This window comes from Phyllobates terribilis, unplaced genomic scaffold (genome assembly GCF_046119375.1).
Source record: "Phyllobates terribilis strain yellow unplaced genomic scaffold, ASM4611937v1 Scaffold_35__1_contigs__length_13245226, whole genome shotgun sequence".
Taxonomy (NCBI): domain Eukaryota; kingdom Metazoa; phylum Chordata; class Amphibia; order Anura; family Dendrobatidae; genus Phyllobates; species Phyllobates terribilis.
Window position 1 is genome coordinate 5,788,107 of NW_027362795.1, and position 72,089 is coordinate 5,860,195.

A 72,089-nucleotide genomic window follows, 5' to 3' on the forward strand; every position below is an offset into this window, starting at 1 on the left:
GGACAGGGCCATAAGGGTGCTCCGTGAATCTGCAACCAGTGGCGCTATAAACCCCCGGCGCCCTGCTCTCACCTACCACCAGGAGGCGGCGCCCTCCTCTATGGACCCCGTGGGGGCTGATGCACAGGCCCTGAACCAAGCCCCGTTGAAAGACCTGCACCACCAAGTCCAGGAGCGTCGCGGCGTTGACCAGGACCGTACAGACGTTGCAAGTGGACCCGTCAAGACCCATCGAGCTGGCTTCAAGTCCGGAGGATGTCCCGTGGCGTCGACAAAGAAGGATCCCGTCGTTCCGAGGGAGGCCCACAGACCGCTACGCAGAGGATGGACAGCCCATTTGCCGTCGATGCAACCAGCCCGGACACATTTCCAGGTACTGTAATTTAAACGGGTCCAACCTGGGGCAGAGGGCCAACCCCCAGGCATAAGATCACCAGGCCCTTACAATTGGCGTAATAAGTACGTTGGGGGGCGCCCGGTTTTACCCGTGGTGCTGGACAGTATCCCCATGAGCACCTTGCTGGATACTGGGTCGCAAGTAACCACTATCCCTTATGTACTTTTTAAGCAGTATTGGACTGATGCTGATATCACACGGTATCCAGACAGTAACTTGAGCATCATCGCCAGTAATGGCTTACCCGTGCCGCAGATGGGGTTCAAGGAGATGACCATTAAAATTGGTAAAGTTGAACTACCGGCACAGGGAGTAATTATTGTGGACATTGACCGTCATGAAAGTCACCCTAAAATAACTGTGGGTACTAACGTAATTGAAAATTGTCTTTCAGAGGTAATTGTAATTCTACAACAGGTGGCGGTGAATGCTAGTTCCAGCCAACAGAGAGTCCTCAACAAGGAGATAAAAGCCCTGATGAGACGGCAGCAGGTAGAACTGTCTGGTGGTGAGATCGGTAGCGTAAGACTGAGTGACCCATTCCCCATTTCCATGCCTCCCAAAACTGAAATGATGATCTGGTGTCGGACTGCAATCGGGTTGAGAGGTAGAAACTACCAAGCCATGGTAGAACCCGTGTACTCAGACAGCAGGCCCACCATTTTGACAGCCCGGGGGGTGGTTGATGTCCGTCATGGGAGGGTGCCCGTCCGTATCCTCAACATTGGGGAGAGGGAGGTACACTTACCCAGGTACGCTACACTCGCCAAACTGTTTGTTGTCGAACACAAAGCTATCAGGGCCGTGGAACCCTTGCCTCCATCTCCACAGGCGGAGGGTAATGGCTCCCATTAACAAAAGGAGGACTGGTGCCAGAAACTCCACGTGGGTGCTGACTCCACTCCCCTGCACCAAAAACAAGGAGTCTACCGGGTGGTACAGGAGTACGAGAGAGTCTTTAGTAAGCACCCGCTAGACTTCGGCAGAGTAAAAGGGATAGAACACCACATCCCCACAGGGAGCCACCCACCGATAAAAGAAAGACACCGACCTGTACCCCCTGCACATTATCAGAACGCAAAGGGCATGCTAAGAGAAATGAAGGAAGCTGGGGTCATTAGAGATAGCTGTAGCCCCTGGGCAGCCCCCTTGGTTCTGGTCAAAAAGAAAGACGGCACCATGAGAATGTGCGTGGACTATAGACAAATCAACCGTATCACCCACAAAGACGCATATCCGCTGCCTAGAATAGAGGAGTCTTTAGCCGCACTAAAATCTGCTAACTTCTTTTCTACTTTGGACCTTACTAGCGGGTACTGGCAGGTTCCTGTGGCAGAGGCTGACAAGGAGAAGACCGCCTTCACCACCCCGATGGGACTGAGTGAATTCAACTGTATGCCTTTCGGGCTCTGCAACGCACCAGGGACCTTCCAGCGGCTGATGGAATGCTGTCTAGGGCACCGAAACTTCGAGACGGTCCTCCTTTACCTGGACGACGTGATCGTCTATTCGAAGACCTACGAGGACCATCTAAAGCACCTGGCCGAGGTGTTCGAAGCCCTGGCAGGCTATGGCCTGAAGGTGAAACCATCGAAGTGTCACCTGCTGAAACCAAAGGTCCAGTACCTAGGGCACGTGGTAAGCGCGGAAGGAGTGGCCCCCGACCCTGACAAGGTCACGGCAATCAAGAGCTGGCCAAGCCCCTCGAACATCAAAGATGTGAGAAAGTTTCTCGGGTTGGTAGGCTACTACCGAAGGTTAATCCCTGGGTTCACTAAGATGGCAGCTCCTATGCAGGACCTCCTGATCGGACAGTCCAAGTCCAGAAGTCAAAAGCCACCCTTCAAGTGGGATAAACCGGAACAGGAGCCCTTCCGCCAGCTAAAGTTGGCCCTCACTAGGGATGAGATCCTGGCCTACCCTGATTATGGCCAGCCTTTCATTCTCCACACTGATGCCAGTAATGTGGGACTGGGAGCCGTACTGTCCCAAAACCAATAGGGCAGAGAACGGGTGATCGCATACGCCAGTCGGAAGCTGAGGCCCACCGAGAGGAACCCGGAGAATTACAGCTCCTTCAAGCTAGAATTCTTGGCGGTGGTGTGGGCCGTGACGGAACGCTTCAAGCATTACCTGGCCTCCGCAAAGTTCACCGTGTACACGGACAACAACCCGTTGACACACCTGGACAATGCAAGACTGGGTGTCCTGGAACAGCGGTGGATGGCCCGTCTCTCCAACTATGACTTCGTGATCAAGTACCGGGCAGGCAAAACCAACGCCAATGCGGACGCCCTATCAAGAATGCCTCACTTACCTGAAGGTGACGAAGACCCAGAAGAGCTGGAGGAGGTAGAACTCCCCGCGTTTCACCGGTATGGAGCCGCTCAACACTCTCACCGCGTGAAGGAGGAGGATCTAACAACTGTGATGATGAATCCCCTACCTCACCACAGCTGGGCCGAGACCCAAGATAGTGACCCTGCAGTCCGCCTGGTGAAAGATCTGCTGACCCGGGAAGACGCCCGCCTAGATCCAGATGCCCCAGAGGAAGCCAAGCAGCTATGGAAGGAGAAGAGCAAGCTGTTCCTCTACGAAGGCAAGTTGTGCAGAAGGATTGTCAACCACCGGACGCACGAGCTGACCTGGCAAGTCGTGGTCCCAAGGTGGGATGCAGCTATGGTCCTGGGGGCTTACCATGACAGAGCGGGACACTTCGGTTGGAAGAAACTGGAGTTCCTGTTAAGAGGAAGGTTCTTTTGGGTCGGCATGAGAGGAGCTGTAGAAAAATGGTGCAGAGGCTGTGGCCCTTGTCACCTAAGGAGGAAGGACCGCACCAGCCAGAAGACACCCTTGAGGCCCATCGTCACCACGCAGCCTCTTGAGCTGGTAGCTCTGGACCACGTCAAATTGGCTCCCAGCCGGTCAGGATACATCTATGCCCTGACAATCGTGGACCACTATTCCCGTTTTCTAGTGGTGGTCCCGGTAAAGGACTTGACAGCCCAAACAGCGGCCAGAGCCTTCCAGCAATACTTCTGCCGTCCACACGGGTATCCGGAACAGGTCCTGACAGACCAGGGTCCAGCGTTCGAGGCTGAAATCTTCCAGGAGTTCTGCAACCTCTATGGCTGTAAGAAAATTCGTACAACGCCTTACCACCCACAAACCAACGGGATGCGTGAGAAGATGAACAATATAGTCATTGATCTCCTGAAGACGTTGCCCCTGGAGGAACGCAGCCTGTGGCCAGAAAAACTGCCGGACCTAATAGACCTATACAACAATATCCCGGTGAATGCTACAAACTGCACCCCGGCTTACCTGATGCGAGCCAGACCGGGTAAGCTGCCCGTAGACCTGGAGATGGAAGTCCTAATACCTGAGGACACCTCCCCGGATGCGGACTGGGATACGGAAAGGCAACTGCAGTACAAGAAGGTACAGGAGAGTGTGGAGAGGAGCCTGGCCCAGGTGAGAGAAAGGCAAGAAAAACTCTTCAACCAACACGCCCCTGCTGGTCCCCTGGAACCTGGTGAGCAGGTACTGAAGCGGAAGAGAAGGCTACATAAGTTGGACGACCAGTGGGAAAGGGAACCCTACACAGTACTGCAGTCTGATCCCGACAACCCGAAGGTGTGCGTGATCACCAAGGACGGAGGAGAAACCACTAGTACCGTCTCCAGAGACCACCTCAAAAGATGCCCCGAGCAACTCCGTAGTGCAGAAGAGGATCAGAGTGACCTTGAACCCGCAGAGGACAAGGAAGAAATGATCAGCACTGTTCTCGGAGAGTTCCCTCAGTCCTGGACTCGCATAAATGATGCCATAGTGGTACCCATCCTGCAATTCCTCCAACCGGCACAGCAACAACCAACACCAGAGCCGGAAGGTGAAGAGGAGCAAGCGGTTCCAGAGGCAGAAGAGCCTGTACCAGCAGCTCAGGAGAGTCAACCCTCTGCTGACAGTGAGCCTGCCATGCCTGCGGTAAGCCAAAGAACCCGCAGACAGCTGCCTGCCCTACCTGTACACCCAGCTGGTAGCTGTACCCCTAACGCTAGTGGGGAAAGCCAGGTTGGTCCACCACCAGACAGTGGGTTAAGGAGGTCAACCAGGAGCACAAAGGGGCAAATACCCGCTCGCTGGAAAATATAGAGTGTACTAAAATTGTAAATAACCCTGTTGCAAAATGTTGAAATGTTTGCCAAGTTACCTGCATGATTATTAATAGCGTGTTTCAGTTTCTTGCAGCTACCGTAAGGACTCAAAGGTTATGGACTTTTTATAACCGGGACCTTCTATGGACTGCGTTTGGAGCCTAAACAAGGAATGAACTAAGACTGTAAAGGACTTGGGGTAGGACAGACCCCCACCTGGTTAAGGTTCCCCGTTGTACTGGTGATATGGACACCCGGTCACAGGCCACACCGTGACCTAAAGAACTCAATTTGTGCGTCATCTGTCTATTAATGTTTTGTGGTTATGCATATTGTCTTTGTTTATTGTTTAGTCCCGGAGTACTAAATTTCACTAGGGGGGAATGTGTCACCCTGGCCTGGATGCCACAAGTGTAATTAAAGCTGTGTCTGAGAGCAAGGGGGAGGTTCTCTAGTCAGGGGAACATTAGCATGCAATGCCTCCTGTCTCAGGCCAGTAGGGGGAGCTGGCTGCCCCTATAAAAGCTGGTACTGGGGGCAGGGTTAGGGAGAACCAGATGACCTGTCTCAGGACTGAGACGTGTCTCAGCAGAGCAGGGACAGACAGTTGCATTGTAACCTAAGAGGAAGTGTGGCAGGAGGAGAGCCACAAGCCAGAGACAAGAGGCGAAGAGAGCCTGTCTTGGCAGATAACAGACTTAATCTACCAGACTTTGGTGTCTGAGGCTGGAAGGATTCCACATCCCCCAGCAGAGAACCAGTCCGCAAGGGACTGTATATTCCTTGGCCTAAGAAGCCTGGAGGCCCTGCCACAACCGAAGGGACCAGTAAAGCCGTACAAGACTGGGAGCAGAAAGGAACCCACATCGCAGGCCATACAGGCGAGAATACACGGAAAGCTCGGAAACGTGGGCTGTTACCCTATCAGGAGGAGATAGCCAGAAGGAGCGCAGAAAGCATGGTAGGCCTACACCCTCACCCTGACCAGGGCCAATTTCCCCGTTGCTCTCAGACATCCAGGTCCCCTCCTAGCTGGGACTGTTTGTGGGTCAATTTACCAGTTCTAGTAAAGACCCTGGACTGCAACCTGTTGTCTGCGTGCTCCTTGCTCCTCCAGCACTATCAGCACTGGGACTCTCACTACCACCACTCCCAACATCCACTACACTGCCCTGGGGCCGCACTCTTCCCGTGGGGAGTCACACCATCCCAGCTGCATACATCATCAGCCCCAGCGGTCTGCCTTGCAGCGGCGGTTCCTAATGACCGCAAATCCACGGGTGGCGTAGTCGGACATAATCAATAGCACATAACGGACTACCACAGGCCTGACCACCCTGAGCCACGGAACCGGGTTGCCACTACTACTCCCATCGTTCCCCTATTGCCCGGATCCAAGTGCCCCACGGCCCAGAGGGCGAGTCATATGATTGTCCCCACAGCTCCTTAGATACTGTATGATGATCCCCACAGCTCCCCCATGCACTGTATGATGGTCCCCACAGCTCACTATGCACTGTATGATGGTCCCCACAGCTCCCTATGCACTGGTATCATGGTCCCCACAGCTCCCTATGCTCTGTATGATGGTCCCCACAGCTCCCTATACACTGTATGATGGTTCCCACAGCTCCCTATACACTGTATGATGGTTCCCACAGCTCCCTACACACTGTATGATGGTCCCCACAGCTCCTTAGATACTGTATGATGATCCCCACAGCTCTCCCATGCACTGTATGATGGTCCCCACAGCTCCCTATGCATTGCATAATGGTCCCCACAGCTCCCTACACACTGTATGATGGTCCCCACAGCTCCTTAGATACTGTATGATGATCCCCACAGCTCTCCCATGCACTGTATGATGGTCCCCACAGCTCCCTATGCCCTGTATGATGGAACCCACAGCTCCCTATGCACTGTATGATGGTCCCCACAGCTATCTACGCTCTGTATGATGGAACCCACAGCTCCCTATGCACTGTATGATGGTCCCCACAGCTATCTACGCTCGGTATGATGGTCCCCATAGCTCAATATGCACTGTATGATGGTCCCCACAGCTCCTTAGATACTGTAAGATGGTCCCCACAGCTCCCTAGACAATGTATGATGGTCCCCACAGCTCCCTATGCTCTGTATGATGGTCCCCACAGCTCCCTATGCTCTGTATGATGGTCCCCACAGCTCCCTACGCTCTGTATGATGGTCCCCACAGTGCCCTATACACTGTATGATGGTCTTCACTGCTCCCTATGCATTGTATGATGGTCTCCACAGCTCCCTATGCAGTGTATGATGGTCCTCATAGCTCTCTACGCACTGTATGATGGTCCCCACAGCTCCCTACACACTGTACGATGGTCCCCACAGCTCCCTAGACACTGTATGATAGTCCCCACAGCTTCCTACACACTGTATGATTGTCCACACAGCTCCTTAGATACTGTATGATGATCCCCACAGCTCCCCCATGCACTGTATGATGGTCCCCACAGCTCACTATGCACTGTATGATGGTCCCGACAGCTCCCTATGCACTGATATCATGGTCCCCACAGCTCCCTATGCTCGGTATGATGGTCCCCACAGCTCCCTATACACTGTATGATGGTCCCCACAGCTCCCTACACACTGTATGATGGTCCCCACAGCTCCTTAGATACTGTACGATGGTCCCCACAGCACCCTAGACACTGTATGATAGTCCCCACAACTTCCTACACACTGTATGATTGTCCCCAGAGCTCCTTAGATACTGTATGATGATCCCCACAGCTCCCCCATGCACTGTATGATGGTCCCCACAGCTCACTATGCACTGTATGATGGTCCCCATAGCTCCCTATGCACTGGTATCATGGTCCCCACAGCTCCCTATGCTCTGTATGATGGTCCCCACAGCTCCTTAGGCACTGTATGATGGTCCCCACGGCTCCTTATACACTGTATGATGGTCCTCACGGCTCCTTATACACTGTATGATGGTCCCCAGGGCTCCTTATACATTGTATGATGGTCCCCACGGCTCCTTATGTACTGTATGATGGTCCCTGCAGCTCCTTACACTCGGTATGATGGTCCCCACAGTTCCCTATGCACTGCATAATGGTCCCCACAGCTCCCTATGCCCTGTATGATGGTCCCCACATCTCCCTATGCACTGTATGATGGTCCCCACAGCTCCTTAGATACTGTACGATGGTCCCCACAGCACCCTAGACACTGTATGATAGTCCCCACAACTTCCTACACACTGTATGATTGTCCGCAGAGCTCCTTAGATACTGTATGATGATCCCCACAGCTCCCCCATCCACAGTATGATGGTCCCCACAGCTCCCTATGCATTGCATAATGCTCCCCACAGCTCTCTATAGTCTGTATGATGGTCCCCACAGCTCCCTATGCCCTGTATGATGGAACCCACAGCTCCCTATGCACTGTATGATGGTCCCCACAGCTCACTATGCACTGTATGATGGTCCCCACAGCTCCTTAGATACTGTACGATGGTCCCCACAGCTCCCTAGACACTGTATGATGGTCCCCACAGCTCCCTATGCTCTGTATGATGGTCCCCACAGCTCCCTATGCTCTGTATGATGGTCCCCACAGCTCCCTATGCTCTGTATGATGGTCCCCACAGTGCCCTATACACTGTATGATGGTCTTCACAGCTCCCTATGCATTGTATGATGGTCTCTACAGCTCCCTATGCAGTGTATGATGGTCCTCATAGCTCTCTACGCACTGTATGATGGTCCCCGCAGCTCCTTATGCACTGAATGATGGTCCCCAGGGCTCCTTATACATTGTATGATGGTCCCCACGGCTCCTTATGTACTGTATGATGGTCCCTGCAGCTCCTTACACTCGGTATGATGGTCCCCACAGCTCCCTATGCACTGCATAATGGTCCCCACAGCTCCCTATGCCCTGTATGATGGTCCCCACATCTCCCTATGCACTGTATGATGGTCCCCACAGCTCCTTAGGCACTGTATGATGGTCCCCACGGCTCCTTAGGCACTGTATGATGGTCCCCACGGCTCCTTATACACTGTATGATGGTCCTCACGGCTCCTTATACACTGTATGATGGTCCCCAGAGCTCCTTATACACTGTATGATGGTCCCCACAGCTCCTTATGTACTGTATGATAGTCCCCACAGCTCCCTATGCTCTGTATGATGGTCCCCACAACTCCCTATGCACTGCATAATGGTCCCCACAGCTCCCTACGCACAGCATAATGGTCCCCACAGCTCCCTATGCTCTGTATGATGGTCCCCACAGCTCCCTATGCTCTGCATAATGGTCCCCACAGCTCTCTATGTCCTGTATGATGGTCCCCACATCTCCCTATGCACTGCATAATGGTCCCCACAGCTCCCTATGCACTGCATAATGGTCCCCACAGCTCTCTATGCACTGTATGATGATCTCCACAGCTCCTTAGGCACTGTATGATGGTCTCCACAGCTCCCTATGCATTGTCTGATGGTCCCCACAGCTCTCTACGCACTGTATGATGGTCTCCGCAGCGCCTTATGCACTGTATGATGGTCCCCACGGCTCCTTATACACTGTATGATGCTCCCCAGAGCTCCTTATACACTGTATGATGGTCCCCACAGCTCCCTATGCACTGCATAATGGTCCCGACAGCTCTCTATGCACTACATAATGGTCCTCACAGCTTCCTATGCCCTGTATGATGGTCCCCACATCTCCCTATGCACTGTATGATGGTCCCCACAGCTCCCTATGCACTGCATAATGGTCCCCACAGCTCTCTATGCACTACATAATGGTCCTCACAGCTTCCTATGCCCTGTATGATGGTCCCCACAGCTCCCTATGCTCTGTATGATGGTCCCCACAGCTCCCTACGCTCTGTATGATGGTCCCCACAGTGCCCTATACACTGTATGATGGTCTTCACTGCTCCCTATGCATTGTATGATGGTCTCCACAGCTCCCTATGCAGTGTATGATGGTCCTCATAGCTCTCTACGCACTGTATGATGGTCCCCACAGCTCCCTACACACTGTACGATGGTCCCCACAGCTCCCTAGACACTGTATGATAGTCCCCACAGCTTCCTACACACTGTATGATTGTCCACACAGCTCCTTAGATACTGTATGATGATCCCCACAGCTCCCCCATGCACTGTATGATGGTCCCCACAGCTCACTATGCACTGTATGATGGTCCCGACAGCTCCCTATGCACTGATATCATGGTCCCCACAGCTCCCTATGCTCGGTATGATGGTCCCCACAGCTCCCTATACACTGTATGATGGTCCCCACAGCTCCCTACACACTGTATGATGGTCCCCACAGCTCCTTAGATACTGTACGATGGTCCCCACAGCACCCTAGACACTGTATGATAGTCCCCACAACTTCCTACACACTGTATGATTGTCCCCAGAGCTCCTTAGATACTGTATGATGATCCCCACAGCTCCCCCATGCACTGTATGATGGTCCCCACAGCTCACTATGCACTGTATGATGGTCCCCATAGCTCCCTATGCACTGGTATCATGGTCCCCACAGCTCCCTATGCTCTGTATGATGGTCCCCACAGCTCCTTAGGCACTGTATGATGGTCCCCACGGCTCCTTATACACTGTATGATGGTCCTCACGGCTCCTTATACACTGTATGATGGTCCCCAGGGCTCCTTATACATTGTATGATGGTCCCCACGGCTCCTTATGTACTGTATGATGGTCCCTGCAGCTCCTTACACTCGGTATGATGGTCCCCACAGTTCCCTATGCACTGCATAATGGTCCCCACAGCTCCCTATGCCCTGTATGATGGTCCCCACATCTCCCTATGCACTGTATGATGGTCCCCACAGCTCCTTAGATACTGTACGATGGTCCCCACAGCACCCTAGACACTGTATGATAGTCCCCACAACTTCCTACACACTGTATGATTGTCCGCAGAGCTCCTTAGATACTGTATGATGATCCCCACAGCTCCCCCATCCACAGTATGATGGTCCCCACAGCTCCCTATGCATTGCATAATGCTCCCCACAGCTCTCTATAGTCTGTATGATGGTCCCCACAGCTCCCTATGCCCTGTATGATGGAACCCACAGCTCCCTATGCACTGTATGATGGTCCCCACAGCTCACTATGCACTGTATGATGGTCCCCACAGCTCCTTAGATACTGTACGATGGTCCCCACAGCTCCCTAGACACTGTATGATGGTCCCCACAGCTCCCTATGCTCTGTATGATGGTCCCCACAGCTCCCTATGCTCTGTATGATGGTCCCCACAGCTCCCTATGCTCTGTATGATGGTCCCCACAGTGCCCTATACACTGTATGATGGTCTTCACAGCTCCCTATGCATTGTATGATGGTCTCTACAGCTCCCTATGCAGTGTATGATGGTCCTCATAGCTCTCTACGCACTGTATGATGGTCCCCGCAGCTCCTTATGCACTGAATGATGGTCCCCAGGGCTCCTTATACATTGTATGATGGTCCCCACGGCTCCTTATGTACTGTATGATGGTCCCTGCAGCTCCTTACACTCGGTATGATGGTCCCCACAGCTCCCTATGCACTGCATAATGGTCCCCACAGCTCCCTATGCCCTGTATGATGGTCCCCACATCTCCCTATGCACTGTATGATGGTCCCCACAGCTCCTTAGGCACTGTATGATGGTCCCCACGGCTCCTTAGGCACTGTATGATGGTCCCCACGGCTCCTTATACACTGTATGATGGTCCTCACGGCTCCTTATACACTGTATGATGGTCCCCAGAGCTCCTTATACACTGTATGATGGTCCCCACAGCTCCTTATGTACTGTATGATAGTCCCCACAGCTCCCTATGCTCTGTATGATGGTCCCCACAACTCCCTATGCACTGCATAATGGTCCCCACAGCTCCCTACGCACAGCATAATGGTCCCCACAGCTCCCTATGCTCTGTATGATGGTCCCCACAGCTCCCTATGCTCTGCATAATGGTCCCGACAGCTCTCTATGTCCTGTATGATGGTCCCCACATCTCCCTATGCACTGCATAATGGTCCCCACAGCTCCCTATGCACTGCATAATGGTCCCCACAGCTCTCTATGCACTGTATGATGATCTCCACAGCTCCTTAGGCACTGTATGATGGTCTCCACAGCTCCCTATGCATTGTCTGATGGTCCCCACAGCTCTCTACGCACTGTATGATGGTCTCCGCAGCGCCTTATGCACTGTATGATGGTCCCCACGGCTCCTTATACACTGTATGATGCTCCCCAGAGCTCCTTATACACTGTATGATGGTCCCCACAGCTCCCTATGCACTGCATAATGGTCCCGACAGCTCTCTATGCACTACATAATGGTCCTCACAGCTTCCTATGCCCTGTATGATGGTCCCCACATCTCCCTATGCACTGTATGATGGTCCCCACAGCTCCCTATGCACTGCATAATGGTCCCCACAGCTCTCTATGCACTACATAATGGTCCTCACAGCTTCCTATGCCCTGTATGATGGTCCCCACATCTCCCTATGCACTGTATGATGGTCCCCACAGCTCCCTATGCACTGCATAATGGTCCCCACAGCTCCCTATGCACTGTATGATGGTCTCTACAACTCCTTATAACTGGCATGATGGTCCCTACAACTCCCTATATCCTGTATAATGGCCCTCACAGCCCCATATATACAGTACTGTATGATGGCCCCCGCAGCCCAATATATACTGTATGATGGCCCCCACACCCACTTGTACACTATATTATGGCCCCTACAGCTCCCTTTATACTGTATGATGGCCCCACAGCCCCTTATAAACTGTATTCTGGCACCCACTCCCCATTTTATATAATATGATGGCCCCACTGCCCCTTATATATAGCATGATGACTCCCATAGCCCCTTATAGTATGATGGCACCCACACCCCTTATATATACAGGTGCATCTCACTAAATTAGAATATCAGCAAAAAGTTTATTTATTTTAGTTCTTCAATGCTGAAAATGAAACTCATATATTATATAAAGTCATTACAATCAAAGTGATCTATTTCAAGTGTTTATTTCTGTTAATGTTGATGATTATGGCCAGGGGCGCACATAGAAATCATGGGGCCCCATAGCAGAAGTTCTAATTGGACCCCCCCCACCAAAAAAATAAAGAAATATTTGTCTGTGTCACAGAAGAGCCGATCTCACAACTTTCCAGCCTTTACTTCGTTTTTCTAATTTTCCTCCTACTGAAGTCCTAGATCCCTCTTTCATTGCCCCCATGCAGTATGACACCAATAAAAGTGCCCCCCAAACACAGTATGATACCCCCATGGTGCATTCCTCCACATTAGCCTCTACATGAACAGTATAATGACCTTATTGTACCCCACTTCAACTCCCAAGGCAAAGTATGGTGACCCTAACACAGTATGATTCCCCCAACTGTGACTCCCACACAGCCCCCCATACAGTATAATGGGCCTACATACAGTATAATGGCCCACACTAGCCCTCCAAACAGTATAATGGCCCCACACAGCCCTCCAAACAGTATGATGGACCCCACACAAACCTTCACACCGTATAATTGCTTTCATACAGTATAACAGCCCCCCACATAGCCCTCAAAATATCATAATGGCCCCACATAGACTTCCATATAGTATAATATGCCACCCATAATCCTCCATATAGTATAATGCACCCTCCAAAATCCTCCATATAGTATAATGCACCCCCCATAATCCTCCATATAGTATAATGAACTTCCCATGGTGCTCAAGAGAATATAATGCACTCCCCATAGTCCTCCATACAGTATATTTCACACCCCAAAGGGTAAAATGCAGCCCCCATATAGTATAATGCACCACACAGTCCTGCAGTATTATGGGCACCACGTACTCACTGATTTTAAAATACCGTATGTTTTAAAAAAGACGACCCGAGTATAAGCCGAGGCCCCTAATTTTACCACAAAAAAACTGGGAAAACGTATTGAGTTGAGTATAAGCCTAGGGTGGGAAATGCAGCAGCTACTGGAAAATTTCACCATCCTGGTATGTATGGCACCCCTCATCCCCCAATCTTGGTACATATGGCACCCCTCATCCCCCAATCCTGGTATGCATGCCCCCCCATCCCCCAATCCTGGTATGCATGGCCACCCCTCATCCACCAATCCTGGTATGCATAGCACCCCTCATCCCCCAATCCTGGCAAGCATGGCCCCCCCTCATCCCCCAATCCTGGTATGCATGGTTTCCTCATCCCCCAATCTTAATATGAATGGTCTCCTCATCCCCCAATCCTGGTATGTATGGCCTCTTCATCTTCCAATCCTGGTATGCATGGCCTCTTCATCCCCCATTCCTGGTATATATGGCCCCACTCATCCCCAATCCTGGTATGCATGGCACCCCTTATCCCCCAATCCTGGTATGCGTGCCCCCCCTCATCCCCCAATCCTGGTATGCGTGCCCCCCTCATCCCCCAATCCTGGTATGTGTGGCCCCCTCATCCCCCAATCCTGGTATGCGTGGCCTCCTCATCCCCGAATCCTGGTATGTGTGGCCTCCTCACCCCCCAATCCCGGTATGTGGGGCCTCATCACTGCACACTGTCTGTCATCACTGTATTCCTGTGACAGCCAGCCTGTTGCTAGTGTTCATAGGAGACCGTGATTTCTGCTATATATAGCAATGCTGTATATAGCACAAGCAATCAGATGATTGCAGGTTCAAGCCCCCTAAAGAGACGAACAAATACAGTGAAAAGTAAAAAAAAAAATGAAAAAAGTATAAAAGTTCAAATCATCCCAGTTTTCCCACCATTAAAAATTAAGAAATATAAAACATTTAAAAAATACACATATTTGGTATCGCTGCGTTTGTAAAAGTCAGATCCATCAAAATCTAAAATAAATTAATCCATTTAGTAAACGGCGTAACTAGAACATTACATAAAATGCCAGAATTACAGATTTTCATTTGTTGCAACAAGAAAAAAATATATAATAACAGACAATCAAAACATTGTATATACCCCAAAATGATATCAATATAACCATCAGTTTGTGGTGCAAAAAACTAGCCCTCACGCAGCCCCATTCCCGAAACATGAAAACGCCGCGGCTTTCGGATCTCGGAAAGTGGCGACACAAGCAAATTATTTTTACAAATTTCTGAATTTTTTTTCATCACTTAAATATAAATCCTATAAATCGTCACTTAAGTAGAAGAGATGAAGCTTTACTACCTCCTGCTCCAGCTCCAGCACTTCACCGCTGCCGCTGATCTTTAGTCACTGGCTTCAAGGGTGACATCATGACTGCAGCTCTGCAGCCAATCATTTGGCTCAGTGGCCACGCTGACAGAGCTTCTAAGCTCAGTGATTGGCTGCAGCAATGATGTGTGCTGAAGTTGAGCCATCACCCCTGCAGCCTGTCACAATAGAGCACAGGAAGCGCTGAAGATCCAGAGCTGGAGCAGCAGGAGAAAGTAAAGCTCTGGGTGTTTTCTCTACCACTGGGAACCTCCTATATATTACATAAAAACATTCCTGAAAACCCCTTTAATCTGACTTTATAGAAAAAGTCTATATCCGGCTACTGTCCTCCCCTCATGAATCACAAAATATGCCAAGTGTGAACAACTCCTGTCCCCAAATGAGGACTTGCAGGCGGTCAGTTGATAGTCGGGGGTCTGGCAGTGAACTCCCTCAGCAATCAGCTGTGTTTTGCTGGACGTAGTGGCCTCTCCAGGACACATGTGGTATTACATGGTGCTCTTTCAGAATAATATGTAATATGTAATACATGATATCTTGAAGTCTTCCAGAAGATATTGGCAGACAGGTAATGACTTATTACCTACCAGCCATTGTCTCCTTTATCACTCGCTAGTTCTTATACACATTTGGATGATTTCACATCTTCGTTGGAAGCCATATTAGGAACCTCCATCGCAGATTTTATCATATAGGACGAGTTCTCAGCCAACAGCTATTTGGCCATTGTTCACATGACGTAAGCCTACGTTATATACAGCAATATGCAGCAGGATACAAGAGATCCAGGGAAATATCTGATCGCCAAAAATGGGGTCAAAAATGGTATGTGTGGCCTTCTCATCCCCCAATCCTGGTATGTGTGGCCCCCTCATCCCCCAATCCTGGTATGCATAGCCCCCTCATCCCTCAATCCTGGTATGTATGGCCTCCTCACCCCCCAATCCTGGTATGTATGTCCTCCTCACTCCCCAATCCTGGTATGTGTGGCCCCATCACTGCACACACAAAAAATAAACACTTATACTCACCTTCCTTCCTCACCTATGCTCCAGAGATGCTGTGTTCTGTCTGCCAGCAGCTCATGTTGGTATCTGAGCAGCGCGCGCTCTCAGTTGCCAAGGTGAGCTGCTGCTGCTGCCGGCATATTCACTCCTCTCCACGCCGGGACTATGAGCGTTGACAAGCGTGAATATGCATTCTCTTTAGTAGCGGGCACTGTAAGCAGGAGCCACGGCTCAGCGCTCCTCCGTGCCCGCTACTAAAGAGAATGAATATTCCCTCTTCTCCACGCCCATGGATGTGGAGAAGAGGGAATATTCATGTCCCTTTAGCAGCGGGCACACGTGGTAGCTACAGCAGAGCCGCTACTGCGTGTGCCCGCTCCTCCGCCGCGGCAACCTCCCACCCCCCCAATACTCACCTATCCTCCTCGCTCCCCCGAGGCTCATGGGCCCCATAGCAGTGGTGTGGCCTGCCACCATTGGCGGTACGCCATTGATTATGGCTTATAGCCAATGAAATCACAAAAGTCATTATCTCAATAAATTAAAATACTTTATAACATCAGCTTGAAAAATGTTTTTAAAATCCGAAATGTTGGCCTACTGAAATGTATGTTCAGTAAATGCCCTCAATACTTGGTCAGGGCTCCTTTTGCATCAATTACTGCATCAATGCGGCGTGGCATGGAGGCGATCAGCCTGTGGCACTGCTGAGGTGTTATGGAAGCCCAGGTTGCTTTGATAGCAGCCTTCAGCTCGTCTGCATTGTTGGGTTTGGTGTCTCTTATCTTCCTCTTGACAATACCCCATAGATTCTCTATAATAGATTCTCTATGGGGTTAAGGTCATGTGAGTTTGCTGACCAATTAAGGAGAGTGATACTGTTGTTTTTAAACCAGTTATTGGTACTTTTGGCAGTGTGGACAGGTGCCAAGTCCTGCTGGAGAATGAAATTTCCATCTCCAAAAAGCTTGTTGGCAGAGGGAAGCATGAAGTGCTGTAAAATTTCCTGGTAGACGGCTGCGCTGACTTTGGTGTTGATAAAACACAGTGGACCTACACCAGCAGATGACATGGCCCCCCAAACCATCACTGATTGTGGAAACTTCACACTAGACCTCAAGCAGCTTGGACTGTGGCCTCTTCACTCTTCCTCCAGACTCTGGGACCTTGATTTCCAAAGGAAAATTGGAACTCTGGGACCTTGTGGATGGTGTCAATGACTGCCTTCTTGGCATTTGTCAAGTCAGCAGTCTTCCCCATGATTGTGGAGCCTACTGAAACAGACTATGGGTCATTTTTAAACACTTAAGAAGCCGTTGCAGGTGTTTTTTGTTAATTATTCTAATTTACTGAGATATTGACTTTAGTGTTTTCATTGGCTGTAAGCCATAATCGTCAACATTAACAGAAATAAACACTAGAAATAGATCTCTCTGTCTGTAATGACTCTATATAATATAGGAGTTTCACTTTTTGTATTGAAGAACTCAAATAAATTAACTTTTTGATGATATTGTAATTTAGTGAGATGCACCTGCATATGATGACTGTTGCCCCCAGTGGAATATATGCGGTGTCTATTTTGGGATATTTTAGTATACCCATGATGATACTATAGACAGCCATTATACCTGGAATGGCCCCTTCCTTGCGTGCCTTGCTTTTTTTCGCTTACACGTCTAACAATCACATATGTGTTGTGTCCCTTCCCCCATCATCCTATTCTTCTATTGCTGAATAAATATGATAGATTTTATACTCCCTGGACTCCTTTGATGGTCTTTTACCCTGCGGGGTTTTCTTTCATATATGGACTCACTGTGTGGTGGTGATGGTAGAGGACATTGTGTAGCAGGATCATTTTGGCCTTGTATAGTACAAATTTTGGGAATATTGGTCTTTGTATAGTGTATTTTAGATTAGTAACAGTCGTATACTGTAATTATAGATGTATAAATCCTCTTTTAAGTGGCGGGTAGGTTATATGGGGAAACATGTACTTTGGGGCTGGGGTCCCTGATCTCTTAGGACCCCAGCAATGCTCCTGCACTGGGGAAAAGCAGGGTCTGGAGGCCACATTAATATGATCATTTTACGGATATGACACCAAAGAAACTAATGAAGTGCTTTGCAAAGTGCCAGAATTTTCACAATTTTGAAAATAAATTGTAAGTTTAGTTCCACTATAAGTGATGTTAATTCTGTTATGAGAGCTAACCTTCTGAGATAATTTATCAATGTGGTGTGTGAATTGTCACATTAAGCTTTGCTACATCTATACATAGTGAAGTTCAGGATGAAAATGCTGCAGGTCCCATCTCTGCTACAGAACAATCCCATGGAAATAAAGCTGATCATTTTATCAGATGGGATCATTAGAACTTACCTGGTTGGATCCTTTGTTTCTGGTGGTTTCTTTCCCAGGTCGTCATTAAGGCCCTTTACAATAAGCTCCAAAAACTCATCGGACTTTCTGAATCTTTCAAGCGTTTTCTCCATCACAGAAAGGACAGAAAGGAGGCGCTTATCCTGGCAGAAGAGAATCACAGATATATTGTTCTACATCTCCCAGATGTTTGGATTTATCTACAGACTAATGATTAATCTCGCATGAAGAATGAGAATATTATAACAGATCACAATTTTGGGGTAAAATTATTCAATTTTAAAAAAAAAATATATAGTAATTACATTATTCTGACAAGACCAATTTTTTGTTTTTTTCCTCCCCTTTTTCCCAAAAAATATAACTTTGTTTCTTCATTCACATAGACGGAGGGCTTGTGTTTTGTGGGACTAGTTGTTGTTTGGAACGACAACATTCAATTTAGCACATAAAGTATTGAAAAATGGGGAAAAAAATCAAAGTAAGGTTATTATTTTTGTTTGTTTGGGGTTTTTTTATGAACATTTAAAATAAAATGTGGTTTGTGAGACCATTTTCATCTTGCGAAGACCTAATTTTATAAAATGATCCCATTGATGGAGTTGTCGGCTTCTTCTTGTGGAGAGATCAGTAGTTACAAGTTTCTGATTGCATTTTTGGGAGGGAAGTAGAGTGACCCCAAAAACCAAAACCACAACCCTGGCACTTTACTGTCCTTTACAGCATTGACCCGACGTGTAATAGATTTATATGTAATGAAAGATTGTACTTATGTCAATGCAGCAGAAACAAATATTGTTTCACGCTTTTTCTTTTTTATAGTTGGCCAGAAAACCGCAGAACCTTAAGCAGAAAATGACATGAATGAGAACATCTGCCCGGCTTGTACCGGATCCGGGGGTGTTACGTACAAGGCGAAGGTCCCAGAATAAGGATTTGCTTCATTTTGGTGCAGAGTTTCTAGTAGGTTCTGGTTACTACTGTTACAGGCAGATGCCGTCTGCATAATACAGCCAGCACCGCCTCAACCCCCTCCATGCATGTGGACCCCGGCACAAACACTCAGGCACATCCTTTTATGCTAAGACATTAATAATTCTACAATTATCACACACAACTTATATATAGAAACCCCCCAACCGTCCCCGATCCAATGGGACTGTCCGGCTGTCGCTGGAGGTCGGGGCTATGTCCTGACGAGCTGTGTTCTGTCAGGACAGTCAGTGTAGTACAAGAATGTCTCATGCCGAGCTGCTGTGATCGCTCCTGGAGAGGGGCAGCATCCGCTCCGTACGCCTCGTACATGCCCGGCTCCGCTCCGTACACCTCGTACACGCCCTGCTCCGCTCCGCACGCCTCGCACACACCCGGCTCCGCTCCGTACGCCTCGCACACACCCGGCTCCGCTCCGTACGCCTCGCACACACCCGGCTCCGCTCCGTACGCCTCGTACACACCCGGCTCCGCTCCGTACACCTCGTACACACGCGGCTCTGCTCCGTACACCTCGTACACACGCGGCTCTGCTCCGTACACCTCGTACACACGCGGCTCCGCTCCGTACGCCTCGCACACACCCGGCTCCGCTCCGTACGCCTCGCACACACCCGGCTCCGCTCCGTACGCCTCGTACACACCCGGCTCCGCTCCGTACACCTCGTACACACGCGGCTCTGCTCCGTACACCTCGTACACGCGCGGCTCCGCTCCGTACACCTCGTACACGCGCGGCTCTGCTCCGTACACCTCGTACACACACGGCTCCGCTCCGTACACCTCGTACACGCGCGGCTCCGCTCCGTACACCTCGTACACACGCGGCTCCGCTCCGTACACCTCGTACACACGCGGCTCTGCTCCGTACACCTCGTACACACACGGCTCTGCTCCGTACACCTCGTACACACACGGCTCTGCTCCGTACACCTCGTACACACGCGGCTCTGCTACATCCACACTGTAAACCCCTCCTGACCCCACACATAAACTTCAGCTCATCCAGCACCATGACAACCAGCACAGCAGAGTCCTGCATCCACTGAGGCCCCTGATCATGTGACCCCTGACTCCTCCCCTCCTGTGACCTCATCACAGCTCCTGTGTGCACAGAGCAGCCATATATGTGGTGGCGGCTCTGCAGGTGGAGGTATGTGGAGACCCCCATTACTGGGCGCGGGGGGCATTAACCCCTTCAGCACGGAGACACTTTGGGGGTCTTGTGCTGCCCCTTTATAAGAATCATACGGTTTTTGTTCTGTTTCCTGTAATAGATACATACGACCCAACTATGGAGACAGGAAGGGGGGAAACGTATTGTTCTCATAGTACAGGACCCCTTTACTGGCCCCACAGTGTAATGCCCCCATTATGCCCCTTATGCAGGATGTATGATGCCCCCCACACAGTGTAATGCCCCCATTATGCCCCTTATGCAGGATGTATGATGACCCCACAGTGTAATGCCCCCATTATGCCCCTTATGCAGTATGTATGATGCCCCCCACACAGTGTTTTGCCCCCATTATACCCCTTATGCAGGATGTATGATGACCCCACAGTGTAATGCCCCCATTATGCCCCTTATGCAGGATGTATGATTCCCCCCCCCCACAGTGTAATGCCCCCATTATACCCCTTATGCAGGATGCATGATTCCCCCCCCCCCCACAGTGTAATGCCCCCATTATACCCCTTATGCAGGATGTATGATGCCCCCCACAGTGTAATGCCCCCATTATGGCCCTTATGCAGGATGTATGATGCCCCACACAGTGTAATGCCCCCATTATGCCCCTTTAGCAGTATGTATGATGCCCCCACACAGTGTAATGCCCCCATTATGCCCCTTTAGCAGTATGTATGATGCCCCCACACAGTGTAATGCCCCCATTATACCCCTTATGCAGGATGTATGATGCCCCCACACAGTGTAATACCCCCATTATGCCCCTTATGCAGGATGTATGATGCCCCCCACACAGTTTAATGTTCCGGGACGTACTAAAAAGAATGAAAATCAGGAATAAATAAAAATAATGAACATAAAAACTTACAGGTCTAAACATATGGAGAGATATTATGGATTTCTTGTGTATCTTGCACATGGGATGAACATGAAATATATGAAGATTACAAGGGAATGAACACATTCCATATAAACAGGTGTATATTATATTCCTACACTACCACCATCCCCCACACACACAGTATGATGCCCCCCACACAGTGTAATGCCCCCATTATGCCCCTTATGCAGGATGTATGATGACCCCACAGTGTAATGCCCCCATTATGCCCCTTATGCAGTATGTATGATGCCCCCACACAGTGTTTTGCCCCTATTATGCCCCTTATGCAGGATGTATGATCCCCCCCCACAGTGTAATGCCCCCATTATACCCCTTATGCAGGATGTATGATGACCCCACAGTGTAATGCCCCCATTATGCCCCTTATGCAGGATGTATGATCCCCCCCCCCCCCACAGTGTAATGCCCCCATTATACCCCTTATGCAGGATGCATGATCCCCCCCCCCCACAGTGTAATGCCCCCATTATACCCCTTATGCAGGATGTATGATGCCCCCCACAGTGTAATGCCCCCATTATGGCCCTTATGCAGGATGTATGATGCCCCACACAGTGTAATGCCCCCATTATGCCCCTTTAGCAGTATGTATGATGCCCCCACACAGTGTAATGCCCCCATTATGCCCCTTTAGCAGTATGTATGATGCCCCCACACAGTGTAATGCCCCCATTATACCCCTTATGCAGGATGTATGATGCCCCCACACAGTGTAATACCCCCATTATGCCCCTTATGCAGGATGTATGATGCCCCCCACACAGTTTAATGTTCCGGGACGTACTAAAAAGAATGAAAATCAGGAATAAATAAAAATAATGAACATAAAAACTTACAGGTCTAAACATATGGAGAGATATTATGGATTTCTTGTGTATCTTGCACATGGGATGAACATGAAATATATGAAGATTACAAGGGAATGAACACATTCCATATAAACAGGTGTATATTATATTCCTACACTACCACCATCCCCCACACACACAGTATGATGCCCCCACACACAGTATAATGTTCCCGCAGTATCACCTGAGGTCCTGTAGTTGGAATACTCCGTCCGGCAATGGTCTTCCCTTTGCCTGCTCCCCTACATGTAGACCCTCGAGCATGTATACTTGCATGTAGGGGAGCAGGCCTTACTAGATATCGAGGCTTTGTACAGTAATATACCGCATGAGGATGGTATCAGAGGAGTAAGATATATCTTGAAATCGAGGTCAATAGAGTGTAGCAGACATAATGACTTCATGGAGGATCTTCTAAAACTCACTTTTACTCACAACATATATCTTTTTGACAGGAAGTACTTCCACCAGTTCAGGGGTACTGCGATGGGGAGCCCCTGTGCCCCCTCGTATGCTAAACTATTCCTGGGCTCATAGGAGGAAACCACACTATTCAGGGATGATAAGTGGTGGCATCCATATATTGGGGTATGATATAGATAGTTTGACAATATTTTTATCATCTGGTCAGAGACGAGTGAGCAGTTTCTTGAATTTGTCAGGGAACTCAATATCCATAGAGTCGTCCTTAGATTTATATCAGAGTTTAATTATTACCAGTTGCCTTTCCTGGATGTACCAATCAAGAAAGAACGGGATGGGACCCTAGGAACACTCATCTATCATAAACCTACAAGCACTAATAAACTATTAAATTACTAAAAAAAAAAAAACCAAGCAATATCCAAGGGCCAATGTTTACAGTTGAGTAGAAACTGCTCTAATGTCACAGATATTAATATACAGGCAATAGACATGAACACCAGATTCAAGGAAAAAGGTACCCACAGTACATTTTGGATTCCGCACAATTGTTTGCAGAAAAACAGGATAGACAGACACTCCTCCATACCTAACCAAGACACCAAGAAAAATATGGGGTAACACAAGTAATAGGAACTTGTCACAATCAGAGTGACCTTATCTTTAATATCCTCAGAAAACACTAGGATGTACTTGTGGCCGACCTGGACCTGAGGGTGCTGTGTGATTTACTCCCACAATAACTTTCAGAAAGGGTTGGTCAATTAGGGACCGTTTAGTGCATAGTTTCTATAAAAACCTGCACCCAAGTGGACTTGGCTAGATAGAAGAATCTGTGGTTTCTTTAGTTGTGGAGAATGTTGTAGACGTAATTGGATGAGACCATGTACCGTATATTCCGGCGTATAAGACGACTTTTGAAGACTGAAAAATCTTCTGTCTAGTCTGGGGTCGTCTTATACGCCGGTAATGCTTTTGAACTTTCAGAAATTGACATGCGGGGATACTCTGGGGTGTTAATAAGCTGCCGTGGCCGTATCCCTGCCATGTCGGAGTTAATATAAGGTGGAGGGAGTTAAAATACGGTGGCGGTAGGTCCAGACAGTCAGCGCTTCTGTGCTGAAACTGACACATCGCTGCGTATTCCCAGCTCCGGACACAGCGCAGGGCTTCTGTGCCGACAGCTTTCACTTGTCACAGAAGCGCTGCGCTGTGTCCGGAGCAGGGAAGTTCGCATCGCTTCTGTGACAATATATGAAAAGCCGGCAATTCAGCAGCGGCATAAGCCGGCACCCGACAATTTAGAATAGAAAGAATAGAGCTTCACACATAGATTAGATAGATAGAAACATGTCAGTCACATATATATGAAGTACAGTGACAGTGTTGGTTATTGTACTTGTCATTTAGTGTAAAGGATTTATTAAAACAAATAATAGTGTTTTCATGCACCGTCTCTTTAAAAAAGCCGGCCGGCAATTCAGCAGCGGTACCCGACAATTTATAACAGACAGAATAGAGCTTCACACATAGATTAGATAGATAGAAACATGTCAGTCACATATATATGAAGTACAGGGACAGTGCTGGTTACTGTACTTGTCATCTAGTGTTAAAATAACGGATTTATTAAAAAAAAAATTGGCGTGGGGTTCCCCTTAATTTTAGTCTCTAGCGGAGGTTAAGCAGACGGCTGGGGCAGATGTTTGAAGCCTGGGAAGGGGTTAATACCCACGGAGCTTCCCAGGCTACTAATATCAGCCCCCAGCTGAATACCTAGCCTTTACTAGCTATTAAAATGGGGGATCCCAAAAAAATGACGTGGGGTCCCCCCTATTTTAATAGCTAGCAAAGGCTAGGCAGACAGCTGGAGGCTGATATTAATAGCCCAGGAAGGGAGCCATGAATATTGGCCCCCTCCCAGGCTAGAAACACCAGCCGTCAGCCGCCCCAGAAATGGCGCATCCATAGGATGCGCCAATTCTGGCACTTAGCCTCGCTCTTCCCACTGCCCTGTAGCGGTGGCAGTGGGGTAATAGGGCTGGGGTTGATGTCAGCTTATAATGCCAGCTGACATCAAGCCCAGGTTAGTAATGGAGAGGCGTCTATAAGACACCCCCATTACTAACCCCATAGTCAAAGTTAAAAAAAACACAACACCCAGAATAAAGTCCTTTAATTGAAATAAAGACACAAATCTTTATTGTTCTAAATTAAACCATACTTACCATCACGCCCATTCCAGCTGAAGCCAACGATCTCCTGTAATAAAAATAAAATAATAAAGCAACCTCATCCTTACCTTTCCATGGTTCCCAGGACGGGTCCAGCTCTGCTACATCGAGATGACAGGCTGGACCGCAGCAGAACGCTGCCATCCAGCCTGTCATCCCGCAGACACTGAGAAGCGCAGGCATGCTTGCGCTCCTCAGTGTCTGGCTGTGACGGCATCCAGATGAGCCGACAATGAACTCAGCTCACCTCCTGGACGTCCGTCACTGACAGCGTGGGAAACTTCTACTGCGCATGCGGGGAGCAGGAGAATTTTCCCACGCTGTCAGTGACGTGCATGAGGTGAGCCGAGTTCATTGGGCATGATCTCGGCTCATCTGGATGCCGTCACAGTCAGACACGGAGGAGCACAAGCATGCCTACGCTTCTCAGTGTCTGCCGCATGGCAAGCTGGATGGCAGCGTTCTGCTGCGGTGCAGCCTGTCATGTGAATGTAGCAGAGCTGGACCGGTCCTGGGAACCATGGAGAGGTAAGGATGAGGTTGCTTTATTATTTTACTTTTATTGCAGGAGATCGTTGGCTTCAGCTGGAATGGGCGTGATGGTAAGTATGGTTTAATTTAGAACATTAAAAAATTGTGTCTTTATTTCAATTAAAGGACTTTATTCTGGGTGTTGTGTTTTTTTTAATTACTTTACTAGAAATTCATGGTGGTCATGTCTAATATTGGCGTGACCCCATGAATTTCGGGCTTAGGGCCAGCTGATAATGCCAAGCTGGCCCTAACCCCTTTATTACCCAGTGAGCCACCGCACCAGGGCCCTGGATGAGTTGGGTACAGCGCCAGAAGATGGCGCTTCTATGAACGCGCCATTTTCCGGGGTGGCTGCGGACTGCAATTTGCAGCGGGGGGGGCCCAGAAAGCTTGGGCCTCCCTGCGCTGCGGATTCCAGCCCCCAGCTGCCTAGTTGTACCTGGCTGGACACAAAAATAGGGCGAAGCCCCACGTATTTTTTTTTTTAAATTATTTCATGAAATAATTAAAAAAAAAAAGGGCTTCCCTATATTGTTGTGTCCGGCCAGGTACAAATAGGCAGCTGGTGGTTGGGTGCAGCCCGTTCCTGCCTGCTGTACCTGGCTGGACACAAAAATATGGCGAAGCCCCACGTCAACATTTTTGGGAAAAATGAATTACAAAATTAATAATTTAGGGACTGCATCTTTATTAACCCCTCAATTGTCATTTAGTGTTAAAATAAAGGATTTTTTAAAAAGAAAATTGGCGTGGGATCCACCATCATTATAGTCTCTAGCGGAGGTTAAGCAGACGGCTGGGGCAGATGTTTGAAGTCTGGGAAGAGGGTAATACCCACGGAGCTTCCCAGGCTACTAATATCAGCCCCCAGCTGAATACCTAGCCTTTACTAGCTATTAGAATGGGGGACCCCCCCAAAAAATGACGTTGGGTCCCCCCTATTTTAATATGTTTATGAGTGACAGTTTTCCTGCTATATACCTGCATGTCATAAGAATTTAAATTAAAAAAAGGACAATGTTAAATTCAAATCTGTTTTTTTAAAATTTTTACCGGTGTTTGGTATGCGTTGGTGAATATATCCTAAACTCGATATTTTAACAGGAAAGTAGGGGGGTCGTCTTATACACCAGGTCGTCTTATACGCCGGAATATACGGTAAATCTTTCTCGAGTTCATCTACGGTTGAAGCCTTTTTCCAGAGGGATTATTCCAACTGTAAAACCTCAGGACTTGTATATGTGGCCACATGCACCTGCCCCCTAGATTATGTATGCACGACCAAGAGGATTGTGGGGGGGCATTGGGCGAAATACGCCATGGTCGGGACACCCCATTAGTGAGACACATGAACAGTGTACATCGAGGTGAAACCGGAGACATCTCCTTTTGCATCATTTAGGTGGTTAAACCCAATGTGAGAGGAGGTGATCACAATAGATGTATCCTCAAAAAGGAAAGTGAGTGGATTTCCAGACTGGATTCACTAGGCCCTAAGGGACTCAATGAGCAAATTTCTTATGCCTGTTTTGTATGAATACAGCCCCATTCTGGATTACATTTTTGGATTTTATACTCTACCCATTGCTACTCAGTTCCCTGTGAATGGGGTTCACATATTGTTTTACTTCATCAAGATATCTGAGCTTCTATATCAGAATTATTTCTTATCAGTTATATCCCACTTATACTATTAAGTAACTAACACAAGTGTGGTGATCATTGTATATCTCTAATTATGCAATAGGGGTCAAATTTGACCATTTAGGAATATACTGTGGGCCATCATCCCATATATTTTGTAGTGATAAAGTAGATCTACATGCCTATTGCATGATGGGAGGATGTGCAATACTTGTTTTTAGTCTCCCATGACGCTGATCTCAGAGAGAGGATTTTTCTGTTGGTGGAATGCAATCCAATACCATATGCGCTCCGGCGTGGAACGCAGACATCTGGGCATGCGCATTCTTGACAATGATCCTAGATGCGCTCCAGTGTGGAATGATAACTATGGGCATGCGCAGGTACGAGTGGCGCGGCGTCAATCAGTTTATCTGGCGTTTCAGTATAATACACGTCACTTCCGGACATGCACACTAGGGGATGGACATTATCGGACCTCTAGCTCATGAGAAGTAGCGTAGGTGCAGTACATTATTGTAGACAGACTCCATTCTGTATATCCTGTGACAATTCACCTCTAGGAATGGGAATGGGCCTCCATGATGAACTGGAATATTTAACCATGGACACCTGGCTATTAGGCACACCATGCAGAACCTGTTGGGAAAACGCGTTAAGGCGAATTATTGAAACATTCTCTGCGTACCATACCCTTTTCTTTATACATATTGTAGGGGTTTTACTCACTTGCATGCGATGGGAAGAAAACAGGAGACATGTTCCTTTAAAAGTTCATGTTGGTTTATTGCTTCATAAACCCAGAAGCCAAACAGAAAAGCAAATGGCCTTTAGATCAAGCAAACAAAGTAAATGTCCTTAGCAGGTCTCTGCTCAGCCAGGCCTGTGTGGCACACAAGTTGGGGTAGCGTCCAGTGTCCTGGCTTGGTCTGAAGACAAACATACACAGGAAGCCTTCTCCCTCCAAACACACAGACCATGTGCCAAACAACAGACTCCATTTTATAGGCTGATAACCACACCTAGAGATGAGTTATGTGGGTAGCTGGACTTGCCCATTCTCTCCTACCCGTAAATCGGCCCCCAGGTACACCAAACGATCCTCTTAGTGCTTATGTGCCCTAGAAAAACACTCTGGGTTACATCACAGAGACAGGTCATCTCTGTGACACATACCTCCTATGCGACCATTAACCACCTTACAATACCTTGATACATATCTGAGTTTATGACTACCTCACGGCTGATTAAAAGGAATCTGTCATCCCCTGGATCTTATCTGACCTCGAATATAGGCATACTTGTGTTAGAAATGTTAAGCTATACATACCTGTATGCAGGGTCGTACTGGCCTGGCGGGGTACCGGCAAAATTCCCAGTGGGCCATGGCCCCGCCGCCCCAGCGACAAATAGTAAAAAAAAATGTAAAAAAAAATTAGGGACAATGGCCCTTTAAAAGCGCGGGAGGCAGGGGCGCATGCACGCGAACCTGACCCGCCACAATGCTCATGGCCGTCGGCCGCGCCACCATCCGGCCCACCGAGGTAAGAGCCCCCTCCCCTCCTCCTCAAATACATACCTCTCCTCGTTCCCCGCAGCTCCAGTGACATCACTACCGCTCTCTGCTCTGAGCACTGCAGAGTCAAGACTCTGACTACACCAGACCTGCCGGGAACGGGAGAGGTTAGGATTTGATTTTTTTTTTATGTATACAGCAACATGGGGGGCCATATATTGTATGGAGCAGCATGGGGGCACTTATACTGTATGGAGCAACATGGGGGCCCGTATACTGTATGAAGCAACATGGGGGCCCGTATACTGTATAGAGCAGCATGGGGGCACTTATACTGTATGGAGCAACATGGGGGCCCATATACTGTATGAAGCAGCATGGGGGTCCATATACTGTATGGAGCAACATGGGGGCCCATATACTGTATGGAGCAATATCATGGGGGCCCATACGCTGTATGGAGCAGCATCATGGGGGCTCATATGCTGTATGGAGCAACATCATGGGGGCTCATATGCTGTATGGAGCAACATCATGGGGGCTCATATGCTATATGGAGCAACATCATGGGGGCTCATATGCTTTATGGAGCAACATCATGGGGGCCCATATGCTGTGTGGAGCAGCATCATGGGGGCTCATATGCTGTATGGAGCAACATCATGGGGGCCCATATGCTGTATGGAGCAACATCATGGGGGCCCATATGCTGTATGGAGCAACATCATGTGAGCCCATACTCTGTATGGAGCAACATCATGGGGGCCCATACGCTGTATGGAGCAACATCATGGGGGCCCATACGCTGTATGGAGCAACATCATGGGGGCCCATACGCTGTATGGAGCAACATCATGGGGGCCCATACGCTGTATGGAGCAACATCATGGGGGCCCATACGCTGTATGGAGCAACATCATGGGGGCCCATACGCTGTATGGAGCAACATCATGGGGGCCCATACGCTGTATGGAGCAACATCATGGGGGCCCATACGCTGTATGGAGCAACATCATGGGGGCCCATACGCTGTATGGAGCAACATCATGGGGGCCCATACGCTGTATGGAGCAACATCATGGGGGCCCATACGCTGTATGGAGCAACATCATGGGGGCCCATACGCTGTATGGAGCAACATCATGGGGGCCCATACGCTGTATGGAGCAACATCATGGGGGCCCATACGCTGTATGGGGCAACATCATGGGGGCCCATACGCTGTATGGGGCAACATCATGGGGGCCCATACGCTGTATGGGGCAACATCATGGGGGCCCATACGCTGTATGGGGCAACATAATGGGGGCCCATACGCTGTATGGGGCAACATCATGGGGGCCCATACGCTGTATGGGGCAACATCATGGGGGCCCATACGCTGTATTGGACCAGCATTACATGGGGCCCATAATTCTGTATGGAGATGGTCATTGTATCACCTGTATATACCTGTATTACAGCGTTTTGGGGTACTCTGTATATGCTGTAATGTCACAGGTGATCACTGTATTACCTGTACACTATATACAGGGCTCCTGTGTATAATGTCACCGATGATCCCTGTATTACCTCTACACTGACACTATATACAGAGCTACTGTGTATGTCACCAATGATAATATTAGTGTTATTAGCATTGTGTTTTTTATTAATGATCAGTATTGTATTATTCGGTCACTGTGTGGTGGTAATATATGATCTCGTCATGATGTGACAGTATTATTCAGTCTCTATGTGGTCTGGTAATGGTGTGACGGTATTATTCAGTCACTATGTGGAGGTAATATGTGGTCTTGTCATGGTGTGACTGTATTAATCGCCTGTATGTGGTATTCGATCACTATGTGGTCTGGTCATAGTGTGACGGTATTTGTTCCTTGTATGTGGTATTATTCGGTCACAATGTGGTGTTAATATGTAGTCTGGTCACGGTGTGGCAGTATTTCTCCCTTGTATGTGGCATTATTGGTCTTGGTATAGTGGATTGTATTGTGTATGGCGGCCCTTTGTTCTCTCTGACATCAATAAGGGTAAGACTCTTGATTTCCAAAAGAGATTAAATACTTGGATGTTTAACCCCTCCCTGTCTTGTGACTATTACACAGTAGCTAATATGCACTTACAGGTGTTATATGGTGAAAACAAGTAATCGCCTATCCTAAGGCCCCATTCACACATTCATTATTTGGTCAGTATTTTACATCCGTATTTGTAAGCTAAAACTAGGAGTGGGTGATAAATGCAGACATGGTGACGTGTTTCTATTATAATTTTCCTCTGATTGTTCCACTCCTGGTTTTGGGTTACTAATACTGATGTAAAATACAGACCAAATACTGAACGTGTGAACAAGGCCAAAGGATAAGTTATTGATTGGTGTGGGTCTGACTGCTGGGACCTGCACCGATCTTCAGAATGTGGAGCTTTTATCCCCATTAGTATGGAGCAGCATGTGCGACTCGACCACTGATCCATTCATTATCTAAGGGGCTGCACTTGGCTTTATCTGGAAGACCCCAAAGATGATGAATGTAGCTACGGTCAGACATCCCACCTGCTGCTGCATTTTAAAATGAGGATAAAAATTCCCCATTCTTCCAATCGGTGCGGTTTCCAATGCTTGGATTCCACCGATCAATAAGATATCACCTATCTAACCTGTGGATCGATGATGATTTGTTTTCATCAAAGAACCCTTTAAAGAACCGTAATTTTGTGTACATCCCAGTTATAGTATGCGCACAGTAGATGTGCAGGAGCCGCCTGTGCTTTACAGTCAACGCTCCCCTATAACAGGAATAGTGGCTAACAGGTATTTACATATAGCTGTAGGGTGGGCCCCTAGAGTAAATTTTCCCTGTGGGCCCCAGACACCCCAGTCTGACCCTGCCTGTATGCCTCATATTAGAGGTCTGTTTGCTGTGAAATGGCTTTTTATTCTTTGAAGATTACGATGCTTGCGGGCCAGGGGATGGGAAGAAATCCCCGCCTACTGTGTTGATTAAAATATTTCCCCCCTTTCCTGCATGTCACAGTGCCCTGTGACATGCAGTCGCCATGTCCAGATCCCGCGCCTACATGCTTTCATGCTTTTTACGGTAGTGAAGCACTTGTTTTGTGTACTATACAGTTATAGTACTGAAGGGATCTTGTGCCCAGGCATCGGGAAGTCACAGTGACTCACTGGCACCTGCACACAAGATCCCTGCAGTACTATGACTGCACAGTACACAGTACAACTGCGCCTTCCATAAAAAGTGAAGTGCGCGGGACCTGGACATGGTAACTGCACGTCACAGGGCATTTCTTCCCGTCCACCGGCCCGCAAACATCGGAATCTTCACTGAATAAAAAGCTATTTCACAGCAAACAGACCTCTAATATGAGGCATACAGGTAAGTATAGATTCACATTTCTATCACCTGTATGCCCATATTAGAGGTCAGATAAGTCCCAGCGGGTGACAGGTTCCCTTTCATCAGCCGTGGGGTAGTCAGTGGAGTGGATTCCCATTAATAAATACTCACTTGGCCTCATTCCTAGTGCAGATACTAATGAATTCAGAACCTATGAGATTTGTACCTCATAATAGTTGGATAGTTAGGGGTGTATCATCCATAGCAGCAGCTCACACGGCCACTATGGTGCCCGTGAAAAAACACAGAATTTGAGCTTGGTTTAAGTTGGTATCCATGCAGCACAAAAATGCATGTTTACAATGGCCATAAATCAGAAAAAAACTCTAAAAAGAAAAATGATCATAAACCCTGCTGTAAATAAATAAAAAGGAAAAGTGCATTTAAATAAAATGGGGTTCTTAGCGACACTGTTTTTGATAAAAAATAGCATGAAAGCTATCCCACCATGGCATGGTGAACCCATTCGGAATAGTCCTACTCTGTATAATAATAAAAACCTTACCATGTGTCAAAGCCTCAAACTTCTGTGTGTGAATCACACATGAGATCTAACGAGATAGAAAATTACAGTCAGGGGAAGACGGAAAACATTCATATAGACGACCAGTGAAGATGAATGTCATACTCATCATGAAGTAGTTATTTCTCATGTTACTTGTAATGAATATCTCCTGCAGTATTGCTAATACCGATTCCAGTGTTGGTAAATGAGACGAGAATTAGCTTCATGGAAGATGAGTCTATGAGAAACGTGTTCAGCTGCAGACTCCGAGGAAGAAACTGCTTGTTGTCTGTGGCCTAAAATATATAGGTTTTATTAGTAGATGTAAAGAAGAAAACTAAATACTGTAAAATAATAAATCTCCTCATATGTTTCCCCTTATTATCTCCAGTAATTGTATTATTACACAGGATTTTTATGATGTTACATAGGCTCATCATCTTCTCATTCAGGTCCCTACAATATCAGATCCTCTCAGTGAAGATCTATTAAAGAGAATTTTCCTTATGGAATCATCAAAGTTGGATTTGGACAGAGACAAGATTGCGGAGAGAATATTACACCTCACCCTAGAGATCCTCTTCCGGCTTACTGGAGAGGTGAGAGATTCTGATGACGTCACATTACATCATTCTTATGTATGGGAATAACAGATGGACAGAACTGGAGAGGTGAGGACTCTGGAAATGTCTGTAGTGAGATTTATTAATGTGTCTCTCCATAACCAGGATTACACAGTAGTGAAGAAGACCTCTAGCAATCGCTGTCAGGCCCCTGTGACTGAGGGATGGGGAAGACCTCTGAGCCCAATCACAGAGCTTCCATCTCACCCCCTGATACATGAGGACATCAATGACCAGAAGATCCTAGAACTCACCTACAAGATGATTGAGCTGCTTACTGGAGAGGTGAGAGATTCTGATGACTTCACATTACATCATTCTTACCTATGGGAATAACAGATGGACAATACTGGGAATACTGGGATATTATACAGTAGCACAACAAAAGCATCTGGGGGATGACTGTATCATTGTATGTTTCAGGTTCCTATAAGGTGTCAGGATGTCGCTGTCTATTTCTCCATGGAGGAGTGGGAGTATTTAGAAGAACACAAAGATTTGTATAAAGACGTCATGATGGAGGTTCCCCAGCCCCTCACATCACCAGGTAATAGACAGGACTAAATACACATGGACTATAATTATCTGTATGTAAAGAATGAATTCAGTCCCTATATGTGTTTCCTCCAGTTCTATCCAGTAAGAGGACAACACCAGAGAGATGTCCCCATCCTCTTCCACAGGACTGTAAACAAGAAGATCCCAATGTTCCTCAGGATCATCAGGTAGATGGAGAGAAGGTGTCATGAGATCTCGCCTATGATATGTAGAGGGCTGTGAAGGTCTTGTGTTCAGTCTTGTTTTATCCACCAGTATTATATGTTTTCTATTTGTGTAATGAGAACGGTGGAGATGGCAGGATTAGAGCTGATCATAGACGTGACTTGTCATCTATTTGTGACTTTTACAATATTTGTTTCAGGGTGAAGATCTGACCCATATTAATACTACAGAGACATATGTGAGGGGTGATGAGTGGTGTAAAGAGGAGATTCCTACATATGACTACCCAGGTGAGTAGTATCCACTAAATGCAGAGAAGTCACAGATTCTTCTCAGTCACCGGCTGTGGCTGTTTTATCAGTGGTGTAGTCCGGCTATATCACAATCGTGTGATCACCATTTTGCTTCTAGACCACAACATTCTCTTCCACCGAAAACTGTTCAAATGATTTTGGGCATTGAAACCCTTTTCCATAGAACTTACAACCTGGAGGCTCCACCTACCCCCTGGGATAACGAGACGATGTCCGTTACCTGCCCAAATCTGTAAACCACAAAGCCAAATGACCGCATACGTAGAATGTGCTGACAAGTTAGAAAATCACTTTAAGAAAAATATTATGATGGGCCTGTAAGAGAAAGCGGAGGGTAATGATGGTGTTGGCTTCCTAGAACCCTGATATCTTATTGGATGAATCTACCTTCTCTCCCTTCTGTGCTGCTGAATGTCCTCATATGGTCCCTACAAGACCAGGTCCAGTCTTTTTGACCAACATTCACTCTTACTATGATTGATAACATTAAATGTGCAGTGAGGGCAAAGTGTGAATTTCTGTACAATAATAACAGAGTTTCCCTTTATCCTGACTTTTCAATTTCTTTTAAAACCAACTAACTTCAAACAAGATTGTGATAAACTATACAGAAAACATTACACCTGCGCCATGATATATCTCTAAGCTAAACACCTCAGGTCTGCACTATTATAAAAAGTTCTCTTTGAACGTCTAATATTTCTTCTTGAAACTCATCTGACAGAAAATATTGTCCCTTACGATAGTTTAGATTCCCAAGAGCCCCCGAGCCCCATACTCTAATTACCCCAGAGAGGTTTCACCGCTAGTTACTCACTTATTACTGATGGAGACTGTTGAGTTTGATCATTTCAGTAGATGTGTTATTGTCTATACTCACAGTTTTGACCACAGTAGTTAGTGCCCAAAATACTCTGATTTAACCCCTTCCTGCAGCCTATTTTGTGTTGCTAATCAGGCCCCATTTTTCAAATCTGACGTGTGTCACTTTATGTGGTGATAATTTTGGAATTTTTCACAAAGGATAATAGGAAACAAATGGACCTTACAAATTATTTTCCAACTTCTCTTGAATCCGACAATCCCCTATATACGGTTGTACACTACTGTTTGGGCACATGGAAGGAATAAGAAGGGAAGGAGCGCCATTTAGCTATTTGAATACAGATCTTGCTGGAATAGTTTGCAGACACAATGTATTGGGGGCACTGTTCATAGTTACCTGGGAGCTGAAAAGATGGCCACCGCGAACAGGCTTGCACCATCTACTCCGTTTTCCACATCCCAGGGATTGCCTTGCTCATCACCCTTTAACCAATCCTTACCATGGATTTGGACTTACACAGAGATCCCTAGGCTTGGGCCACGGTGTTACCTGCTGTTCTGTGGTGTGACATGGCAAGAAGAATAGTCAGGTATATGGGTCAGAACCAGGAGGGCAGAGAAAATACAAAATCAGAAGACAGAAGAGTAGTCCGTAAATGGGTCGGAGTCACAGCAGGAAACAAATACACAAGCCGGGGGCTGAGCACAGAGGACTGAACCAGAGGAGAACAAGGCTGTATCTGGCCGCTTCCGGCAATATGCTTCCAGCTTTAGTAGGGTGTGGTGCTTTCCAAATTGCTGAAGCAGGGAACAGATTACTCCAGCTGGACAACACACACCCATACTGTCAGACTGGATGGTACTACTGGTCCCAGCAACCCTAATCTTAGTGGCTGGACAGAGCCTGCGCCGCCCAGAGCTTCTGGTTCTATCGTCTGCTCCATCACCAGCGCCACCTGCAGAATGAATAAGGGGTCTCCTGGTGACTGAAGCAGACGTCGCAGGAGCAGATCCCAGAGGAGATGGGATACGCCATTTGCAGAAGCCCTAATATAACAAAATGGTAGAAAACCAGAGCAGTATAAATCCCCATAAAGTGACTCCATTTTGGAGATTATAGCCCTCAATGAATAGTAGTGACTATTTTGACTCCACAGCCTCTTTCCAGAAATTAGCACGCAGTGGATGTTGAAGAGGGAAAATTGCACATTTGCCATTTTATTACCCAACACATAGTGCCCAGATTGTGCTCCAGGAGACCCACACCGTAAATTAAGTGGGTTCTTCTCACTATAGTATTGCCAAATACATGGATGCTAAATGTGGTTTGAACACACTGCAAGGCTCAGAAGCGAGGGGGAGATCTGACTTTGGGAGAGCGGATATTACTGGATCGGTTTATGGAAGCCATGTTGCTTTTCAAGAGCCTTTGAGCCACTAATAATGTGGAAACGTCTGTTTTTCCACTGACAGATGATGGACCTGAGTGGGGACTTTTTTTGTGAGATGAGTAGAAGTTTTTATTGGTATTATTTTTGCCTACATAACATTGTTTGGCTTTTTATTCCATAATTTGGAGGCAGAATGAACAAACAGTTGAACACCACTGGTTCATCCTTTGAGGTTTTCCATTAGACTGTGAACTGTCATTGTCTTGGTGAATAATTCAATATTTTTACATAACTTGCCATTTTTATGGAAAGTTTAAGTAGAAATGTTCAAAAATATTAATTAAAAAAATATTGTATTCAAAATAATAATAATTGGTTTTATTCTTAGCAGATGACTGTACCAGGAGATCAGAGGGACAGCTGACATCTTCAATTTTTAAATCAGATGATCTTGAGATTCCACAGGATACAATTGAAGTGAATGTCATTACTCCAGATATACTATCATTCCTTCACAGCAAATATTTGTCATCTGATCCTTTGAAACATGTCCTGTCTTCTGATTCATTACCGACTACTAAGGAAAATCATAGTCACAAAATAAGCATTAAAAAACTAACTGCTCCTAAAGCAAAGAAGCCATTTTCATGTTCAGAATATGGAAATTGTTTTCCCCTTGAAAAGTCTTTTCTTAAACATCAAAAAATTCACACAGTAGAGAATAGATTTTCTTGTTCCAAGTGTGGGAAATGTTTTAACCAGAAATCAAATTTTGTTAGTCACCAGAGAACTCACACAGGGGAGAAGCTATTTTCATGTTCAGAATGTGGGAAATGTTTTGGGAATAAATCATCTCTTCTTAGACACCAGAGACTTCACACAGGGGAGAAGCCATATTCATGTTCTGAATGTGAGAAATGTTTTGGTAATAAATCATCTCTTCTTAGACACCAGAGCAGTCACACAGGGGAGAAGCCTTTTTCATGTTTAGAATGTGGAAAATGTTTTGTAGTGAAGTCACACCTTGTTAGACACCAGAGCCTTCACACAGGGGAGAAGCCATATTCATGTTCAGAATGTGGGAAATGTTTTGGAAATAAATCATCTCTTCTTAGACACCAGAGCAGTCACACAGGGGAGAAACCTTTTTACTGTTCGGAATGTGGGAAATATCTTACACAGAAATCAAGTTTTGTTAGGCACCAGAGAATCCACACAGGGGAGAAGCCTTTTTCATGTTCAGAATGTGGGAAATGTTTTACTCACAAAGCACATCTTGATAGCCACCAGAGAACCCACAGAGGGGAGAATCCTTTTTCATGTTCAGAATGTGGGAAATATTTTACACAGAAATCAAGTTTTGTTAAGCACCAGAAAAGTCACACAGGAAATAAGCCTTTTTCCTGTTCAGAATGTGGGAAATGTTTTAACCAAAAATGGAATCTTGTTATACACCAGAGAATCCACACAGGGGAGAAGTCTTTTTCATGTTCAGAATGTGGAAAATGTTTTCGAGCTAAATCAACTCTTTTTACACATCAAAGAACTCATACAGGGGAGAAACCTTTTTCATGTTCAGAATGTGGAAAATTCTTTAACACTGGATCGGCTCTTGTTAGGCACCAAAGAATCCACACAGGGGAGAAGCCTTTTTCGTGTTCAGAATGTGGGAAATGTTTTACTCACAAAGCACATCTTGATAGCCACCAGAGAATCCACACAGGGGAGAAGCCTTTTTCCTGTTCAGAATGTGGGAAATGTTTTAACCGGAAAGCGCATCTTGATAGCCACCAAAGAACCCACAGAGGGGAGAAGCCTTTTTCCTGTTCAGAATGTGGAAAATGTTTTGTACACAAATCATCTCTTCTTTATCACCAAAGAACTCACACAGGGGAGAAGCCTTTTTCATGTTCAGAATGTTAAAAATGTTTTAACCTAAAATTGTATCATCTTAACCCTTTCACCTCCGAGCTTGTTTTTTTCCTTCCTGACCAGGCCAAATTTTACAATTCTGACCAGTGTAATTTTCTGTGGCAATAACTCTGTAACGCTTTAACGAATTACAGTTATTCGGAGATAGTTTTTTCATGACACATTGTACTTTACGTTTCCCTTAATTTTAGGTCAATTTGTTTATTTGTGAAAATATCAGAATTTTGGTGAAAATGTTGAAAATTTAGCAATTTATTTAACACCTTGGTTGCATAAGCGAATATCTATCATGTTTTTTTCTGTTGTTTTTTTTTAAAAGGTGCTGCTGAAGATATATCTCGCAGACAATTTTTCTATATATTAACTATCTATCATATCTATCTATCTATCATATAACTATCCACGGTATCTATGCATATCTATCTATCCATACAGCTATCTATTTTTTATGTACTTTGCCCTCACAGGGTGTTGCTGCACTTTCTTTATATACATTGTGCAGTTATTGCAGCTGGCACCTGTTCACACTTAGGAGGTGCTGGTCAGGTTTTCTTACTATTTATCACTATAGGAGGTTTGTAACTGCCTCCTCCCTGACTCGGCACTCCTCCCATTAACCAGCAGTTGATGTATAGCCAGTTCTACCAGCCCATTAAATTGTAGGCGTTTTAGCCCAGAATTGACATGTATTGTCAAAAGTTGTAGGCTTGTAGCCCAAAAGTGGCATGTAGTGTAGAGCAGGACCCATCAGATGGGAGGGCTCCTTGCTGCGGTTGATGGGCACACACGAATTGGCTAATTTATGCACTAAGAACCTTTGTTTTTTGTAAGTACAGCTTACTGAGTAATACAGTTTAGATCTAATGTTTCCATTGTTTTTATGTATCTTGGCCCTCACAGGGTGCTGCTGCGCTTTCTTTAAATACATAGGTAGATAGATATATCTATCCTCATATCTATCTTTCATATATCTATCTACAATATCTACCCATATCTATCATATATCTATCTCTGTATCTAATGAAGATAAAGGCAGCGCTCCAGTCTTCAATAGAAATCCAGTGGTTTATTGACACAGTCATGGTGGTAATCGCAGTGGAAACGTTTCGTTCCTATTGAGGAACTTGTTCGAACAGTGCATAATCCATCTAGTGAACCATATAAAGGTGCAGCAATTAGAATTATAACAATTACATTTATCATAAAATCATGAAAAGTGCTTAGAGACAGTGCATAAATATACATAGACTCATCCACATATACATAGTAATTCATAATAGACCACTCCATTAATGTGTACCTTTTTGTATAAAGTGCCAGCAATGTCATAGTTATATTAATTGATAATGTGATTTCACCTGTGTAAGATTTAACCCCTTAGTGACCAGACCAGTTTTTTTTTAAATCTGACCAGTGTCACTTTATGTAGTAATAACTCTGGAACGCTTCTACATATCCTATTGATTTTGAGATTTTTTTTGTGACGCATGATACTTTATAATAATGGTAAATTTAGGTTGATATGTTTTGCTTTTATTTATAAAAATATCAGAAAAATGTTTTAAAAATTGCAATTTTCAAACTTTGAATGATTATCACTTTAATCCAGATAGTCAGACCACACAAAACCATTAATAAATAACATTTCCCTCATGTCTGCCTTACATCAGCACCATTTGTAAAGCGTTGTTTTACTTTGTTAGCATTTTAGAAGGTTTAAAAATGTAGCAGTAATTTTTCATTTTTTTCAAGGAAATTAAAAAAAAAATTGTTTATAGGAACCTGTCCAGTTTTGAAGTGACTTTGGGGGTCCTATATGTTGGAAACCACCCAAAAGTGATACCATTTTAAAAATTGCACCCCTCAACATATTTAAAATTGCTTTCAGGTAGTTCATTAACCCTTCTGGTTCTTTTCAGGAAGTAATGGGAAGTGGCATGACAAGAATGAAAAAGTTTATTTTTACCACCTATATTTTGATAACTTCTGAACAGGCTGCTATAGCTGGCTGACTCTAAGGCCGTTATTTGACCGTTACCTGCCATGGCAAACATCAGGACCACACAATCAAGATCTCAGGCTGTCGATGAGGTTAAAGAGGGAGCCCAAACACTCTGTTAACTATTTAGATTCTGTAGTCACTATTGACAGCAGAATCTAAGGAGTTAAACGTTCATGGTCGGTACTAACACTGATCTAGGCTGATGCAGCAAGTTGTCAGCTATAGTGTACAGGTGACCGTTACAGGATTGTCACCTGTCATGGAACGCTAGTCTCTTATATCGCAGGTCAGTAAAAAGATATCTTATGGTCACTAAGGGGTTGTAGCGTCAGCGTCTCTGTCTCCTGCTCGGCAGAGACGCCGATCCCCTTACCGCCGAAGCCCCAGAACGGCTTCCACTGCTCCTCCTCCTGGCTCCCATGCTGTGATGGCCCAGGTTACGCGCACCACACGCAGATTCCCGAACACTGTGCTTAGGGCGTGCGCTCCCTGCTTCTTAAAGGGGCTGTGCGCACCGTCTTAACATGTCCCCAGCCAATGGCCGGAGGACATCTGTTGTTTAAGGCACCTCCTCCAAAATGGAGGTGCCTGTGCAATGCTGAAGTTTGTTTGCTAAAACACTCTCTCCGGCCCTCAGGTCCATGTGCTGTTCACCAGCCTGTCTATCAGCCATGTCCACCATCCGAACTACCAGCCGTGTCTGCCTACCAGCCGTGCCCGCCTTCCATCCATGCCTATCTGCCGTGCCAGTTGGCGACCTGTCACCAGTCCTGTGGAACCCTGGGTCTTTTGAGAGGAGGACACGGGCTGCTTGGAATGGTGGAGACCCTCATCCCCTCTTTTAGTCTCCCCTGATGAATCAACGCGTTGGGAGCAGGATACCTCCAATATGTTTTGGTCATGAATAATAGGATGACATTACACCAGGATGAATCAAGCCATGATGCACTTTAGGATTGGGTGAGATTGTTTCATTTTGCTTGGTATAACAACAACCCGAAGGATTCTTTCAGTGAGGCTTTGTTGATTTTCCCTGACATAGTCCACGGTACCTTTTTGAATAGAGGTCAAGTGGGATTTTACTGTATAGTCCATGGTACCCCTTTTTTTTGCTTAAGGGCATGTGGGATTTCATTGTATACCCTATTATCTGAGCACATACATGGTATCTCTATATGATTGTTATTAATAAATGTCAACCAATACTAGTAAGGGTAATATTTAATTGTATGATCCTCAATGCTCTGGATGAATTGAGGTTATCTTTTCTAAACCCTACATACTTGGTATTTGGCATTTTGAGGTGTGGTTTGCATGTATACACAATTCTAAACTAACTATGGTAATTCAGAAGACCCAGGGTTCATAATTTGGCCCATTAGGGGTTTTTTTACTCAAAAATATTTTTTTTTAATACATATCTAATAAATGTTATATTTTAACTATCTTGCTTAATATTAGTCCTGTGGGAATCGCCTGCTCTCACACGAGGTCGGTCCCAGAGTAGCACCTGGTCCACCTTGCCGGTCCCTCCTTGGCTCACGGAATCAACTAAGCCACTGTATTGCCAAGGTTGGTCCATGTGAGGTCCCTAGTTACGCCCCTCCGGTCCCTCCTTGTACCATGGCACAGTGGTTCCACCACCTCGCATCGTAACAGGGGTTAAACATAAAGTCTCACCCATTGATGTGACTAATATCCCCCTGACCGGCTGTATGCGGCATCACTGCAATGTCCGCAACTCTTGGAAACATGGGAGTGATGCATAAGTCTATTGCGCGTGCGGCCATATTGGAGACCATTCTCTACAATATGAAGACATACAACTACTGCGCCTGTCAATGTAATGAGACATAGGAATGACTCAAACTCATAGCACATGAGTGCAGCCATATTGAAGTCTATTCTGCATAATACAAGAACATTTAACTACTGCGCACATCTATGCAATTGAACCCATACAACTGTGCTAAAGTATGTTGTGCTACTAACTCTATCCAATCACTAGAATACTAATATTCTAAAACAAAATACATCATAAGCACCATGTCTCTTATATTATAAATTATATTGGGCATCTAATCTTTACACATATTGGTCAATCTATTGTTTAAAGGGACAGCATAGATAAAACTAACCAAAGATATACCAGTGAAAAAATCACTTCTATATATACTAAACAATCTCAGATATTAGATGTACATCATAATTTGGTGAAGTCCATTGAGTGTAAAGGCGAGTCCTATTATCTATCACTCATCTGTGAAGATAAAAATAAAGTGCAAAATAGTGTAGAAAAAATGAAGAGAAGTCTATACAGTTAATTTTGAAGAAAGTCATATATGGGACATATATACATCAAATTAAACTGTGTAACGTAAAATCCACATTGAGATCATTTGGTTTTAATGCATTCAACTTATAAATCCATTTTAATTCCTTCTTTTTCAGTATCTTTTCTCTATCTCCTCCTCTCTTTGGCATGGGGGCATGATCTAGAATACATAATTTCAGATCCCTCTCTTTATGTCCCATTTCAAAAAAATGTTTGGAAACTGGTAGATCCATTTTTTTCTTCCTGATGGTATAGGGATGATGATTAAATCTAGTTTTAAAATCACAAGTTGTTTCGCCTACGTGTATTAATTTGCACGGACATTGTAAAGTATAGATAACGTATTCACTCTGAAGTCAGAATTTTATGTCATACTGTTTTTTAGTAATTGGATGTATAAAATATTCCAGAACTCTGTATAGAAGATTTAAATGGTCCATCTTTTTATCTTTCAAATTATTTGCTCTTTTATATGGGAATAAAGGGGATCCCTAAATTCTTCAACTTCAGTAATATATTTCCCTAACATTATCCAATGTCACTTAATTATCTTAGAAATCTCCCCACTTTCTTCACTAAGATTGGTGACCAATGAAATTCTTTTGGACTTTGTTTCATGTCTTTTTTTATCTTTTAGGAGATTACGATGAGCCATCTTCGCTCTGTTTTTGCTTTTCTCCAGAACAGCCTTTGGTTAATTTCATGTCAAAAATGTAATTTATTTAAATTTATCAAATTCTGGTTGTATCAAAAAATAATTGCTTATAATCCTCTTAAGTCTTAAATATTTACTGCAATGTAAAGATTCTACTAATTGTCTCAGGTGATGGCTCTCAAATTTTAATAAATTGTTCCTATCTGTCAATTTAGGGTATAGAGTAGTAGATAGCCTCTTTATCACCTTGGACCAAAACATCTAAAAATTGGATTTCTGTTTCATGGAATACAAGAGTAAACTTAATGTCGTCCTCTATCTGATTTAAAAAGACCTCAAACTCTAATAATCCCTCAACTTGTCCTGTCCATAGGATGAGGACGTCGTCTATGTATATCCACCACCACAGAACATACCGGAAGTGGTGGGACACATAGAAGACATCCTCCTCCAATGCCATCATCATCAAATTAGTGTAAGCGGGCACCATATTGGTGCCCATGGCCCATGACAATCTCCCTTATCTTCAGTCTCAGCTACCTCAGCCTTTACTGAATCCTCTTTTTTAGAGAGCTGGGATGTACGCTATCATTTGCGAGGCTGAACTGTAACACACAACAATTGAGTCTCCCCAATCTAGGGGCTCCTAAGAATGAGGGAGGATATGATTCAAGCAAACAAAATAATCGGATCATCAGCTTGTCTTCAGACATCTTGACAAACGTATAACGGAAAGTTTTAGGGAGTGGTTTGTCATTTGTACCCACAATCTGTTTTGATCCCTTTGTGTGGATTAAGGATATTAATCTCTTCCTCAGGAAATTCAAATGGAAATTTTTTTGCCTATACTGATAGATCTAAGTGCCAGCAGTTGGGGATATCATTGGAGGATCTTCCTGATGTAATGCACACGCCCGGGCTGAGCAGCGTGTGCGTGTGATTCCACTGGACCGTGCCGGAGAGTGAATGCCTGGAGGGGCGTAACTAGGTATTCACCCGATCCGACCAGGGTCGCACGACGGCATACGACGCCAGTGCACCAAGGAGGAACCGAGCAGAGGGACCAGGTGCTACTCCAGGACAGACCCCGGACACGGCTGTTGACCCACACAGGGGAATACAGGAACAGACTGGTTAGGCTGGCGCACAGACTGGTGGGTATAGGCAGGCACGACTGGTATGCAGGCAGGCGGGTATGCAGGCAGGGGGGTACAGGCAAGCACAGCTAGAGTGCAGACAGGGAGGCACTAGCAGGTAGGAACACAGGCGGGATAGGACCCAGTACACACTGGGACTCAGGAACAGAACCACAGATGTGGCGGACAAACACAGCAGAGTGAGGCCGCCCAGAGAGGTGAGCGAGAGCAGGGCAGGACGAGACCGCCTGGAGCGGTGAGCAAAAGTAGAGCAGGACGAGGCCGCCTGGGGCGGTGAGCAAGAGTAGAGCAGGACAAGGCCGCCTGGAGCAGTGAGCAAGAGGTCAGAGCAGAGCGAGACTGCCGGGGCAGTGAGCAAAGGAGTCAGCGGAGCGAGACTGCCGAAGCAGTGAGCAAAGGAGTCAGAGCGGAGCGAGACTGCCGGAGCAGTGAGCAAAGGAGTCAGAGCGGAGCGAGACTGCCGGAGCAGTGAGCAAAGGAGTCAGAGCGGAGCGAGACTGCCGGAGCAGTGAGCAAAGGAGTCAGAGCGGAGCGAGACTGCCGGAGCAGTGAGCAAATGAGTCAGAGCGGAGCGAGACTGCCGGAGCAGTGAGCAAATGAGTCAGAGCGGAGCGAGACTGCCGGAGCAGTGAGCAAAGGAGTCAGAGAGGAGCGAGACTGCCGGAGCAGTGAGCAAAGGAGTCAGAGAGGAGCGAGACTGCCGGGGCAGTGAGCAAAGGAGTCAGAGCGGAGCGAGGCTGCCGGAGCAGTGAGCAAAAGGGTCAGAGCAGGCTAGAACCGCCGGAGCGGTGAGCAAGGCAGAGCAGGGGGGACAAGGCTCTGTTCCCACGGAACAGACAGGAAGGGAAAGGCAGAGCCAGATACCCACAGGGTACTTGCAGTGAAGTAGCGAGTGGACCACAAACTCACAAACGGGAGTACAGAGACAACAAGCAGGAGTTAGGTACGAGTTCAGACTCTGCAGAAAAAGGAAAGGAACGGACATAGAGGCAAAACAGGTAAAAGATAGGAGAGAGTTCAGACTGGAACTGAGTGTACGGAGGAGACCAACACTGCAGCGGGATACAGGAGCGGGTCTGGGAATACGGCCCCCAGAGAGGCGGGACGAACAGGCAAGGAGCGTGTTCAGACTGGCCTGGAAATACAGCCTCCAGGAAGGCAGAACGAACAGGCAAGGAACGTGTACAGACTGCAGGTTAGGGTACACAGATAGGACACAATACAGACATGGGAACAGATACTGCAAGACAGGTAACATAGACAGGACCTGGCATGTCAGAGACAAAAGCTAACAGACAGGGCAAGATGCTCAGGCAGGGATTGATTGGAGCAGCTGGGTTAAATACCAGGTGACAGACAGCAATAGGCTGAGGACGCACAAGGGGTGTGACCCACAACAGGTACAAAAAGCAGGAAGTGATCGGGCGCCGCCCTTAAGCAGCAGAAACAGACACAAACAGACAGCATGGAGGGAAGCCAGAGAGACATTCTGGACTGGAGATCAAGTGCGCGCTCTTGCACAGTGGGAGATGGACCACTATGCAAGGACGCCGCCAGGTATGTTACAGTACCCCCCCCCCCTACGCCCCCTCTTCTTCAGGCCTGCCAGAATCTTCCACAGGGAATTCGAGGGCCAATCCTTCACTTCAAGGAGATCACTTCCACTGTCCACAGGAAAAACTGGTCTCATCTGGTTAGCTAGGATGCTACCTCCTATCCAGCCATCCTCAGCAACAGACGAAACGGGTGGAGTACCAGGAACAGCACACAAGGAAATCTCTCTCCACATATTTTCAGGTGGCACCCCAGAGGGTACAGGAGACAACTGGAAGTCCTCCACCGGGTTGGAGGGGAGCAGAGACTTGGGGGTAATCTCTGCTTCGAGGTACATCTTGTCAAACTCACAGGAAGAAATAGACGGGTTATCAGGTACAGGGTGAGAAAAAGTCACTGTCTCTTTGTTATCTGGTGGTACCCCGGAGGATTCAGGAAACAACTGGAGGACCTCCGCCGGGTCAGAAAAGTGCAGAGGCTCGGGGAAAATATCTGCTTCAGAGTACACTAGGTCGGACACACTGGACGAAGCAGGCGAGGTATCGGGTGCCGAGTATAGGAAAGTCTCTGTCCATTCACCACCAGGTGGCACCCCAAAGGGTTCTAGAGACAACTGGAGGTCCTCCGCCTGGTCGGAGGGGTGTAGAGACTCAAGAATAATCTCTGCTTCGGAGTACACTAGGTTAGACTCACTAGGCGAAGCGAGCGAGGTATCAGATCCAGGATATAGGAAAGTCTCCGTCCATTCACCACCAGGTGGCACCCCGAAGGGTTCTGGAGACAACTGGAGGTCCTCCGCCTGATCGGAGGGGTGTAGAGACTCGGGAGTAACCTCTGCTTCGGAGTACACTAGGTTGGACTCGCTGGAAGAAGCGAGCAAGGTATCAGGTACAGAGTATAGGAGAGTCTCTGTCCTTTCGCTACCAGGTAGCACCCCGAAGGGCTCAGGAGACAACTGGAGGTCCTCCGCCAGGTCGGAGGTGTGAAGAGACTCATGGGTAACCTCTGCTTCGGAGTACACTAGGTCGGACTCACTGGATGAAGCAGCCGAGGTATCAGGTACCGAGTATAGGAAAGTCTCTGTCCATTCGCTACCAGGTAGCACCCCGAAGGGTTCAGGAGACAACTGGAGATCCTCCGCCTGATCGGAGGGGTGTAGAGACTCGGGGGTAACCTCTGCTTCGGAGAACACTAGGTCGGACTCACTGGACGAAGCGGGCGAGGTATCAGGTGCAGAGTATAGGGAAGTCTCTCTCCAATTGTCATCAAGTGGTATCCCGGGGGATTCAGGAGGCAACAGGGGGTCCTCCGGTGTGGATTCTGGGTGGGCAGCAGTCTCTTCGGGCAGGAGAACTGGTGCACTACCCACGCACATTACCCGTTGGGGCTTCTCCGGGATACAGGGAGATGAAGCTTCAGTAGGGACTTCAAGGTTGGGGTCAGGAGGTCTCAGGGAGGACAGACCCTGGCTTGACGGCTTGCCTCTACGTCTAACGCGTCTGGACTGCCTCTTGAGGTTGGGAGCAGTATCCCGGAGAGTGTAGTCACCCTGTGAGGATTCTGGGTGGGCAGTAGTCTCATTGGGCTGGAGGACTATTGCGCTACCCACACACATTACCCATCGGGGCTGCTCCGGGATGCTGGGAAGTGAAGCTTCAGCAGGAGCCTCCGGGTTAGGATCATCGAAGACCATTAGAAAGGCCACCAGGAAGGCCATTATGTCCAGGACGATAGGATCCTCTGCGTCCCATAGGGGGGTGATCCAATTCAAGGCATCACCCGCTAGGTAAGACATCATGAATCCCACCTTAGCCCGATCTGTGGGAAAACATAGAGGGTAGAACTTGAAGTGTAGCATGCATTGCTCCACAAATGCACAACTCTGTCTTGGATCCCCATAGTAACGTGGCGGATCCGCAGGAACGAGAGCTGATAGATCCATCTGGACGGGTGCGTAATTCGCCTGGAACTCAGCTAAGGAAAAAAATATATATTTATTTATTTTTAATGCATGTATTCACTGGAAAACATCTCAGAGAGCGAAGGCCGTGGGGCTCAACGGGAACCATGGCCTGAGCATGCTGTAATGCACACGCCCGGGCTGAGCGGCGTGTGCGTGTGATTCCACTGGACCGTGCCGGAGAGTGAATGCCTGGAGGGGCGTAACTAGGTATTCACACGATCCGACCAGGGTCGCACGACGGCATACGACACCAGTGCACCAAGGAGGAACCGAGCAGAGGGACCAGGTGCTACTCCAGGACAGACCCCGGACACGGCTGTTGACCCACACAGGGGAATACAGGAACAGACTGGTTAGGCTGGCGCACAGACTGGTGGGTATAGGCAGGCACGACTGGTATGCAGGCAGGCGGGTATGCAGGCAGGGGGGTACAGGCAAGCACAGCTAGAGTGCAGACAGGGAGGCACTAGCAGGTAGGAACACAGGCAGGATAGGACCCAGTACACACTGGGACTCAGGAACAGAACCACAGATGTGGCGGACAAACACAGCAGAGTGAGGCCGCACAGAGAGGTGAGCGAGAGCAGGGCAGGACGAGACCGCCTGGAGCGGTGAGCAAGAGTAGAGCAGGACGAGGCCGCCTGGGGCGGTGAGCAAGAGCAGAGCAGGACAAGGCCACCTGGAACAGTGAGCAAGAGGTCAGAGCAGAGCGAGACTGCCGGGGCAGTGAGCAAAGGAGTCAGAGCGCAGCGAGACTGCCGGAGCAGTGAGCAAAGGAGTCAGAGCGGAGCGAGACTGCCGGAGCAGTGAGCAAAGGAGTCAGAGCGGAGTGAGACTGCCGGAGCAGTGAGCAAAGGAGTCAGAGCGGAGCGAGACTGCCGGGGCAGTGAGCAAAGGAGTCAGAGCGGAGCGAGGCTGCCGGAGCAGTGAGAAAAAGGGTCAGAGCAGGCTAGAACCGCCGGAGCGGTGAGCAAGGCAGAGCAGGGGGGACAAGGCTCTGTTCCCATGGAACAGACAGGAAGGGAAAGGCAGAGCCAGATACCCACAGGGTACTTGCAGTGAAGTAGCGAGTGGACCACAAACTCACAAACGGGAGTACAGAGACAACAAGCAGGAGTTAGGTACGAGTTCAGACTCTGCAGAAAAAGGAAAGGAACGGACATAGAGGCAAAACAGGTAAAAGATAGGAGAGAGTTCAGACTGGAACTGAGTGTACGGAGGAGACCAACACTGCAGCGGGATACAGGAGCGGGTCTGGAAATAGAGCCTCCAGGAAGGCGGAACGAACAGGCAAGGAACGTGTACAGACTGCAGGTTAGGGTACACAGATAGGACACAGTACAGACATGGGAACAGATACTGCAAGACAGGTAACATAGACAGGACCTGGCATGTCAGAGACAAAAGCTAACAGACAGGGCAAGATGCTCAGGCAGGGATTGATTGGAGCAGCTGGGTTAAATACCAGGTGACAGACAGCAATAGGCTGAGGACGCACAAGGGGTGTGACCCACAGCAGGTACAAAAAGCAGGAAGTGATCGGGCGCCGCCCTTAAGCAGCAGAAACAGACACAAACAGACAGCATGGAGGGAAGCCAGAGAGACATTCTGGACTGGAGATCAAGTGCGCGCTCTTGCACAGTGGGAGATGGACCACTATGCAAGGACGCCGCCAGGTATGTTACACCTGACATCCAAGTACTTACCGACATGGCTGAGGAAGGAGCAAGACGAGTAAGGGAAGGCCCCTTCACTAACCTTAAACCTAAAAGCGTCAAAATGCCACCGATTGGCGATGTTAGTAGTGTGGATATCTTCTCTAAATTAGTAACAGAAGAGATTAAAAAGATTAATCTTAAGGTACAAACCCCCCTCTGAATTTGTCCCTCGCAGAACATAGAGCCTTAGATTGCCTCAATAAGGACCCCTCCCTGGTTATAAAACCATCGGACAAGGGGGGAATTTGGTGCTTTTAGATAGAAGCCAGTAAGTTGAAATATGCTTGGCAATTCTGTCTGATTTAACAACTTATCAGATTCTATGGGGGACCCTACTTCCGACTACAAAAGATCTCTATCAAATGTTTTATGTTATGCCAGATCATAGAATTTGATCTCAACCAGTGAGTTTAATTTCTTACTCCCCAAGCATCCTGTCATTACTACCTTTTATGCACTCCCAAAGGTGCATAAGGGGTACCCGCCATTGAAAGGGAGACTGATAGTGTCCGGGTGGATGCCCGGAGTCAAAACTAGTGTATATCTCGAACAAGTGCTTCGACCATTCGTTATTGCCTTACCCTCGTACTTGAGGGACACTACAGATCTTCTCACCAAACTTGATGGCATATCAGTTGACCTGGAGAATATTTTAATGTCCATAAATGTTGAAGCATTATAGTCTAGCATCCATCATATGGTGGGCTTATTAGTGTTGAGTATTTTCTCAATTCTAGAAGTGTCCATCTTATTCCTCATAATAAGTTTATCTTACAGCTACTTGAGTTTGTCCTTTGGCACAATTATTTTTTGTTTAACGGTAAATACCACCACCAGCTCAGGGGCACAGCAATGGGGAGCCCCTATGCCCCCACCTATGTCAATTTGCTCCTGGGCTGGTGGGAGGATAATGTGGGTTTTGGGTATGGGGATTTTGTCTTTTGCCTCCAGTTCTGGGGTCGCTACATCGGCGACATCCTCGTCCTCTGGGCCGGTGATACAACTTATTTTTTTAATTTATTCAACGGTTGAACATAAATGATTTGGGCCTTAAATTTACCTCTGAAGGGGGGTGGGGTAACAAGTTAGCCTTTTTGGACGTCATGTTAACTATTGACCAGTATGGTTCTTTGAAGTCATCAATCTATCGGAAACCCATGGCGGCGAATAACCTGCTTATGTGGAAAAGTTTCCATCCTGCCCCCCTTAGACAAAGGATCTCAAAGGGGCAATTCCTAAGAGAATTGCTCCTCCACTCTTGATTTCCGTAAACAGGCAAACAATCTCAAAAAGAGGTTTTTAGATTGGGGATATCTGGCTACTGTGGTCAATCAGGCGTATAGACACGCATTGGGGTAAGATAGATCTAGACTCCTGATACCACGTGACGAATCTGATGCCGGTTCTATTATCAGACTTACTGGCACCTACGATGACCAACAAACAAGGATGATGGGGATCCTGCGTAAATATTGGGGAATACTAAAATCCGACGAGGACATCAATAAATGGATTTCACCATCCATACTCTTCTGTTAAATACAGGAGGGGGAAATCGGTCAAAGACTATCTTATACATAGTCCCTACACTCACCCCCCGCCCTTCCCTTCCCTCCCAAGGAGAGGGCACTTGGCTTTGACTTGACAGGAGATCTTTGGGCACATTTAGGTGTGGCCACTGTAGCTTCAGCCAATATGTTACACCATCTGATAGATTCTCCAGTGCAGTCACCAGTAGGTTCTATAAGAACATAACATTTGCCAACTGTAAAACCACTGGTGTCATTCACATATGCGCTTGCTCTTGTCCGAAGGACTATGTTGGCAAGACGAAGTGGCAGCTACGGACTCGTATTGGGGAACATTTGGGGTACATTAGGAATGGCATCTAAACACCACTGGTAAAACATGTTAACTCGGTCCATCAAGGTGACCTTAAATCCATCATATTTAAATCAGTGGAAGTAGTCCCACCCTCTATTCATCAGGGGGATTGGGACAGGAGGATTCTCCAGCGGAAATGTAGATGGATATTTTGGCTCGAATCTATGAGCCCAGGAGGCATCAATGAGCAGCTTAACTTTTCTAGTTTTATCTAATCTACTCACTTTAGTCCATACGGCAGTTAATCATTATCGGCCTTGTTTTTGTCATTTTTTGACCATTTATTTATTGATCCTTTTTCCAGGGGATCAATATTGTGTTCCCCTGATGGTATTTTTCCAGAGAAGCTTTCCTTTTATAGATAGTGTATCTACGTATTCATAGGGAGAAGTTTTTTTCACTGTTTGCCAGTGTATTTTGTTTAATTTTATGGGTGGTCACGCTACTGTATATGTGCACATATTGGCTTACATACACTGTGTTCCAAATTATTATGCAAATAATATTTTCTCAGATTTTCCCAAATTACCTATATGAATTGCAGTCATGGTAATTTTCCAGTCAAATAACTATTAGAGTACAATTGAAAGGTTTTTGTACAAACTGCCTATGATAACAGTATATTTAAAAAAAACAAAAAACTCAAACTGCACTCAAAATGCATGTTCCAAATTATTATGCACAGCAGAGTTTTCAACCTTTTCATTTTAATAAAGAACAAAAAAATGGTCATTTTTGAAATTATAAGCATTAGCAGGTTATTACAAAGTGAAATCAAACAGTTTTCAACTCAAAACTTTATTCTAGGTGATGTTACATTTGCACATAGGACCCCTTGTTCGAAAGGAGCTTCTGAACTCTCTCGTCCATGGAATTTGTCAGGTTTTGGATGGTTTCTGCTTCAATTGTTTTGCATGAGGACAGAATACCCTCCCAGAGCTGTTGCTTAGATGTGAACTGCCTCCCGCCATCATAGACACTCCTTTTGATGATGCTCCAGAGGTTCTCAATGGGGTTGAGGTCAGGGGAGCATGGATGCTACACCATAAGTTTGTCCTCTTTTATGCCCATAGCAGCCAGAGATGCAGATGTGTTATCTGCAGCATGAGATGGGGCATTATCATGCATGAAATGATCTCGATGGTCCAGATCAATGGAGTGGAGGATGGCTGGTTGATGGACTCCCCATGCAAACACGGCTACGGCGCTAACAAGGAGGAGGTGGAGTAATGTTTTGGGCTGGAATCATGGGGAGAGAGATTGTCGGCCCTTTTAAGATCCCTGAAGGGGTAAAGATGAACTCCATAATGTATGTTGAGTTTCTCAAACAGCACTTCCTTCCATAGTTCAAGAAGAAGAACCGTACATTCCGCAGCAAGATCATTTTCATGCATGATAATGCCCCGTCTCATGCTGCACATAACACATCTGCATCTCTGGCTGCTATGGGCATAAAAGGGGACAAACTTATGGTGTGGCCCCCGTGCTCCCCTGACCTCAACCCCATTGAGAACCTCTGGAGCATCATCAAAAGGAGTGTCTATGATGGCGGGAGGCAGTTCACATCTAAGCAACAGCTCTGGGAGGGTATTCTGTCCTCATGCAAAACAATTGAAGTAGAAACAATCCAAAACCTGACAAATTCAATGGACGAGAGAGTTCAGAAGCTCCTTTCGAACAAGGGGTCCTATGTGCAAATGTAACATCACCTAGAATAAAGTTTGGAGTTGAAAACTGTTTGATTTCAGTTTGTAATAACCTGCTAATGCTTATAATTTCACAAATGACCATTTTTTTGTTCTTTATTAAAATGAAAAGGTTGAAAACTCTGCTGTGCATAATAATTTGGAACATGCATTTTGAGTGCAGTTTGGTTTTTTTATTTTTTTTTTAAATATACTGTTATCATAGGCAGTTTGTACAAAAACCTTTCAGTTGTACTCTAATAGTTACTTGACTGGAAAATTACAATGACTGCAATTCATATAGGTAATTTGGGAAAATCTGAGAAAATATTATTTGCATAATAATTTGGAACACAGTGTATACATCTTTATATGTTTGTGTTAAACTAATGAGGGCATTCTCAGTTCTAATAAGTATGGGCATAATAGTAGCCCCACTCTCCCCGTATGTGTTTGGGCATGTATTATGTTATGCTTTATGCCTGGTTTATAATTAAGGTTTTGTGAGTGCATTACTCTTCATCGATTACCATGTAACTCATGAGCTTGTGGATATGGAGGGCGCATCCTACTTTGTGACACATTGGATAATTCGCCCCCTTGAGAGCATCTTGCGCTCTGTCGATGTCTGCACTGTAAGTGACCGCCCTCTGATGTGCGCGTCGGTATAGCGATATTTGGACTCTGTGGAACGACCTTGCGTTCTTCATGAACATGTGCACCGGAAGTGATGCCTTTGGAATGCTCGATGTGTGTCACGGCATTAGGTGCATCCATTTAATGAAATCCTAATCAATGATTCCACTGTCACGGGGTTATCGCAACAGTTTGGAACTCGAAGACCTCAGCGTCAGTGGGCTCCTACTTCTGCTCCAAGAATAAGCACTTCACCTTCATTTTAAATGTGTTGGTTTCTTTTGGCAGAACAGGGGTTAAGCGGCCATCTTGGATTTCCCTGTGCTCACAGATGAGCTCAGTTAACCACTCCCGCTCCCTTTATAATCTGGGCTCTGACTCGGTTCCTTCTCAGAGCTAGCATTTGCTGCATGGCTAAGGAGAGTGAGAAGATCTATGACAAGGAGTGTTGGAGGATTGTGACTGTTGCTTGGTTTGTATGCGTGGTTATTCCTTATCCTCCTCCATTTTGGTTTATCCCCCCTACATTCACACCTCGGTGCTTCCCTCTGTTATATGTGTGAGAGTATTTTGTGTGCCTGGAGTTTTCTGTTTTACCCCTGTCTGGGTTGCCCTGTTTGTGGGGTGGATGTACTTCGGTGCACAGTAGAGCCCCTCTTCCCCGTGTGGGGGAGGAGATCAATTGGAGGGCTAACTCAGGAGGTAGGGTGAGGGTGGAGGCCTTCAGAGGTAGTCCGTGGAATAGGGCGAGCTAGGGCGCACCCTAGTGTTAGGGTCAGGGTAGGAGCCCCTGACCCCTCGTAACCTGACAGCTGTGTTGCCACATCCACCTTGTTTAGCTTCCTACAAAATAATTTGAATCTTCCTCAGGATATCAAACTTTGAGTCACAAGTTCCCTGTACACCTGTCGATCTTTCAACTGTATCAAAATTTCAGAAATGTATTTCCCCGTGTCCATGACGATGATGGCACCCTTGTGTCATCGTCATGGACCAGGGACATCAAGGACTCATATTCTTCACTCTTCAGATTAAGATACTTAAATAAACTTTTGTCCATTTGTTTCAATTTAGAAATATCATTATTAACCCTGCTGTTCTGTTCGGGTCTACTATACACTCATAATGTTCCAGTCATTTTTGACCTGACCTATTAAAGTCTTGATTTTTAGCTAATTTAAGTGTTTTATTTGAATACTTGTTGCATTATTATACTGTATGTGAACATGGTTGTTCATAAACAAATGAAAAATGAAATAAAAAACTTAATTTTTATTTTTTGTATCAAAAAATGTTACATGGCCTTATTGCAATATTCATGCATATTGCACATAAAAAAATATTCTTTCTATAACTGTAAACTATAACTAATAACATCAAACTGTATGTAAGTATATATATTTTTTTTTTAAAAATTAAAAAAATAAAAAGCTCAGTTTTTTCTATATAAAATGGTAAATAAGGTTCACGGTGCTAAATTTACTGGTTGCATTCGTCACATGTACAATTTGCATAAATACTTTGCACAACTGCAACATATCACATTTGTTTTGTGACTACTTAATGTTGGACAGAAGGCGCATTGCTTCCGTTTTAGGCTGGTTGCGTTGTTGGTGGAGGCCGTGGGTATCGTAGCAGTGCCGTTGGAGACTGTGGGTATTGTAGCAGTGCTGGTTGAAGCCGTTGGTTCACTTTCTTTAGCATGCTGTTGGATCCTGTGGACAATGGCTACTGCTCCATCATTTCTCGGTGTTACTTTTATTTCTTCGATATATGGGCTAACCAGTGATTTTCCCAACTCCTCTATAAAAATTCTTCTTTTATATAGTTTATTTTTGTTCCAATTTGGGTGTATTTCACGCCATAACACGAATGCATTGTATGCCGACACATCAAGAATGTTGTAAAATACAACTATTGGCCACCGATTTGTTTTGCGTTTACAGGTTTAAGTGCCTATGAGTTGATCTAGAGCATCAACTTCCCCTTTTGTGGCATTGTAATGTAAAATCATGTCCAGCTTTCTGTCGTCTCGATTACTGATTGCACTATCATGGTGCATTGTGCTCATCAGAATGACCTGTTTGTGTTTTTTGGGAACGTAAGAAACTACTGTTGTATCCTTAGTAAAATAACACATAGAACTATAAACGTCTCTCTTACTGAGGATACCTTGCGGCAGTTCTGGCTTATTTTTTCTAACCGTACCCAGCATGGTCATTTTTCTTTTCAGCAACATCTGCCCCAGTTGGTATGATGTGAAAAAATAGTCGCATTTAACATTTTGTCCTTTGAGACCATGTGTCAAATCCAAAACTACTCGCATACCTTGATTTTTTTCAGCTCTTTCTCCAGTGTTTTTCCCTATGTATACCTGAGCGTTTACAGCGTATGAACTTTTACTGTCGCAGAGTCCATATTTTGATGCAGTACTTTGCAGGCTTACTTGGAATATACTGTGTGAATAGGCTCCTACCTCTGAATGACACCAGCTGTTCATCTACAGTCACATTTTCACCAGTATTATAAAATGCTTTTCAGGTCAACATTACACAGTAACAGAACCAGCTAACACAAGGAAAATAAGAAAATCTTTTCATTTACAATGTGAAATGTTGACAACTGAATTGAACTATTTCTGTATAACAGCCAAACAGTCATTCACATTCAGGTCCGGACCTGGCAAACGTTTTCTGACAGCCATACATTTATACCCGTCTCCCATGATCTTTAAATTACTCAGAACCCCCCACCACACAGAGGAGAGCGACAAAGCAAAATGTTCCTCCTCAGGAACACCCGAAGCCCCTCCATCACTAAAAGTACCAAAGTGTGGATAGTAACCGTATGCACCAAAGAACGGTGACCTGCCAGTGGATTGTTGATGATGATTATTAATGGCAAATACTGCCAGCGGTAAGTAGGATGCCCAATCCTACTGATTTCCGTAGATGAAACACCTGAGGTTGGTCTCCAAATTCTGAATAATGCACTCGGTCTGTCCATTCAACTGAGAGTGGAAGGCAGAGGAATAGGACAGCTGCACCGCCAATCGAGAACAGAATGTTTTCCAGAGCTTGGAGACAACTGGGAATCAGAGGGAACCCTGTGAAGCTTCACTATCTCATTTATAAACACCTGACGTCTTGGCATTTGGAAGTGCAGGCTATGCGACAAAGTGAACCATTTCACTGAACTTATCTACAACCACCAAAACCATCATTTTGCCTGCAGAAATGGGTAAATCAGTAATAAAATCCATGGCCAATACTACAATCAGTAACAGACTTACCCTTGAGAAAGCAAGTGTTTAACACGCGAAACGCGCTCTGCACTTTCTACTTGCACGTTCCCTGGGGGGCTGGGGGGCTTCACCTGCCAAATAGGTAAGGTTTATTTTATTGAAATATTTGATGGTGGTTTTTTTTACATACTTTCATTGACACATGTGTGACATAGGTGGAACCTTGACATGTATACAATCAGTCTTATCAGTCAATTTAATACCCTCTACACTTGCATGCTACATGTGTTTTCCCTACCCCAGGGTTTTGCTTGTTGATATTTTGCCTGTCTTGATTATTTGTAAGATTGAATCTTTTTAACTATAATTTAATAAAAATTTATATTTTATACACGCTCCCTTTTAGTCCTCCTCTTTTCAAAAACTACAAACAGATACGTGTTCAATCACATCCCGATGCAACCCTGGCTACCAAAAACGACGAGAGAGGAGGTCCACGCCTTACCACCTGGATGACCAGCAAGCACAGAGTTATGATGTTCCTTAATTACTTTGCAGCACAGACTAGATGGTATGAGTAACCTTCGTGAAGGGCAGGAGGCAGGAGCGTTCCCCTTATAGACGCCTCTCCATTACTAACCTGGGCTTGATGTCAGCTGTCATTATAAGCTGACATCAACCCCAGCCCTATAACCCCACTCGCCACCGCTACACGGCAGTGGGCAGAGTGAGGCTAAGTGCCAGAATTAACGCGTCCTATGGATGCGCCATTTTTGGGGTGGCTGAGCCCTGGTGTTTCTAGCCTGGGAGGGGGCCAATATTCATGGCCTTTTCTAGGCTATTAATATCAGTCCCCAGCTGTCTGCCTAGCCTTTGCTAGCTGTTAAAATAGGGGGACCCCATGTCATTTTTTGGGGGGGATCCCCCACTGTAATAGCTAGTAAAGGCTAGTTATTCAGCTGGGGTTTGATATTAGTAGCCTCTGTTAAATTAAAGATTTAACAGAGGCTACTCTGTTTAACCTCTGTTAAATTAAAGATTTTATTAAAAAAAAATTGGCATGGGGTCCACCGTAATTTTATAGTCTAGCAGAGGTTAAGCAGACAGCTGGGGCAGATGTTTGAAGCCTGGGAAGGGGTAATACCCACGGAGCTTCCCAGGCTTCAAACATCTGCCCCAGCTGTCTGCTTAACCTCTGCTAGACTATAAAATTACGGTGGACCCCATGCCAATTTTTTTTAATAAAATCTTTAATTTAACAATAAATGACAAGTACAGTAACCAACACAGTCACTGTACTAATATATATGTAACTGACATCTTTCTGTCTATATATTCTATGTGTGTAGATCTATTCTTTCTATTCTAAATTGTCGGGTACCGCTGTGTTGTAACTCTACGGGGCTGATGAATTGCCGGCTTTTAAAGAGACGGTGCGTGAAAATCGCATAGCACTTGCATGACACTCGTCCGTTTTTTCGGTCCAGAAAACTGAACTTTTTTTTCACACAGATGGGTATTTATTTATTTATTAATTTTACATACTTATATAGAGCCATTAATTCCACATCGCTTTACAGACATTATGGGCACTGTCCCCATTGGGGCTCACAATCTAAATTCCCTATCAGTTTGTCTTTGGAGTGTGGGAGGAAACTGGAGAACCCGGAGGAAACCCACACAAATACGTACAACGCATACAAACTCTTTGCAGATGTTGTCCTTGGTGGGATTTGAACCCAGGACCCCAGTACTGCAAGGCTGCAGTGCCAACCACTGAGCGACCATGCGTAGCCCAAAGAGGGAGGATTGGGAACTCCCACTGTCCTTGTCTATATTGTGGGATGGGAGCAAGAGATGCAATAGTTGTCCATATAGTGTAAATATATGAATACAGTTAGGTCTAGGAATATTTGGACAGTGAATCTTTGTGATTTCAGCTCTGCAGGCCACTGATTTGGATTTAAAATGAAACAACTGAGATGCAATTGAAGTGGAGACTTTCAGGTTTAATTAAAGGGGAAGAAGAAAAACATCCTGTGAAACGTTTAGGAATTACAACCATTTTTATACCAAGCTTTCTCATTTCAGGGGCTCAAAATTAATTGGACAAATTAACTTTACCATAAATAAAATGTTCATGTTTAATACTTTGTAGAGAATCCTTTGCAGCAATGACGGCTTGAAGTCTGGAAGCCATGGACCTCACCAAACGCTGGGTTCCCTCCTTTTTGAGGGTTTGCCACCTTTACTGCATTGACTTCAGTTGTTGCTTGTTTGTGGGTCTTTCTTTTCAGCCTGTGAAATTCAGCCTGGCTCTTTGTCCCGGCATCCCTCTAACTTCCCTTATGGGCACTTCTAGACAGGTTTTTTAGGGCTCCACATCAGCCAAACTTTGGCCTTGATGCTTTGCTGCCACTGTAGGTATACCACGGGATTTCCCTACAAAACAATCCTTTTGAATTATGATTCACTAATCATTCATTGGGCAATGCCCTATTGTGTATTTGGTGGTCTCTAGGGACATTGAAGGTTTTCTTTATATGTTGTTATATGGTATTTACTTCTGCCACATAGACGTTTATTTACGTCTTAAGCCCCCGTCTCACATAGCGATATCGCTAGTCACGGTTTTGGTGACTCACCAGCGACCTCACCAGCGATGTCGCTGTGTGTGACACTTTGCAACGATCAGGCCCCTGCTGTGAGGTCGCTGATCGTTGCAAAGTGTCCTGGACCATTTTTTGGTCATTGGCCTCCCGCTGGCCAGCACACATCGCTGTGTGTGACCAGCGGGACCAACGATCTGGCTGGTAACTATGGTAAACATCGGGTTACTAGGGGCACGCGCGCACTTAGTAACCCGCTGTTTACCATGGATACCACTCTGCTACGGTGCACGGAGGCTCCCGCGCACCGTAGCAGAGTGGTATCCATGGTAAACAGCGGGTTACTAGGGGCACACGCGCACTTAGTAACCCGATGTTTACCATAGTTACCAGCCTGCTCCTGCTTGCAGCAGGCTGGTAACGGGAGCAGGACATCGTGGAACGATTCTTTCCACGATATCGCTGCTCCCCTGATCGCTGGTGAGCCTGCCTGTTTGACAGCTCACCAGCGATGTATTAGCGATGCAGCAACGATCCCTGACAGGTCGTATCGTTGTCGGGATCGCTGCTGCATCACTTAGTGTGACGGGGCCCTTATGAGGGGTGTTTGCCATTGCTTGTTCTGTACTTACCTGCATGCTCTTATATAATTCTTTATTTAGGGGGAGCTTGGATTGTGCAATATGTAGACAAGGTCTTCTGGTTTGTTGTTTTTAAATGTTTTTAAATTGTCTCCATGTGTGTGTAACAGTTTTTTTTTAAAAAATTTGTAGTTGTTCTGTCATTTTTGGTGTGCATATCAATTGTGCATTGTTTCTTTTTCTCTTCTCGTCATTGTTTGATTGTTATCAATGCAGGATATAGCACCCCTACCTTGATTATATAATATAATGCATATCGGGTATTTTGGTGCACCTCACCGTTTCTTGATTAAGCCTGTGAAATTCAGCGCAATGGGATTGAGATCTGGTGACTTACTAATAATGCTGTTCAAAACAGTCAGCTTGGGGCAATCAATATCAATCACAATTTGCTATAGGCAAACAAAACCGCAACTAAAGACCATAAAATGTAACTTTTATTTATACTATCTAAAGGATTATAAATTTAAAATTCACAACAGTCAATAAACAACCATCAGTTGCCCCATCAAACCCTTCTTCTGCTTCTTCCTCCTCCTCTGTTACCGTGCCAAGTAGTCACGCAGCTCTCCCACCTCAGACCGGTTGCATAATCGCTCCAGTCAGGCTGAGTAAGAGCCCGTCAGCTGTAACAGATGCGGACATGCCTGCTGTGTTTGTTTCACTAAGCACACCACAAGTTTCTCAAACCACCGTAACATCTCCGCCTGCACCTCACTCAGGGTCTAGCAGTTTGCCTGTTTCATCGTACTCTGTCCTCTCTCAGCACTGCAACCAGCCCTCGGTCCCACAGTTGTGGTCATGTAAAAGATTGTTTATACCTACACATGACAAAGCTAAGAGGTTGAACTCCACCATCTCCAATCTGTAGGCCACGGAAAGGGTGGTCTTAGGCCCTAATTTTTTTTTAAATGTGAACAGTTCTGATTGTGTCTCCAACTGCTGGGTTGGCTGTAGTGGAAGTGGTGTCGGTCCCCATTATACTACTTAAACTCTAGTGAAATTGATGCCACTTTTGTGGTTTTAGGCCCTAATTTATTAAAAAGTTAACACTCCTGATTGAGGCTCAATCTATTGGGTTGGCTGTAGGGGAAGAGGTTTCTGTCTCCATTCTACTACTTCTACTCTGGTGAAATTGATGCCACTTTGCTGGTGTCTTCCACTAATTTTTAGAAATGTGGAGAATCCTGATTGGGTCTCCATCTATTGGGTTTAGCTGTATTGGAAGAGGTTTCTGTCTCCATTAAACTACCTCTACTCTGGGGAAATTGATGCCACTTTGCTAGTGTTAGGCCCTAATTTATTAAAATATCAACACTCCTGATTGGGGCGCTATCTACTGGGTTGGCTGTAGGGGAAGAGGTGTCGTTCCTAATTCTACAATTTTTACTGTAGTGAAATTGATGCCACTTTGTTGGTGTCTGCTACTAATTTTTGGAAATCTGGAGAATACTGATTGGGTCTCCATCTATTGGGTTTGGCTGTAGTGGAAGAGTTGTTGGTCACCATTATACTACTGTAGTTCTACTCTAGTGAAATTAATTATTTGGTGCAGATATTTTAGTCACAAGGGTACACAAGATATAATCGAAATTGGTTTTCTTAGTACCGTGGTATATAAAGCAGGCTATATTTAATCTTTTAAATTTTCGGTGCTGATATTGTTCTCCATACGGGGTACACATTAGTAATGAGAGAGCACTAAATGTGCTTAACTTAGTGGTTCAGCGGTTTCTCAAAACCTACCCAGCTCTGTCAGAGCTGCTTGAGAAAGTACAACGCGTGTGTGTCCATTTCAGAAAGTCAGCTACAGCTTCCGCCACCCTGGCAGTGCTTCAGTAGCGTTTGCAGCTTCCAGCTCACTGACTGTTGTGCGATGTCACTACATGTTGGAACTTAACGTTGCAGATGTTGGGAAGGATTTGTGAGCAGCAGAGGGCAGTTGTTGAGTACCAGCTTCAACACGCCCGTCGGCATTCAGGTCAGCCTCCCTCCGCACATAAGAACTGATGAGTGGGCATGGATGTCTGACATCTGTGCCATCCTTCAAAACTTTGAGGACTCCACCAAGATGGTGAACGGCGATGACGCCATAATTAGCGTCACCATCCCCCTTCTCTGTCTACTGAAACGCTCAGTGCTCGCGGTTAAAGAGGAGGCATTGCAGGCGGAGCAAGGAACTATGCAACCCAGTCTCATCTCATCTCAATGCGGATTGAGTGATAATGAGGAGGATAAGGATGAGAACATAGACAGTCGTCCTCTTGGGGAGGAAAGGGAGCTCTTGGCTGTCTTGGAAGTCTTGTTACCCCTCTTTCAGTCTGTGGGAAAGCTGTATGAGTTTCGCTTAATGACCTTCACTGGCCTAAACCGTGCCTTTGCTTATGCACGTTATTTCTCAAAACACATTGCAGATCAGGCCATTGTCTAACTCTGTAGTGATTAAATTCAAGGTGTAAAGAAAGATCTTTGCCTGTGACTAAGCACCACCGGGAAGTGCGAGCTGATGTTGGACTGGCTGCCATTGCTTATGCAACAAGCTGCATTAGAGGACTTCCTGGGAGAAATGACAGCCAGAGTAGATACGGTTTTCCTCTATGTCAGTCCTTTCACCGAGTTAAAGAATATGGCTGTGGTGAAATACAACTCTCACCGAGAAGCAGTATCAGACTGAAGAACATTGGGCCCATCAGAGGATTTGATTCTAAGGGACCACCTTTCTCCCCCACTATAGAGCCCTTAGCAGCTGCACGGTTTGCGCTTTAAACTCCTGAAGGAGAAGCCAGGGCCCGACGTAGGAGTTTCTGGTTCTCTGGCCCGTCCAACCCTGCTGAGAAGCAGACCTGGCTAAGAAAAGTCTGTGGGAAGGTTCCCGGACACTTTGTCTACTTTTTTTTTTACTGTGTACTGGCTCCAGTGAGATGTATCGTCCCTGGCCACATTCACTTGTCCACATATTTGTGGTTAGGCGGTCCTTCCCACTAAGTGCACTGGGGAGGGCACGGGTAATGTTCTGGGACCCATGCTTGTGGAAGGTGGGGATGACATTGAGAGAAATAGTGGCGGCTGGGGACAGAGTATGGAGACCCAGCCACCACCATGAGGTTGTGAAAAGCTTCCACGTCCACGAGCGTAAAAGGCAACATTTCAAGTGCAAGCAGCTTACCAGAAATGTGGCAGTTTAGTATTGCGGCCTGTGGGTGGATGGGTGGCTGGCTGCATTCTTGTGCTTGCATTCCATGTAACAGAAAACTAAGGAGATAGATGGCCTCATCATCATCACAACCTGCAGAAGCCAGGACCCACAGGAGGAGTCTCCGGTTCTCTGGTAGGCGCGTCCAACCCTGCAGCCCTGGCTAAGAAAAGTCTGTGTGAAGGTTCCCGGACACTCTATGGCTGCTTTTTTATTGTGGACTGGCTCCAGCAATTTATAAGATTGCAATCTGTAAGATTCCTTCACTGGCTCCCAATTGCCCAGCGTATCCAGTTCAAACTACTAACTCTGACGTACAAAGCCATCCATAACCTTTCTTCTCTGTACATCTCTGAACTAATCTCCCGATATATTCCCTTACGTAATCTCCAGTCCTCCCAAGACCTCCTTCTCTTCACACTTATTTGTTCCTCACCCAATCGCCTCCAATACTTCTACTAAATATCCCCCATCCTCTGGAATCCTGTGCCTCAACACGTCCAATTAGCCACCACATTCGAATCCTTCAGAAACAACCTGAAAGCCCATCTCTTCAAGACAGCCTACAGCCTGCCATTGGCCTCGCTGCCACCTCAACACCACCGGAGCTAATGCAACTCCACAACCTACTGTCTCCTTCCCTACCATCCTGTAGAATGTAAGTATGCAAGTGCAGGGTCTATGAGACTTAAGATGCAATATGGCACCTTGGTAAAGCCCAGTTATGTTCTCCCTCTGATATCTAACAATGACAAACAGGTCATGCTGGAGAAACTTGCACCTACTGCCATTCAGTGTCTTCAGCTCCTTTGTGAGAAACTAATGTTTGCTCAGCCAGTCTACCAAATAAAATTCCTGAGGTATGGAAATTGTGGATGGCTTTGCTTCTGGTACTGGGTGCTAATACCAAACCGTGGCATGCCATTCACTAGATATTCCTGGCTGGTTGTAGACAAGCTCATTCCCACAGAAATGTAGGCCAGGTGCTGAATGGGCCGGCTGGCTGGAGCGCTGGGAATGGTTATCAGTTTACCCCCTCTCCAGCTGGCGACGGCTGATTTCTGCACCTCTGGTGCGAGGTTGGCCTCATATGCATCTGCTATCTGGGCCGTTTTGGCGGCCTCCTTTGTCACCGGTCCTTCACCTTCAGATCCTTCAGGTCCTCGAAAGTGATGACTGACAGTCCTTGGACCCACTACTCAAAGTTGATCCTGAGCCCATCCATCACATTACCATAGCTGTCATGTGGTCCATGCTGAAGGGCTCTGAATTTTTTCCGGTAAACCTCCGGAGTAAGTTGATACTTTATCAGGGCCTGCTTGATGGCCTCATAGTCTCCATCTTGGTCTCGAGGGAGCCCACTGGTCCTCGAGCAGCTGGTACTGGCTGCAGGCTTTTTCAAATCCTCGCACAAATATGTCCAAGACCTCGTCCTTTTCCATTATAGGAAAATGCTCAGGATGGGGTTTAAAGCGGTTGGTGTTGCCGGACTCACTTGTCGATGGTGTGGATCTCTGAAGCTGGATTCGGGCTAACTCCAACTGGTACTGTCGCTCCCGCTTGGCAGCCTCTCGTTGCTCTGCTCGCTCCCGCTCGGTAGCCTTTCGGTCAGCTTGAACCCGTCACTCAGCAGTCTCTCGGTCAGCTTTTGCCTGTTGCTCTGCTCCCTCTTGGAATTTCAGGATCAGCTTCAGTCGTCCATTACGATTGTCTGTGGTGAGCTGCTCCTAGGGCATCTGCATGTGGGTTCCACACTACCCTGGCTCCGGGCATGGCTGGCAATCACAGGTGGGACCCCTGCAGCAGTGCCATCTGGGGTCTGCTGTCGGACTGGCTCTGCAGCACTTTGCAACAGTTCAGCAATCAATTGGGCCTTGGTTTTGCCCGTGGGGTCAATCTGTCCCAGCTCACAGAGGGCAGTGAGAGTGTCCTTTGACTGCTGGTGATACCAGGGCTCTCCACGCATAGCCAGCATTGCCAAACAAAAGATAGGACTGAAAAACAAGAGAAGGGGGATGCAACTGCTACACGTACTGTAATGTCCCAGATAAAAATATTAAAAACTTAGTCCGATTCCTTAAAACTTTGCACAGAATTCTCGCAAGAACCATGCAAGTTTTCAGTGACAGGAATGATTGCACAATCTAGCCACTAATGTCTGTAATATCCCACTGCTTGCCACCAATTGTGAAGGAACGACATGGGAGGGATCATACAATATCCCACTACTGCCGTCAATTTGTCAGGGATTCGCACACACATAATTTCGATTACTGACTACGTAGTTACCAACAAGCGAGCAGTGAGCGTATGGCGTACACACCTCTGAATTCCAGGACATGAAATATGTGTATATGCCCCAGTACAATCACTGCCAGCTTCACGATAACCTAATTAATATTATTCACTGCCACCACCAATCCGTTTTTAAAGGCAGGCTTATTGGACGCCTGCTTTCTGGTAGCATATTGCTTTGGGGATGGGACGATTGCAGAGCACAAGAAACAGGACTATTACATTTTATATTTAATTCAAAGGGAGGCAGTGTTTATCAAAAATATACAAAAGGTTTTACAAAGGAGGAAAATACAGTACATATACAGTTACACCAAAATAAATGGGATTAATAGAAGACTTACTAAACAGATCGCAGAGACCATTCAGTTTAGCTAGGGGGGGAGTGGAAAGGAACAGTTGTCGAATGGGACCCCTGCTTATAAAATATATAACTCCCTGCATGAGTCTAGACTAATGGGCAGCTGGATCTTTTATGCCTAAGGGGGGCCCGGCACACACACTCCCCAGTGGTGGCCTCACTGTGGGCTGGTCTCCACCCTTCATGGTTTTATTGAAATCTCTAACTTCTGCTATAACTTCTCGCTGGTTGATCGCAGAAGTTCGCAAGTGATACCATATGTTTTGTTACAAATTTATCTTTCTTTAGAGACTAGACATGTCATGGCTGCAGCCCGTTATTTTTGTACTTTTGCATTATAGCTCACCTGTAGGGCTCTCGGATAAGGAAAAATATGTTGTTTCTTAGCTAACCCTGCCGCTAAAAATGTGTCCCATCACAATCGGAGTTACAGAAACTCCAATATTCCATATTTCCTGTGGATTCCTCAAAGACTGCAGATTGAACACATGTGCAAATGGGGATGTGATAGATTTCCTTTGAAGGTTAAGAGTTGTATCCTCTTCACCCAGGAGTCCATTTATCACAGGTCTCTTCTATTAAGAGCTCCATTTGTATGGTAATTAGCCTGAGGGGAATTCAGTTTGCCACCTCCTGTGTACTGCTATTTGCATAAAGCTAGCTTTCTAGAGTGTAACCTCTTATTCCATTGACAAGTGGTAGATAGGGGAGTGGGGGGGATTTCAGAGGGAGAGAGAGACTTCTTAATATTTTCTATGACACTTGGGTACTCGCCGAGTAGTTTTGGCGTACTTGGTATTTCAGTTGCAGTCGCCGCAGCTGTTAGGTAATTCCTGCATGTGTCACAGATGTGTAACAGCAGCGACACATGCAGCTGCAGCTGCAGCAGCTGCAACTGGAAGGCCGAGCACGCCGAAACTACGAGTACCCAAGTGTGCTTGTTTAAAGGGTTAAACGAGCCTGCTCACTCATCACTAATGTCAGATATTGAGGAAAAACATGCATATGTGTCTTTTTATATAGTATAGGCTCAGAGGGGCCACCCGGAGCTACCACTACTCTAAACTATCTTTTTGTGTGCTGTGCGCTGATACAGTTAAACTCTGCGGTGGAGCAGGGAGACATTGTCTCTCTGCATTTCCGCTTCACATTTTATAGACCGCAGTTTGATTTAACAATTAAACCTGTGGTCTACCGAAAAGCAGGGAGACATACGGACAAGGCGGACTCTGCATGCCCCAGAGCGATGATATCACCACGTTGGTCTACCCACGCCTTGGTCCTGTCTGCCGGCGGACTCCTCAGGATCCATGGTTAGGTGAGTATAAGATGTTTTCAATTTATTTTAATAGTGCTCGTGGAGGACTACTGGGGGCCATCCACGCGGCGCGATGGGACCTACTGGGGGCCATCCACGCAGCGCGAGGGGACCTACTGGGGGCCATCCACGCGACACGAGGGGGAAGACTAGGGGTAATCCATACAGTGTAGGGGGCTACTGGACTACTGAAGGCCATCCATACAGTGTGGGAACTACTTGGGATAATCAACAAAGTGTACGGGGAACATTGGGGGACATTCGTACCGTGTGGGGGGAATACTGAAGGCCATCCATACAGTGTGGGGGGACTACTGAGGACCATCATACAGTGGGGATCCTACTGGAGGCAATCATACAGTGCAGGGGTTACTGTGGAGCCTTTCATGCTGTGTATAGGAAGCTAAGGGCCCAACATGCTGTGTATGTGGGAGCTGTGGACGTTATCATGCTGTGTAGAGGGGAACTATATATGGGGGGACTCGGGACATTATTAAATTTTAAGTGGGCACCTAAGATGCATAATTGTTATAGGGGCACTCAGGGTATTGTGACTGTCAAATAGGCCCACTGGGGGCGGGCATTATTACTTTCTAGGGGCAAAATATGTGCATTGTTTTCTAGGGCATTTGCACAGGGCATTAATGTTTTCTAGGGCACAATTTTACCATCTAAGGGCACAAAGGAGGCATTTTACTTTGTAAGAGGCACAGTGGTGGCATTATTATATGAGGCATTAAGAGGATCAGTAATAGGGACACAGCAGCGGCTCAGCATTGGGGTGAAAGCAGGATGAGGAGTTAGTGCCGGCTGGGAATAGATGGGGACTGGGCTGGAAACGTCAGAAGTCAGATGTGTCTGTGCTGGAGAAGTCGTGATATCGACCTGGACCAGATGTAAAAGGCGGGACCCTGAGCTGAACCCCCTCGCTGCGCCTCAGAATAAATGTAATATTATTATCACACTGCGAAATGGTTAAGAAATCAGTGAAACACCTGTGGGATAAGAGCGCTCAATACACCCTTAGGCCCCGGCCCCACTATCAGTATTCAGTCAGTATTTTTTCTCAGAAGTGGGAGCCAAAACCAGGAGTGGGTGATAAATGCAGAATTGGTGACTTGTTTCTATTATACCTTTTCTCTGATTTCCTCACCTGGTTTTGGCTCCCACTCCTGATAAAAAATACTGACCGAATACTGATAGTGGGGCCGTGGCCTTACACTGCTTGCCGAATTATTAGGCAAATGAGTATTTTGATCACATGATACTTTTTATACATGTTGTCCTACTCCAAGCTGCTTAGGCTTGAGAGCCAACTACCAATTAAGTAAATCTGGTGATGTGCATCTCTGTAATGAGGAGGGGTGTTGTCTAATAACATCAACACCCTATATAAGGTGTGCTTAATTATTAGGCAACTTCCTTTCCTTTGGTAAAATGGGTCAGAAGAGAGATTTGACGGGCTCTGAAAAGTCCAAAATTGTGAGATGTCTTGCAGAGGGATGCACCAGTCTTGAAATTTCCAAACTTTTGAAGCATGATCACCGAACAATCAAGTGTTTCATGGCAAATGGTCAACAAAGTCGCACGAAGCGTGTTGGCCAAAAAAGGCGCAAAATAACTGCTCATGAATTGAGGAAAATCAAGCGTGAAGCTGCCAAGATGCCATTCGCCACCAGTTTTGCCATATTTCAGAGCTGCAACGTTACTGGATATCAAAAAGCACAAGGTGTGCGATACTCAGGGACATGGCCTAGGTAAGGAAGGCTGAAAAACAACCACCTTTGAACAAGAAACATAAGATAAAACGTCAAGAATGGGCCAAGAAATATCTTTAGACTGATTTTTCAAAGGTTTTATGGACTGATGAAATGAGAGTGACTCTTGATGGGCCAGATGGATGGGCCAGAGGCTGGATCAGTAAAGGGCAGAGAGCTCCACTCCGACTCAGACGCCAGCAAGGTGGAGGTGGGGTACTGGTATGGGCAGATATCATCAAAGATGAACTTGTGGGACCTTTTCGGGTTCAGGATGGAGTGAAGCTCAACTCCCAGACCTACTGCCAGTTTCTGGAAGACAACTTCTTCAAGCAGTGGTACAGGAAGAAGTCGGTATCATTCAAGAAAAACATGATTTTCATGCAGGACAATGCTCCATCACATGCATTCAACTACTCCACAGCGTGGCTGGCCAGTAAAGGTCTAAAATAAGAAAAATAATGACATGGTCCCCTTGCTCACCTGATCTGAACCCCATAGAGAACCTGTGGTCCATCATAAAATGTGAGATCTACAGGGAGTGAAAACAGTACACCTCTCGGAACAGTGTCTGGGAGGCTGTGGTGGCTGCTGCATGCAATGTTGATCGAAAACAGATCAAGCAACTGACAGAATCTATGGATGGAAGGCTGTTGAGTGTCATCCTAAAGAAAGGTGGTTATATTCATCACTAATTGTTTGGTTTTTGCATGTCAGAAATGTTTATTTCTAAATTTTGTGCACCGATATTGGTTTACCTGGTGAAAATAAACAAGTGAGAGGGGATTATATTTGTTTTTTATTAAGTTGCCTAATAATTCGGGATAGTAATAGTTACCTGCACAAACAGATATCCTCCTAAGATAGCCAAATCTAAAAAAAAAAACACTCCAACTTCCAAAAATATTAAGCTTGGATATTTATGAGTCTTTTGGGTTGATTGAGAACATAGTTGTTGATCAATAATAAAAATAATCCTCTAAAATACAACTTGCCTAATAATTCTGCACACAGTGTAGATGTCTTCCCTGATGGGTACAGGGTCCGAAATGAGGTCACTTTAGGGGGTTGTATGTTGTTTACACCTCGTACACGAGCGGCTCCGCTCCTTACACCTCGTACACTCCCTACACCTCGCACACACGCGGCTCCGCTCCGTACACCTCGTACACACGCGGCTCTGCTCCGTACACCTCGTACACACACGGCTCCGCTCCGTACACCTCGTACACATGCGGCTCCACTCCGTACACCTCGCACACGCGCGGCTCCGCTCCGTACACCTCGTGCACACGCGGCTCCGCTCCGTACACCTCGTGCACACGCGGCTCCGCTCCGTACACCTCGTGCACACGCGGCTCCGCTCCGTACACCTCGTACACGCGTGGCTCCGCTCCGTACACCTCGTACACACGCGGCTCCGCACACCTCGTACATGCGCGGCTCCGTTCCGTACACCTCGCACATGCGGCTCTGCTCCGTACACCTCGTACATGCATGGCTCCGCTCCGTACACCTCGTACACACACGGCTCCGCTCCGTACACCTCGTACACGCGCGGCTCCGTTCCGTACACCTTGTACACACGCGGCTCTGCTCCGTACACCTCGTACACACGGCTCCGCTCCGTACACCTCGTACACACGCGGCTCTGCTCCGTACACCTCGTACACACGCGGCTCTGCTCCGTACACCTCGTACACACGCGGCTCTGCTACATCCACACTGTAAACCCCTCCTGACCCCACACATAAACTTCAGCTCATCCAGCACCATGACAACCAGCACAGCAGAGTCCTGCATCCACTGAGGCCCCTGATCATGTGACCCCTGACTCCTCCCCTCCTGTGACCTCATCACAGCTCCTGTGCGCACAGAGCAGCCATATATGTGGTGGCGGCTCTGCAGGTGGAGGTATGTGGAGACCCCATTACTGGGCGCAGGGGGCATTAACCCCTTCAGCACGGAGACTCTTTTGGGGTCTTGTGTTGCCCCTTTATAAGAATCATAAGGTTTTTGTTCTGTTTCCTGTAATAGATACATACGACCCAACTATGGAGACAGGAAGGGAGGAAACGTATTGTTCTCATAGTACAGGGTCCCTTTACTGGCCCCACAGTGTAATGCCCCCATTATGCCCCTTATGCAGTATGTATGATGCCCCCACACAGTGTAATGCCCCCATTATGCCCCTTATGTAGTATGTATGATGCCCCCACACAGTGTAATGCCCCCATTATGCCCCTTATGCAGGATGTATGATGCCCCCACACAGTGTAATGCCCCCATTATGCCACTTATGCAGGATGTATGATGCCCCCACACAGTGTAATCCCCCCATTATACCCCTTATGCAGGATGTATGATGCCCTCACACAGTGTAATGCCCCCATTATGCCACTTATGCAGGATGTATGATGCCCCTACACAGTGTAATCCCCCCATTATGCCCCTTATGCAGGATGTATGATTCTGTACCAAAAGAGCGGTTCGGCTACAGTTATAGGGCATACAGTGAGTGCAATGCCTACCAAAAATTTCGCGGCACTCCAATGCCCCTTGGAAGTGACATGGAAGTCAGAGGGCCTTAACTAAACCGTTTTTCCATTTATAGCAATTGGGTTTCCTGTACACTGTTGGCCTAAGCAGTGAATGGAAGGTTTTCCAAAATTTATGAGGAACTGCAATGCCCCTTGAAACAGACGTGGATTACAGCGTACTAAAAACCTTCTACCCATTATTGGGGAGTGGGTTTCCCTTAGTGTTCGCCTATGCATTGAAAAGCAAAAGCTGA

General features: G+C 46.4%; 1 protein-coding gene across 2 annotated transcripts; it reads left to right on the top strand.

The window, feature by feature from the left end:
- Nucleotides 1-20,339: 20,339 nt before the first annotated feature.
- Nucleotides 20,340-40,041, top strand: LOC141182617 (uncharacterized). Of its 2 annotated transcripts, none has more exons than XM_073660779.1 (7): nucleotides 20,340-20,414; nucleotides 32,933-33,079; nucleotides 33,209-33,388; nucleotides 33,527-33,650; nucleotides 33,734-33,828; nucleotides 34,026-34,116; nucleotides 36,745-40,041. In XM_073660779.1, the coding sequence occupies exons 2-7, from the start codon at nucleotides 32,987-32,989 to the stop codon at nucleotides 38,277-38,279; spliced, it is 2,118 nt and encodes a 705-aa protein (XP_073516880.1). In that variant the 5' UTR covers nucleotides 20,340-20,414; nucleotides 32,933-32,986; the 3' UTR covers nucleotides 38,280-40,041. The 2 variants fall into 2 exon arrangements, with proteins under 2 accessions (XP_073516880.1, XP_073516881.1); XM_073660780.1 differs by having other exon boundaries at nucleotides 36,748-40,041.
- The last annotated feature ends 32,048 nt before the right edge of the window (nucleotides 40,042-72,089 follow it).

Coding starts and splice junctions, on each gene's coding strand:
- LOC141182617 (XM_073660779.1), top strand. CDS start 32,987: ATGGAATCATCAAAGTTGGATTTGGACAGAGACAAGATTGCGGAGAGA. Junction 33,389..33,526: donor TTGAGCTGCTTACTGGAGAG/GTGAGAGATTCT, acceptor TGTATGTTTCAG/GTTCCTATAAGGTGTCAGGA. Junction 34,117..36,744: donor TCCTACATATGACTACCCAG/GTGAGTAGTATC, acceptor TTTTATTCTTAG/CAGATGACTGTACCAGGAGA.